At 45.2% G+C, this 71,630-nt stretch overlaps 3 protein-coding genes and 1 long non-coding RNA gene across 5 annotated transcripts; 2 read left to right on the forward strand and 2 right to left on the reverse strand.

Moving 5' to 3' along the window:
• Positions 1-3,575: 3,575 nt before the first annotated feature.
• Positions 3,576-27,119, forward strand: LOC311128892 (F-box/LRR-repeat protein 3-like). The gene is made up of 5 exons (XM_084161120.1): positions 3,576-3,653; positions 10,722-11,172; positions 12,222-12,344; positions 14,221-14,392; positions 26,172-27,119. Exons 2-5 carry the CDS (start codon positions 10,723-10,725, stop codon positions 26,810-26,812), a joined length of 1,386 nt encoding a protein of 461 aa, XP_084017246.1. The 5' UTR covers positions 3,576-3,653; position 10,722; the 3' UTR covers positions 26,813-27,119.
• Positions 27,120-37,015: 9,896 nt separating this feature from the next.
• On the reverse strand, positions 37,016-41,308 carry cln5 (CLN5 lysosomal BMP synthase). Its single transcript, XM_084161121.1, has 4 exons — positions 41,139-41,308; positions 40,751-40,925; positions 39,643-39,868; positions 37,016-39,019 (listed from the first exon to the last, which is right to left on the reverse strand). The coding sequence occupies exons 1-4, from the start codon at positions 41,234-41,236 to the stop codon at positions 38,532-38,534; spliced, it is 987 nt and encodes a 328-aa protein (XP_084017247.1). The 5' UTR covers positions 41,237-41,308; the 3' UTR covers positions 37,016-38,531.
• Positions 41,309-41,414: 106 nt separating this feature from the next.
• Positions 41,415-42,504, forward strand: LOC311129109. The gene is made up of 2 exons (XR_014613262.1): positions 41,415-41,504; positions 41,888-42,504. It is a non-coding gene; the product is annotated as an uncharacterized lncRNA (long non-coding RNA).
• Positions 42,505-42,553: 49 nt separating this feature from the next.
• Positions 42,554-44,358, reverse strand: LOC311129108 (uncharacterized protein). 2 transcript variants are annotated; one of them, XM_084161391.1, is made up of 3 exons: positions 44,167-44,358; positions 43,971-44,079; positions 42,554-43,731 (listed from the first exon to the last, which is right to left on the reverse strand). In XM_084161391.1, the coding sequence occupies exons 1-3, from the start codon at positions 44,320-44,322 to the stop codon at positions 42,788-42,790; spliced, it is 1,209 nt and encodes a 402-aa protein (XP_084017517.1). In that variant the 5' UTR covers positions 44,323-44,358; the 3' UTR covers positions 42,554-42,787. The 2 variants fall into 2 exon arrangements, with proteins under 2 accessions (XP_084017517.1, XP_084017518.1); XM_084161392.1 differs by having other exon boundaries at positions 43,971-44,296.
• Between the last annotated feature and the right edge of the window lie 27,272 nt (positions 44,359-71,630).

Consider the following 71,630-nt stretch of genomic DNA (forward strand, 5'->3'; position numbering starts at 1 on the left):
AGGGCATCTAGTTTGGATTGTAGGATGGCCGGGGTATTAAGCATATCCCAATTTAGGTCACCAAGCAGTACGAACTCTGAGGATAAATGGGGGGCAATCAATTCACATATGTTGTCCAGGGCACATCTGGGGGCTGAGGGGGGTCTGTAGCAAGCGGCAACAGTGAGAGACTTATTTCTGGAAAGGTGGATTTTTAGAAGTAGAAGCTCAAACTGTTTGGGCACAGACCTGGATAGTATGATAGAGCTCTGCAGGCTATCTCTACAGTAGATTGCAACTCCACCCCCTTTGGCAGTTCTATCTAGACGGAAAATGTTATAGTTGGGGATGGAAATTTCAGAATTTTTGGTGGCCTTCCTGAGCCAGGATTCAGACACTGCTAGAACATCAGGGTTGGCGGAGTGTGCTAACGCAGTGAATAACTGAAAAGGATGCATAACTTACAACATCTGATTCAGTATAAGCAGGCCCAGGCCCTGATGAGGAGAACTATCCGTCAGGCAAAGAGGTCATATTGGCGTCGGTTCTGTGACACCATAGGAAGGGCGACACCTGTGGGAGAAGTGTGGGGGATGATTAAGAGGATGAGTGGGGTCAGAAGGGAGTGGGATTATCCAGTGTTGACGAGTGGGAAGGATATGGCAGTAACAGATGAGGAGAAGGCAGAGATGATGGCCAAAGTGTTTGTCCAAGTGTATAACTCAGCAAATTTGTCAGAGGAGGGGCAGAGGGGGAGAGAGAGAATGAGAGAGAAGCATCCTGGAGTGCTGGATAGGAGGGAGGATGTAAATGATGCGTTGAATGCACCATTTACCATGGCAGAGGTGGGTTAACTTCACTTGTGAAGATGAGGTGTACTCTGTTATGTTGGCCCATCTTAGTGATGAGGCACTGGATAAGGCATTAGTGTTGTACAACAGAGTGTGGGAGGAGGGGAAACGACTGGGCAGCTGGCAGGAGGCAGTAGTGGTACCAATCCGGAAGCCAGGGAAGGACCCAATGAGGCCAACAAGCTATCGGCCAAAAGCTTTAACATCATATGTATGTAAGATTATGGAACGTATGATTACTGAGAGGCTAACTTACTTCCTGGAGAGCAGGGGGCTAGTATCGCCAGTGGGTTCAGGAAGGGAAGGGGAACTATGGACCCAGTACTCTGCTTAGAAGCAGAGGTCAGGAAGGCTCAAGTGAACAAGGAGACTGTTGTAGCTATTTTTTTTGATGTGGAGAAGGCGTATGATATGATGTGGAAGGAGGGGTTGTTAATCAAGCTTGATGTTATGGGGGTAGGAGGAAGAACTGTTTGGAAAGTCTCCCGAGTGGCGCAGTGGTCTAAGGCACTGCATCGCAGTGCTAGCTGTGCCACTAGAGATCCTGGTTCGAATCCAGGCTCTGTCGTAGCCGGCCGCGACCGGGAGACCCATGGGGTGGCGCACAATTGGCTCAGCGCCGTCCAGGGTAGGGGAGGGAATGACTGGCAGGGATGTAGCTCAGTTGGTAGAGCATGGCGTTTGCAACGCCAGGGTTGTGGGTTCGATTCCCATGGGGCCAGTATAAAAATAAAAATAAATGATGTATGCACTCACTAACTGTAAGTCGCTCTGGATAAGAGCGTCTGCTAAATGACTAAAATGTCTCTATCAGGCAGCTACCTGGTGGATAACGGTACACCGCAGGGGAGGATGATTAGTCCTCTGTTGTTCTCAATCATGATCAATTATGTTTACTCTCAGGTACGGCCGGATATTGGGAGGTCGTTATTTGCTGATGATGGAGCCTTATGGAAGAGGGGAATAAATGTGCCAGGAAGCAATTGATGAGGTAGACCAGTGGGCATTAATGTGGGGATTCAGGTACTCTGCAGAGAAAACTCAGACAGTGTTCTTTACCAGGAGGAAGGTGGGAGATGAGGTACGCTTGAGGTTATATGGGAGACACTTGGAGAGAGTGGGGGCCTTCAGGTTCCTTGGGGTATACTTTGACACTAGACTGACCTGGGCAGAACACATTGAGAGAGTGGTGGGAAAGTGTAAGAAGGTGCTAAATGTGATTCGCTGTCTGATAGGCAAGGAGTTGGGGTCGTTCCTCATTGAGGACCATGTATGTGGCATTGATCCGATCGGTAATAGACTATGGCAGTATAGTGTATGGTTCGGCAGCCCAGACCTCATTGGAAAGGCTAGATGTCATACAGTGGCAAGGACTCAGAATATGTAGTGGGGCGTTTCTGACCTCCCCAGTGGCTGCACTACAGGTGGAGATGGGGGGATATGCCATTTCAGATTAGGAGACGGCAGCTGGCAATTAATTATTGGGTCAACCTACAGGGATATGGGGTGTCTCATCCTGCGAAAGGGATTTTACAGGCATGCTGGGAACATGAGCGAAGACAGAACACAAGCTTTGGGTGGGTGGGTAATACCCAGGCAAAGGAGATGGGACTGTATGGAAGGGAGTTTAGTCCAATGGTAGTTATTCCTGTTAATCCACCATGGCTACTCCAGCCTCTAGTAGTTGATCTAGAAGTGTTGGAGAGACTACAGAAAGATAGGGAGGGTGTTGATCCAGCTGATTTCTTTAAGAGATGTCTGGAAACTGTGTATCAGGATTTTGTGGCCATTTACACAGATGGTTCAAAAGATCCAAGGACAGGACATACTGGGTCAGCATTTGTAGTGCAGGAATGTGGGGTGGAAGTCAGGAAACGCATTACAAATCATCTGGCCGTATATATGGCGGAGCTGATGGCCATACTGTTGGCCTTGCAGTGGGGGGAGGAAGTCAAACAAGACAGAGTAGTTATTTGCTCCGATTCATGTGCAGTGTTAATGAGTCTCCAGTCCTTTAGCTCACGTAGCAGACAATACCTGCTTTATGAGGTGCTACAAACCCATGGCAGGATTAAACAGATGGGTATTCAGATAAGATTTACTTGGGTCCCAGCCCATGTGGGGGTGGAGGGGAACGAGGCAGTAGATAAACAGACTAAACAAGCACTTAGTAGTGGGGATGTTGATGTTGAAGTTTCAATGAGCAGAGGCAAAAAGACTGATATATACAGTGATGGTGCAGAGATGGCAGGAGCAGTGGAATAGAGATAATAAGGGAAGGCATTTATTTCAAGTACAGAGGAAAGTCGGGGAGGGGAGGACGGCAGGAAGGGACAGAAGAGAGGAGGCTATTTTTTACAAGATTAAGGGTGGGACACAGCCAGTTGAATAAGACATTAAATGTGATAGGAAAGCATCCAACAGGAAAGTGTGATTATTGTCAGGAAACAGAGACCGTGGAGCATGTATTGCTACAGTGTGGGCAGTATCAGAGGGAAAGAGAGAGGATGAGATCTAGTATGAGGGAGAAGGGGATACAGGAAATTAGTTTAAAGAGTATATTGAGTAGAACGTCATTAGATATAGTCTCAAATATTTTGTTATCTTTTTTAAGAGAAACGGGGCTGGCGGGTAGGATTGAGTTTCTCCCTGTCTCTGGCCTACACTCCAATACAATAGGTGGCGGTAATGCTCCATAACGTTGGATACCAACCGCCGATAAACCCCACTGAAGAAGAAGAAGAATGCACCGCTTCTGTCACAACAACACGTCGGATTTTTTCCACTGCAAACAGCTATCCAGCTGCCAAGTGTAAACATAAGGTAAGGGGATGGGTCAACTAGAATATAATTTGATTGTCGGTTTAACGTTTGGGTTAGTTATTTACCATTAATTTGACTATCTCGTTACGTGTTGACAGTTAGCTAGCTAGTTAACTAGCTAGCTAACATTGCCACAGCAAACTTGGCCAGACAGCGTCCTTCCACTCATGAGGATGCTAACTAGCTAGCTATGAGATGCTAAGTAGTTGTCATATAACTTTATTTTAATGGATAGCTAACTAACTTAGCTAGCTAACGTTAGGTTCTTCATCATTGTATAGTCCACTTTGAGTTGAATATGAATTGCTCTTCGTGTAGTCTTAGTTAAGTCTATTTTTGGATAAAGTCATTATAGCTAAACAATGTAATGGCCTTGCTAGCTAGCTAGCTAGCTAGCTTACTTAGCTAATAAGTAACGTTATTGGTTCCTAGTTTGTTGCTAATGTTACAGTTGCCCTTCTGACTCCAATGGCTGTATGGCCCCTTAGTAGGCAGGGCAAACCCGTTTTGGTGATTCTGGTATATCATCAAAATCAATCAATCACAGAAGTTTTTACCCGATTTAAGAACAATACCATTGGAAATTCATGTTATTTATATTCCTAAAATATATTTTGAAAATGATGCTGTTCCTGCTAACCATAGACAATAAATATTGACAAATTGTATTTGTCACATGTGCCGAATACAACAGGTGTAGACCTTAATGTGAAATGCTTACTTACAAGGCCTTAACCAACAATGCACTGCCCTTTCCCACCTGGACAAAGAACACCTATGTGAGAATACTGTTCATTGACTACAGCTCAGCGTTCAACACCATAGTGCCCACAAAGCTCATCACTAAGCTAAGGACCCTGTGACTGAACACCTCCCTTTGCAACTGGATCCTGGACTTCCTGATGGGCCACCCCCAGGTGGTAAGGGTAGGCAACATCTGCCATGCTGATCCTCAACACAGGGGCCCCTCAGAGGTGCGTGCTTAGTCCTCTCCTGTACTCCCTGTTCACCCACAACTGCGTGGCCAAGCACGACTCCAACACCATCAAGTTTGCTGATGACACCAGTGGTAGGCCTGATCACCGACAACGATGAGACAGCCTATAGGGAGGAGGTCAGAGACCTGGCAGTGTGGTGCCAGGACAACAACCTCTCCCTCAACGTGAGCAAGACAAAGGAGATGATCGTGGACTACAGGAAAAGGAGGGCCGAACACGCCCCCATTCACATCGACGGGGCTGTAGTGGAGCGGGACGAGATTTTCAAGTTCATTGGTGTCCACGTCGCCAACAAACTATCATGGTCCAAACACACCACCAAGAAAGTCGTGAAGAGGGCACGACAACGCCTTTTCCCCCTCAGGAGACTGAAAAGATTTGGCATGGGTCCCCAGATCCTCAAGGTTCTACAGCTGCACCAGCAAGAGCATCCTGAAAGGTTGCATCACCGCCTGGTATGGCAACTGCTCAGCATCCGACCGTAAGGCGCTACAGAGGGTAGTGCGTTCGGCCCAGTACTTCACAGGCGCCAATACTTCCTGCCATCCAGGACCTACAGTGCTTTGCAAAAGTATTTATCCCCCTTGGCGTTTTTCCTATTTTGTTGCATTACAACCTGTAATTTAAATTGATTTTTATTTGGATTACATGTAATGGACATACACAAAATAGTCCAAATTGGTGAAGTAAAAAAATAAAAAATTATACTTGTTTCAAAAAATTATACTAAATTAATTACGGAAAAGTGGCGTGTGCATATGTATTCACCCCCTTTGCTATAAAGCCCCTAAATAAGATCTGGTGGAACCAATTACCTTCAGAAGTCACATAATTAGTTAGATTGCACACAGGTGGACTTTAAGTGTCACATGATTCTCAGTGGGGAGAACAAGTATTTGATACACTGCCGATTTTGCAGGTTTTCCTACTTACAAAGCATGTAGAGGTCTATAATTTTTATCATCAAAAATCCAGAAAATCACATTGTATGATTTTTAAGTAATTAATTTGCATTTTATTGCATGACATAAGTATTTGATACATCAGAAAAGCAGAACTTAATATTTGGTACAGAAACCTTTGTTTGCAATTACAGAGATCATACGTTTCCTGTAGGTCTTGACCAGGTTTGCACACACTGCAGCAGGGATTTTGGCCCACTCCTCCATACAGACCTTCTCCAGATCCTTTAGGTTTCGGGGCTGTCGCTGGGCAATATGGACTTTCAGCTCCCTCCAAAGATTTTCTATTGGGTTCAGGTCTGGAGACTGGCTAGGCCACTCCAGGACCTTGAGATGCTTCTTACGGAGCCACTCCTTAGGTGCCCTGGCTGTGTGTTTCTGGTCGTTGTCATGCTGGAAGACCCAGCCACGACCCATCTTCAATGCTCTTACTGAGGGAAGGAGGTTGTTGGCCAAGATCTCGCGATACATGGCCCCTTCCATCCTTCCCTCAATACGGTGCAGTCGTCCTGTCCCCTTTGCAGAAAAGCATCCCCAAAGAATGATTTTTCCACCTCCATGCTTCACGGTTGGGATGGTGTTCTTGGGGTTGTACTCATCCTTCTTCTTCCTTCAAAATGGCGAGTGGAGTTTAGACCAAAAAGCTATATTTTTGTCTCATCAGACCACATGACCTTCTCCCATTCCTCCTCTGGATCATCCAGATGGTCATTGGCAAACTTCAGACGGGCCTGGACATGCGCTGGCTTGAGCAGGGGGACCTTGCGTGCGCTGCAGGATTTTAATCCATGACGGCGTAGTGTGTTACTAATGGTTTTCTTTGAGACTGTGGTCCCAGCTCTCTTCAGGTCATTGACCAGGTCCTGCCGTGTAGTTCTGGGCTGATCCCTCACCTTCCTCATGATCATTGATGCCCCACGAGGTGAGATCTTGCATGGAGCCCCAGACCGAGGGTGATTGACCGTCATCTTGAACTTCTTCCATTTTCTAATAATTGCGCCAACAGTTGTGTTGCAGTGGCGCAGTGGTCTAAGGCACTGCATCGCAGTGCTAGCTGTGCCACTAGAGATCCTGGTTCGAATCCAGGCTCTGTCGTAGCCGGCCGCGACCGGGAGACCCATGGGGCGGCGCACAATTGGCCTAGCGTCGTCCAGGGTAGGGGAGGGAATGGCCGGCAGGGATGTAGCTCAGTTGGTAGAGCATGGCGTTTGCAACGCCAGGGTTGTGGGTTTGATTCCCACGGGGGGCCAGTATGAAAAATACAAAAAATTATGTATGCACTCACTAACTGTAAGTCGCTCTGGATAAGAGCGTCTGCTAAATTACTAAAATGTAAATGTTGTTGCCTTCTCACCAAGCTGCTTGCCTATTGTCCTGTAGCCCATCCCAGCCTTGTGCAGGTCTACAATTCTAACCCTGATGTCCTTACACAGCGCTCTGGTCTTGGCCATTGTTGAGAGGTTGGAGTCTGTTTGAGTGTGTGGACAGGTGTCTTTTATACAGGTAACGAGTTCAAACAGGTGCAGTTAATACAGGTAATGAGTGGAGAACAGGAGGGCTGCTTAAAGAAAAACTAACAGGTCTGTGAGAGCCGGAATTCTTACTGGTTGGTAGGTGATCAAATACTTATGGCATGCAATAAAATGCAAATTCCGTCTCTCACAGTTGAAGTGTACCTATGATAAAAAATTACAGACCTCTACATGCTTTGTAAGTAGAAAAACCTGCAAAATCGGCAGTGTATCAAATACTTGTTCTCCCCACTGTATATACACACCTGTTCTGAAAGGCCCCAGAGTCTGCAACACCACTAAGCAAGGGGCACCACCAAGCAAGCGGCACCATGAAGACCAAGGAGCTCTCCAAACTGGTCAGGGACAACGTTGTGGAGAAGTACAGATTTGGGTTCTAAAAAAAGATCAGAAACTTTGAACATCCCACGGAGCACAATTAAATCCATTATTTAAAAAAATTGAAAGAATATGGCACCATAACAAACCAGCCAAGAGAGGGCCGCCCACCAAAACTCACGGACCAGGCAAGGAGGGCATTAATCAGAGGCAACAAAGAGACCAAAGATAACCCTGAAGGAGCTCCACAGCGGAGATTGGAGTATCTGTCCATAGGACCACTTTAAGCCGTACTCTCCACAGAGCTGGGCTTGACGGAAGTGGCCAGAAAAAAGCCATTGCTTAAAGAAAAAAATAAGGAAACACGTCTGGTGTTCGCCAAAAGGCATGTGGGAGACTCCCCAAACATATTGAAGAAGGTACTCTGGTCAGATGAGACTAAAATTGAGCTTTTTGGCCATCAAGGAAAACGCCATGTCTGGCGCAAACCCAACATCTCTCATCAGGCCGAGAACACAATCCCCACAGTGAAGCGTGGTGGCAGCATCATACTGTGGGGATGTTTTTCATCGGCAGGGACTGGGAAACTGGTCAAAATTGAAGGAATGATGGATGGCGCTAAATACAGGGAAATTCTTGAAGGAAACCTGTTTCGGTCTTCCAGAGATTTGAGACTGGGACGGAGGTTCACCTTACAGCAGGACAATGACCCTATGCATACGGCTAAAGCAACACTCGAGTGGTTTAAGGGGAAACAATTTTAAATGTTTTGGAATGGCCTAGTCAAAGCCCAGACCTCAATCCAATTGAGAATACGTGGTATGACTTAGATTGCTGTACACCAGTGGAACCCAGCCAACTTGAAGGAGCTGGAGCAGTTTTGCCTTGAAGAATGGGCAAAAATCCCAGTGGCTAGATGTGCCAAGTTTATAGAGACATACCCCAAGAGACTTGCAGCTGTAATTGCTGCAAAAGGTGGCAATACAAAGTATTGACTTTGGGGGGGGTGAATAGTTATGCATGCTCAAGTTCTGTTTTTTTGTCTTATTTCTTGTTTGGTTCACAATAAAACATATTTTGCATCTTCAAAGTGGTAGGCATGTTGTCTAAATCAAATGATACAAACCCCCCAAAAATCAATTTTAATTCTAGGTTGTAAGGCAACAAAACAGGACAAATGCCAAGGGAGTGAATACTTTCGCAAGCCACTGTATATAATAGGCGGTGCAAGAGGAAGGCTCAAACAATTGTCAAAGACTCTAGTTACCCAAGTCATGGACTGTTCTCTCTGCTACCACACGGCAAGCGGTACCGGAGCGCCAAGTCTAGGTCCAAATGGCTTCTTAACAGCTTCTACCCCCAAGCCATAAGACTGCTGAACAATTAATCAAATGGCCACCCGGACTATTTGCATTGACACACCCCCTCTTTTGTTTTTACACTGCTGCTACTCGCTGTTTTATCTATGCATAGTCACTTTACCCCTACCTACATGTACAAATTACCTCGACTAACCTGTACACCCGCACATTGACTCGGTACCTGTACCCCCTGTATATAGCCTCATTATTGTTACTTACTTTAATTTATTTATATATATTTTTTTACTTTTAGTTTATTTAGTAAATATTTTCTTAACTGCACTGTTGGTTAAGGGCTTGTAAGTAAGCATTTCACGGTAAGGTCTACACCTGTTGTATTCGGCACGTGACTAATAAAATTTGATTGATTACCTAAAACACTAGGCCAAATCTACACTGGAGTTGCTTACCAAGAGGACAGTGAATGTTCCTGAGTGGACGAGTTACAGTTTAGACTTAAATCTACACTGAACAAAAATATAAACACAATATGTAAAGTGTTGGTCCCATGTTTCATGAGCTGAAATAAAATATACCATAAATGTTCCATACGCACAAGAAGCTTATTTTGCTCATATATAAGTGGTCCTCTGTAGCTCAATTGGTAGAGCATGGCGCTTGTAGTGGGTTCGATCCCCGGGACCACCCATACGTAAAAATGTATGCACACATGAATGTAAGTCGCTTTGGATAAAAGCGTCTGCTAAATGGCATTATTATTATTATTATTATTATTATTATTATTATTATTATTATTATTATTATATTCTGTGCACAAGTTTGTTTACATCCCTCTTATTGAGCATTTCTCCTTTGCCAAGATGATCCATCCACCTGACAGGTGTGGCATATCAAGAAGCTGATTAAACAGCATGATCATTACACAGGTTCACCTTGTGCTGGGGACAATAAAAAGCCACTCTAAAATGTGCAGTCTTGTCACACAACACAATGCCACAGATGTCTCAAGGTTTGAGGGAGCGTGCAATTGGCATACTGACTGCAGGAATGTCCACCAGAGCTGTTGCCAGATAATTCAATGTTCATTTCTCTACCATAAGCTGCCTCCAACGTCTTTTTAGAGAATTTGGCAGTAAGTCCAACAGGCCTCAACCGTAGACTGTGTAACCATGCCAGCCCAGGACCTCCACATCTGGCTTCTTCACCTGTGGGATCATCTGAGACCAGCCACCTGGACAGCTGATGAAATTGAGGAGTATTTCTGTCTGTAATAAAGCCCTTTTGTAGAGATTTTTTTTTCTCCTGATTTGCCTGGGCCTGGCTCCCAAGTGGGTGGGCCTATGCCCTCCCAGTCCCACCCATGACTGCGTCCCTGCCCAGTCATGTGAAATCCATAGATTAGGGCCTAATGAATTTATTTAAATTGACTAAATCATTGCAATTGTTGCATGTTGCGTTTTATATTTTTGGTCAGTATATTAATTAGATATGGCAAAATAATGAAATATCTTAATTTAGGATGATGGTAAATAAAGCAAACTCAGACGTTTTTCAATAGTCACACATTTCTCACTAGTTTAACCATTTAGAGGTAAAAAAAAATGTTCCTAAACACAATTTAACCAGGCACTCTAGACTAGAGCGTCCATACCGGAACTTTTGACGTCCCTACCCATGCCTAACTAATATAATGTTAATGGTGAAAATGTTGTATGCCAGAAATGCATGCTCAGTTATTAGTTCCAATTAGGCAATACAATAAGACACCTTTTTAATATTGTTACCTGGCTGTTTATTCTTCTATAATTATGGCATGTATGCTGTGATTTTTTTTATGTACGAAATCCCCTGAGTTTAATAAACTATAATTGCCAGCAGGCCCATGATTTGCGACGTATTATTCCCACCAAACATGGTTGTGTGTCTCCCCCTATAGGATGAAGAGGGTGAAAGGAGATGAGGACGCCTGCAGCTCTTCCAGCGAGGGCCCAACCGAGTCCTGCAAGAAGGTGCGGAAGCTACAGCCAAACAAAGAGAAGCACCAACAGGAGGAGGAGGAGGAGGAGGAGGAGGAGGAGGAGGAGGAGGAGGAGGAAGAAGAAGAAGAAGAGACGGATGTAGATCTCAGCGAGTTTGGCTTCGACTGGGCACTGCTCCCTCAGGAGATCCTGCTCAACATCTTCCAATTCCTGCCTCTTCTGGACCGGGCGTACGCCTCGCAGGTGTGCCGCGGCTGGAACCAAGCTTTCCACATGCCCGAGCTGTGGCGGTGCTTTGAGTTTGAGCTGAACCAGCCTGCCAGTTCTTACCTGAAGGCGACACACCCAGACCTAATCAAGCAGATCATCAAGAGGCATTCGAACCACCTGCAGTATGTCAGCTTCAAAGTGAGTGGGAAAGACAATTTACTGTTTCCCCTGTTTCGCCGCTGCTAAATTGTTGCAGCCACTTCCAAGTTTTATATTTTCGGGATGGTAAAACAATTTTCTGTGTAAACTTAAATGACTAAAACAAGAAAGTATATTTTAAAATAAGATCATCTTTTGAGAACTAACAATAACCAAAATAAAAGGGAGAATCTAAAATTAAAATTAATGTCATGGGGCCCCCATTCATTTTGTTATTTTTGAGTCACTGCGATAGCATAAGAACACGGCATAAACCATGGCAAATTTTGTAGAATTGTAGGATATTAGCTTTAAAACTGCACATTTTCTCTTGGGTTTGCTGAATTGCAGGAAATTAGTTTAAAAGCAGGAACATTTGTCTGCGACCAAGATGAGGGCCTCTAAAATGTTGGTTGGAGACAGCGCCATTGTCCACGCGGACTACCTACGCCAACTTTGCCACCGCTGCTGAAAAATCCTAGGGGAAACTGCAATGATGTATGTTTTTGATTAAGAATGGTACGTGAAATCAAGATTACATTTTATGATAGGCGTCAGGCGTTGGGTGAACAAAAATATAAATGCAACATGCAACAATTTCAACGATTTTACTGAGTTACAGTTCATATAAGGAAATCAGTCAATTGAAATAAATTCATTAGTCCTTATGAAAGAGAAATTAACATTTAAATTCTCTGGCAACAGCTCTGGTGGACATTCCTGCAGTCAGCATGCCAATTGCATGCTCCCTCAACTTGAGACATCTGTGGCATTGTGTTGTGTGACACAACTGCACATTTTAGAGTGGCCTTTTATTGTCCCCAGCACAAGGTGCACCTGTGTAATGATCATACTGTTTAATTAGCTTATTGATATGCCACACCTGTCAGGTGGATGGATTATCTTGGCAAAGGAGAAATGCTCACTAACAGGGATGTAAACAAATTTGTGCACAACATTTGAGACGCTTTTATATTAGCTCATGGGACCAACACTACATGTTGCGTTTATATTTTTGTTAAGTATACATTTTATTTTTTTATCTCTAGGTGGACAGCAGCACGGAGTCTGCTGAGGCAGCCTGTGACATTCTCTCCCAGCTGGTGAACTGTTCACTAAAGACTCTAGGGCTCATCTCCACGGCCAGACCAAGCTTCATGGAGTTGCCCAAGGTAGCGTACACTCAGCCTGTTGGAATCAGAGCCATTGATTGGCCTTACAGTGCATTTGGAAAGTATTCAGACCCCATGACTTTTTCCACATTTTGTTAAGTGACAGCCTTATTCTAAAATTGACTAAATAAAAATAATCACCAATCTACACACTACCCGATAATGACAAATAAAAAAACAGATACCTTATTTACATAAGTATTCAGACCCTTTATGAGACTCAAAATTGAGCTCAGGTGCATGCTGTTTCCATTGATCATCCTTGAGATGTTTCTACAACTTGGTTGGAGTCCACCTGTGGTAAATTCAATTGGATTGGACATGATTTGGAAAGGCACCCACCTGTCTATATAATGTCCCTCAGTTGACAGTGCATGTCAGAGCAAAAACCAAGCCATGAGGTCAAAGGAATTGTCCGTAGAGATCTGAGACAGGATTGTGTCGAGGCACAGGTCTTGGGAAGGATACTAAAACATTTATGCAGCATTGAAGGTCCCCAAGAACACAATGCCCTCCATCAATCTTAAATGAAAGAAGTTTGGAACAACCAAAACTCCTCCGAGAGCTGGCCGCCCGGCCAAACTGAGCAATCGGGGGAGAAGGGCATTGATCAGGGAGGTGACCAAAAACCTGATGGTCACTCTGACAGAGCTCCAGAGTTCCTCTGTGGAGATGGTTGTCCTTCTGGAAGGTTCTCCCATCTCTCTGCCAGATGGAAGCCGCCACTCAGTAAAAGGCACATGACAGCCCGCTTGGAGTTTGCCAAAAGGCACCTAAAGGACTCTCAGACCATGAGAAACAAGATTCTCTGGTCTGATGAAACCAACATTGAACTCTTTGGCCTGAATGCGAAGCATCATGTCTGGAGGAATACTGGCACCATCCCTACGGAGAAGCATGGTGTTGGCAGCATCATGCTGTGGGGATGTTTTTCAGCAGCAGGGACTGGGAGACTAGTCAGGATCGAGGCAAAGATGAACAGAGCAAAGTACAGAGAGATCCTTGATGAAAACCTGCTCCAGAGCACTCAGGACCTCAGACTGGGGTGAAGGTTCACCTTCCAACAGGACAATGACCCTAAGCACACAGCCAAGACAACGCAGGAGTGGCTTCGGGACAAGTCTCTGAATGTCCTTGAGTGGCCCAGCCAGAGTCCGGACTTGAACCCGATTTGAACATCTCTGGAGAGACCTGAAAATAGCTGTGTAGAGCTTGAGAGAAGAATGGGAGAAACTCCCCAAATACAGGTGTGCCAAGCTTGTAGCGTCATACCCAATAAGACTCAAGGCTGTAAATGCTGCCAAAGGTGCTTCAACAAAGTACTGAGTAAAGGGTCTGAATACTTGTGTAAATGTCATATTTCCGTTTAAAAAAAAAAGGTATAACCTGTTTTTGCTTTATATTCTGTGTAGATGGAGGGGGGAATTTAAAAAAAATCAATTTTAGAATAAGGCTGTAATGTAACAAAATGTCAGTGTTCAGGAAACTATCCTCCATGTTGGTACCAAATGTTCCATGACAATGGCATTCTAATGTGTAATCTCGAATGTGAATACAATTCTATAACTATGGTTTGATTGTCCGTCAGCTTTTGGCTGGTCAAAAATTCCACAGTTTACACTGAGCCTGTAATTACACAGTGGAGTGGTGTGCAGCCAGTTCAACCTGTACACGTTCTCCATTCATTCTATCAAGGCAATTCCATTAAACAGTCCACTGTGTTGATGCTCCGGAATTTAGTGCAGTGTTTTGACGATTTAGGGTCTTTGTCATAGCCTGTACTCTACACCTGCTAGATGTCCATACACTACCTGCAGTCATCCATTTTATTTACCTGTTGACTGACTGGTTCAAAATGTTTTCTTCATTTTTTTAGTCTCATTTCATCTCGGCCCTGACGGTGGTGTTTGTCAACTCCAAGTCCCTGTCATCTCTGAAGATCGACGACACACCGGTGGACGACCCGTCCCTGAAGGTCCTGGTGGCCAACAACAGCGACACTCTGAGGCTGTTGAAGATGAGCAGCTGCCCTCATGTCTCTCCTGCAGGTAGGGTGCTTGTCTGAGTTTATGGTCATTGAATGGTCCCTAGAATGGATTATTCCATTGAATGGTCCCTAGGGCAACTATACAGTCGACTCCTGATTAGTGGACATCAAATAAGTTCCAACTCTGTTTAAGAAATGAATGGGAGTATATATGGAGATAGTTTAGTGGCAAAAAAAAGGGGGTAAATACATGTAAAAATATATACACTGCTCAAAAAAATTAAGGGAACACTTAAACAACACATCCTAGATCTGAATGAATGAAATAATCTTATTAAATACTTTTTTCTTTACATAGTTGAATGTGCTGACAACAAAATCACACAAATTATCAATGGAAATCAAATTTATCAACCCATGGAGGTCTGGATTTGGAGTCACACTCAAAATTAAAGTGGAAAACCACACTACAGGCTGATCCAACTTTGATGTAATGTCCTTAAAACAAGTCAAAATGAGGCTCAGTAGTGTGTGTGGCCTCCACGTGCCTGTATGACCTCCCTACAACGCCTGGGCATGCTCTTGATGAGGTGGCAGATGGTCTCCTGAGGGATCTCCTCCCAGACCTGGACTAAAGCATCCGCCAACTCCTGGACAGTCTGTGGTGCAACGTGGCGTTGGTGGATGGAGCGAGACATGATGTCCCAGATGTGCTCAATTGGATTCAGGTCTGGGGAACGGGCGGGCCAGTCCATAGCATCAATGCCTTCCTCTTGCAGGAACTGCTGACACACTCCAGCCACATGAGGTCTAGCATTGTCTTGCATTAGGAGGAACCCAGGGCCAACCGCACCAGCATATGGTCTCACAAGGGGTCTGAGGATCTCATCTCGGTACCTAATGGCAGTCAGGCTACCTCTGGCGAGCACATGGAGGGCTGTGCGGCCCCCCAAAGAAATGCCACCCCACACCATGACTGACCCACCGCCAAACCGGTCATGCTGGAGGATGTTGCAGGCAGCAGAACGTTCTGCACGGCGTCTCCAGACTCTGTCACATGTGCTCAATGTGAACCTGCTTTCATCTGTGAAGAGCACAGGGCGCCAGTGGCGAATTTGCCAATCTTGGTGTTCTCTGGCAAATGCCAAACGTCCTGCACGGTGTTGGGCAGTAAGCACATCCCCCACCTGTGGACGTCGGGCCCTCATACCACCCTCATGGAGTCTGTTTCTGACCGTTTGAGCAGACACATGCACATTTGTGGCCTGCTGGAGGTCATTTTGCAGGGCTCTGGCAGTGCTCCTCCTGCTCCTCCTTGCACAAAGGCGGAGGTAGCGGTCCTGCTGCTGGGTTGTTGCCCTCCTACGGCCTCCTCCACGTCTCCTGATGTACTGGCCTGTCTCCTGGTAGCGCCTCCATGCTCTGGACACTACGCTGACAGACACAGCAAACCTTCTTGCCACAGCTCGCATTTATGTGCCATCCTGGATGAGCTGCACTACCTGAGCCACTTGTGTGGGTTGTAGACTCCGTCTCATGCTACCACTAGAGTGAAAGCACCGCCAGCATTCAAAAGTGACCAAAACATCAGCCAGGAAGCATAGGAATTGAGAAGTGGTCTGTGTTCACCACCTGCAGAACCACTCCTTTATTGGGGGTGTCTTGCTAATTGCCTATAATTTCCACCTGTTGTCTATTCCATTTGCACAACAGCATGTGAAATTTACTGTCAATCAGTGTTGCTTCCTAAGTGGACAGTTTGATTTCACAGAAGTGTGATTGACTTGGAGTTACATTGTGTTGTTTAAGTGTTACATTGTGTTGTTTAAGTTGTTTAATATGTCCGAAATAGGACAGACACTTCAGAACAAACTTCCTTTAGAAATGTTTTGGACTTATGTTTATCCATGTATGAAGCTGCTATTCAATGCGTTTCTATGGGCTAATGGCAGGAAGGCCAAATCAATTAAATGTTTAATCAACCAATTTTTTTGTATATTCTTTTGATACCTTAAGGGGTCCTAAAATTCAAAATCATATAGCTAAATGATCCTTGGTATAACCATTTTAAAACAATTCCATATGTTAGCTTAGCTTTCTATTTTTTGTATTAGTTTTGTGCTGTTGGCGGTAGGTGCACTTGATTCAGCAGCCATAGTGCCGGGAAGGCAGTGTTCCCATTTTGAACCATTTAATGTGTCTGAAGGTAGAACTCTGCCTACCCGGCAGGCCCAGAGAGCAAATCAAGTGCACCTACAGGACTACCGCTGGCCAAAAAGATAGCTCAGATCACCGTGTCTGCACAGTTTCCTCGAGCCATAGACTGTAAAAAGAAGCCTTGAGCGCACAGCACAGCTGGAGGACTGTGTCTCCTTTTTGTCAGTGGCGGGAGGGAGAGCGGAGGGGGCGGTGAGTCAAAGAGAGGCAGCCTCACCGCTGCTCACTCCCTCCCCTCAAACTGACCATCATATGCAGGCCATCATCAGTCCAGTAAAATCAAAAATAAAGCAAGTGATTATGCTCACTCAGCTGTGCCTCAAAAGTAATACAACAAATGATCGAATACAAGTGTGATCATATAGACTATATATACAAAAGTATGTGGACACCCCTTCAAATTAGTGGATTCGGCTATTTCAGCCAAACCCGTTGCTGACAGGTGTATAAAATCAAGCACACAGCCATGCAATCTCAATAGACAAACATTGGCAGTAGAATGTCCTTACTGAAGAGCTCAGTTAGTCAAATTTCTGCCCTGCTAGAGCTGCCCCGGTCAACTGTAAGTGCTGTTATTGTGACGTGGAAACGTCTAGGAGCAACAACGGCTCAGCCGCGAAGTGATAGGCCACACAAGCTCACAGAACGGGACCGCAGAGTGCTGAATCGTGGGGCGTGTAAAAATCATCTGTCCTTTGCAAGTTCCAAACGGCCTCTGGAAGTAACGTCAGCACAATAACTGTTTGTCGGGAGCTTCATGAAATGGGTTTCCATAGCAGTAGCACACAAGCCTAAGATCACCATGCGCAATGCCAAGCGTCGGCTGGAGTGGCGTAAAGCTTGCCGCCATTGGACGGCAGAGGAAACGTGTTCTCTGGAGTGATGAATCACGGTTCACCATCTGGCAGTCCAACGTACGAATCTGTGTTTGGCTGCCCCAATGCATAGAGACAAATGTAAAGTTTGGAGGAGGAATAATGGTCTGGGGCTGTCATAGTTCAGGCTAGGCCCCTTAGTTCTGGTGAAGGGAAATCTTAACGCTACAGCATACAATGACGTTCTAGACGATTCTGTGCTTCTCACTTTGTGACAACAGTTTGGGGAAGGCCCTTTCCTGTTTCAGCATGACAATGCCCCCATGCACAAAGTAAGATCCATTCAGAAATGGTTTATCGAGATCGGTGTGGAAGAACTTGACTGGCTGCACAGAGTCCTGACTTCAACCCATTCAAACACCTTTGGGATGAATTGGAACGCCGACTGCGAGCCAGGCCTAATCGCCCAACATCAGTGCCCGACCTCACTACTGCTCTTGTGGCTGAATGGAAGCAGGTCCCCGCAGCAATGTTCCAACATCTAGTGGAAAGCCTGCCCAGAAGAGTGGAGGCTCTTATAGCAAAAAATGGGGGACCAACTCCATATTAATGCCCATGATTTTGGAATGAGATGTTCGACGAGCAGGTGTCCACATGGATAAGAGCGTCTGCTAAATGATGTAAATGTAGTGTACCTAAAATGTTTAAATATATAGTTTCAAAATGGTCTGAAAAACAACATTGGCAAGGCAATTCAAGCATAGTGATAATGCATTTATTGGGCATATAGCCTACTACAAACCTCATTGCTACAGAACTATTTTTAATAGGTTAATGTTGCATATGTTTACGTTTTTTAAACCTGAGCAGTAGATCTCTGCTTGCATTTTGACTCAGTGATCTTGACTCAGAAAAGGTTGGTGACCACTGCTCTATAACCTATCCCACCTCGCTCTGCAACACTGCCTGGCTGGGGCTGTGCGCACGTGAAGAGCTGATTTAGGTTGTTTTTCCATGTCTTCTTTCTTAGCAGTTGAAATTTGAACAATGTGGCTACTAGTCATACTCTAAATCTCAGGCACAAACATTAGTCGTGTTATCACGATAACCTCCCGTACTTAAAGGGGCAGGTGAACATTTGTCTCATCTGTAATATTTTGGTTCAAAGACTCAGGTCAAACAACATTTTATGAAACAATATACCACATTACTTTTTACTAGTAATACATGTATTGTTTTAGAAACATTACAATGCATGCTCATCAATTTTTTTGTGTTGAAATTTTAGCATTTCTTATTTATTTTGGCTGGTAAAAGAATATTGAGTGGCTGGTAGATTTGTAAATCTACCTGCCACAGTGGCTGGTGGACCGAAATGGTAATTTTAGGCCCTGTTCATCAGTAATAAGGTCCTCAATCAGACTTCCAAGAGAGGCTTCTGAATTCATTTGTCAAGTCTCCTTTTAATGGGTTATTTCAGACCCATCGTAATCTACAAACTACAGTAAACTACAAAAGCCAAATTCATTGTAGGCGGCATGAGTGAACTCTATTCTTAACCATATCGTAGATTTTTCCTGGACCCACTTTAATAGCCAGCTCTGATAAGGGCTGTTTATTTAGTTGAATCCAGCTGTCTGTTTCTCTGGTAAGCCTACTATTTATAGCTTTTATTTACATTTACGTCATTTAGCAGACGCTCTTATCCAGAGCGACTTACAAATTGGTGCATTCACCTTATAGCCAGCTTTTTTTGGGGGGGGGTAGAAGGATTACTTTATCCTATCCCAAGTATTCCTTAAAGTGGTGGGGTTTCAAGTGTCTCCGGAAGGTGGTGAGTGACTCTGCCGTCCTGGCGTAGTGAGGGAGCTTGTTCCACCATTGGGGTGCCAGAGCAGCGAACAGTTTTGACTAGGCTGAGCGGGAACTGTGCTTCCGCAGAGGTAGGGGGGCCAGCAGGCCAGAGGTGGATGAACGCAATGCCCTCGTTTGGGTGTAGGGACTGATCAGAGCCTGAAGGTACGGAGGTGCCGTTCCCCTCATAGCTCCGTAGGCAAGCACCATGGTCTTGTAGCAGATGCGAGCTTCAACTAGAAGCCAGTGGAGTGTGCGGAGGAGCGGGGTGACGTGAGAGAACTTGGGAAGGTTGAACACCAGACGGGCTGCGGCATTCTGGATGAGTTGTAGGGGTTTAATGGCACAGGCAGGGAGCCCAGCCAACAGCGAGTTGCAGTAATCCAGACGGGAGATGACAAGTGCCTGGATTAGGACCTGTGCCGCTTCCTGTGTAAGGCAGGGTCGTACTCTCCGAATGTTGTAGAGCATGAACCTACAGGATCGGGTCACCGCCTTGATGTTAGCAGAGAACGACAGGGTGTTGTCCAGGGTCACGCCAAGGCTTTTTGCACTCTGGGAGGAGGACACAACGGAGTTGTCAACCGTGATGGCAGTTAGCAGTGCGGAGAGCCTCCGTGACACAGAGAAGAGCAGTCTCAGTTGAATGACCAGTCTTGAAACCTGACTGGTTTGGATCAAGAAGGTCATTCTTAGAGAGATGGTGGGGGGAATGATTCAGCAGGGAGGAGAAGGTGGCAAAGAGCTTCCTATGGTTAGAGGCAGATGCTTGGAATTTAGAGTGGTAGAAAGTGGCTTTAGCAGCAGAAACAGAGGAAGAAAATATAGAGGGGAGGGAGTGAAAAGATGCCAGGTCCGCAGGGAGTCTAGTTTTCCTCCATTTCCGCTCGGTTGCCCGGAGCCCTGTTCTGTGAGCTCGCAATGAGTCGTTAAGCCACGGAGCAGGAGGGGAGGACCAACCCGGCCGTGAGGATAGGGGACATAGAGAGTCAAAGGATGCAGAAAGGGAGGAGAGGAGGGTTGAGGAGGCAGAATCAGGAGATTGGAGGGAGAAGGATTGAGCAGAGGGAAGAGATTATAGGATGGAAGAGGAGAGAGTAGCGGGAGAGAGAGCGTGACGGTTGTGACGGCGCATTACCGTCTGAGTAGGGGCAGAGTGAGTAGTGTTGGAGGAGAGCGAGAGAGAAAAGGATACAAAGTAGTGGTCGGAGACAAGGGGAGTTGCAGTGAGATTAGTGGAAGAACAGCATCTAGTAAAGATGAGGTCAAGCGTATTGCCTGCCTTGTGAGTAGGGGGGGACGGTGAGAGGGTGAGGTCAAAAGAGGAGAGGAGTGGAAAGGAGGAGGCAGAGAGAAATGAGTCAAAGGTAGACGTAGGGAGGTTAAAGTCACCCAGAACTGTGAGGGGTGAGCCATCTGTCAGGAAAGGAACTTATCTAGGCGTCAAGCTCATTGATGAACTCTCCAAGGGAACCTGGAGGGCGATAAATGATAAGGATGTTAAGCTTGAATGGGCTAGTGACTGTGACAGCATGGAATTCAAATTAGGAGATAGACAGATGGGTCAGGGGAAAAAGAGAGAATGTCCACTTGGGAGAGATGAGGATTCCTGTACCACCACCCTGCTGACCAGATGCTCTCGGGGTATGCGAGAACACATGGTCAGACGAGGAGAGAGCAGTAGGAGTAGCAGTGTTTTCAGTGGTAATCCATGTTTCCGTCAGTGCCAAGAAGTCGAGGGACTGGAGGGTAGCATAGGCTGAGATGAACTCTGCCTTGTTGGCCGCAGAACGGCAGTTCCAGAGGCTGCCGTAGACCTGGAACTCCACGTGGGTTGTGCGCGCAGGGACCACCAGGTTAGAGTGGCAGCAGCCACACGGTGTGAGGCGTTTGTATAGCCTGTGCAGAGAGGAGAGAACAGGGATAGACAGATGCATAGTTGACAGGCTACAGAAAATGGCTACAATAATGCAAAGGAGATCGGAATGAAATGAAATGAACTAAACAGCTGGGAAAGCGAGCGAGCGGGGCCTCCCTCACTTACGTTTCACTGAAACACCCAAATATAACTCTCCCAACTTCCACCTCAGAAACTATAATTGTTGTAAACTACAGCGGTTCAATGTTTTCTAGGAATAGACTAACTTAGTTTATTCAGCTAGCTAACTTGGTACAGTATTCTTCCGTGAAAACCGTCCAGGGCACCGAATCCTATGATGCCACAGCCAACTAGCATGCCAGCCTCCAACAACACGGTTTAGCACCAATACTCGGTCACAACAAACCACCAGTGTGTCAACACGCCAAGCAGATCATTCGTGTCCGTGTCTAACGTTGTGGGTTAGTCCCGACAGCTTGAGCGAGTCCGTTGTCAACTTATTCAGCCAGTTAGTTAGCTAGAATAGTTAGCATACTAGCTAGCCATTGCTTTCTGCCAACGAAAAACAAAAACTCCTCCCAGAGCACGAACACACAGAGAGCCAAGCTAACGTTAACTAGTCACCCATGTCCCGAATTCCCTTGAACGATTCTGGTTACCAGTATGTAAAAACAAAACACAAATGTAGGTTATAACTTACCCCTAGCAGCTACTGTTAGCTAGCCAAGTGCAAAGCTAGCCACTGAATCAACTTTTATGTCTGAGCTCTAATTCCCCTCAATGGTCGAAATGGGTCTGATAACATTTCAAGCTTGCCAATACCAGGGCTCTTTAACGCCGGACCTGGAGGGCCGAAACACTTCTGGTTTTTGTTTCTATCTGGTAGTTAAAGGGCAACTCCACCACTTTTCAACCTCAAGTTCTACCCGATGACATCATCAAAAGTTAAAACATTTTAAAAAGTGATTTTCAAAGACTGAGATTCGTGGTGACGTGGGGAGCAAGAAAATACCCTCCCTGGCTAGAAACCAGTTGCAGGTCTTGTTAATCATTTTATTTTTATTTTACTTTTAATCCTAGCATTTTTTAGGACATTATCTTTTTAACCACAGATCATAGAAACGTGCCGTTTTAACATATGTAGACACTGGTATGGTGCTGGAGATATGAGGTTGAAAAGTGGTGGAATTGTCCTTTTAATTGCATTCACCTGATATCCTAGGTCTGAATTAAACCAGAAGTGTTTCGGCCTTCCAGGACCAGATTTGGAGAGCCCTGGCCTATACTATAATGCATCTGCCTGTAAAGAGCTTTGATTGTTTTGAAGTTTAAGTGCGCTACCTTCATATCTGTAGTTTCAAACCGAAAACCTTGGGCACAACACTGAAAGCCCTCATTAACACTTAAACTGCCGGGTCTCGCTATCCCCCTCACTACACCAATGAGCAGCCTTTTGACTGCAACGTTCTAACTTGGCTTGGGCGGTATAACGTATACCGGGGGTATTTGGGAAAAAGCCACTGGATGGTTTTTCAATACCGTTGAAACTATTTATTTCAAGTTTTATACATTTGAATATTTGTAGCTACTTTTTAAGTAAATACCTGCAGTCAACTTGTGCAATATGTTAGGAGATAAAGAACATTTCATCTGTCACATTATTATGTAGTTTACGGTAGTCCCCAGTCACGTGGTGTTTGTTTACAAGCACACAACGACAAGAGACCGGAGCCTTGTGTGTCACTCACTGTCATGCAGCACGCGCCAGGTGATCTAATTACAGCATGGAATTCACAACTAAATGTTTGCCAGCTAGATATCTTATAACTATTAAGTTAACTGTCTAAAATGTGCTAAATGCTCAGCAGTTGGGCATTTGGTTTGCTAATTTAGTGTTAAGTGATTAGCTTCTTCCATAATCAAGCATTCGCTTGTTAACAGCAGAGAATCCCCTCCTGGATCAAGAGCCTTGCTGGCTAATATTCATTTTGTGTGTGCAGCAAACTGTGAGTAGCGTTTTTGAATTACTTGTATAGTTTAGGTCAGGAACTGTACAAAATGTTTGCAATGCATTCGTTAGCATTGTCTATGAGGATTCCTTATTATTTGTTAGCATTTTGTTTAGCATTATGGTAAGTGACCATTTTTTGGGCTATGAATATTTACTTTTAAGTAAATACCTGCAGTCAACTTGTGCACTACGTAATAGATAAGCAGATCGCGTTCATCATTTCGCACGTTAGATCGTTTTTCATTATGAAGCTTTTTTTTAAGAGTGTTGAGCCATTAACCGAAAGGTTGCTGGTTCGAATCCCCGAACCGACTAGGTGAAAAATATCTGCCCTTGAGCAAGGCACTTAACCCTAAGTGCTCCTGTAAGTCGCTCTGGATAAGAGCGCCTGCTAAATGACTAAAATTTCAATTTAAAACTTATCCAAGATGTGCCAAATAAATACTCTCCAACTGAGTCTTGCTAATGTTAGCTAAATGGCTAACATTAGCTTGCAAGATCAAACTTCATGGTAACAGCAGCAAGACAACCCCTCCTAGATTAAGATCCCAGGTGCCTAATATTTGTTTTGTGTGTGCTGCAAACTGCTTTTGAGATACTTGCATAACTTTAGGAGCTGGGTTGTCTGTCCTAGTAGTAATGCCCTCGTTAGCATTTACCTAGCATCCGCTATGTGAATTCCTTAGTACTTGTTAGCATTTTGTTAAGTGATGTTTTTTTGTGGCTTTTTTTACATTTGAATTTTTTTTATAGCACCCCTTGTGTGCGCTACAGTAATACCGTATATCCCGGGATGGCACAGGCATGGTGTGAAAGTATGGAAATATGGATACCGCCCAACCCTGATTTCAAAATAATAATTTTGTTGTGTTTATTAAGGTCTTGGCTAAGATTAGAATACGTATATACACTGCTCAAAAAAATAAAGGGAACACTTAAACAACACAATGTAACTCCAAGTCAATCACACTTCTGTGAAATCAAACTGTCCACTTAGGAAGCAACACTGATTGACAATACATTTCACATGCTGTTGTGCAAATGGAATAGACAACAGGTGGAAATTATAGGCAAGACACCCCCAATAAAGGAGTGGTTCTGCAGGTGGTGACCACAGACCACTTCTCAATTCCTATGCTTCCTGGCTGATGTTTTGGTCACTTTTGAATGCTGGCAGTGCTTTCACTCTAGTGGTAGCATGAGACGGAGTCTACAACCCACACAAGTGGCTCAGGTAGTGCAGCTCATCCAGGATGGCACATCAATGCGAGCTGTGGCAAGAAGGTTTGCTGTGTCTGTCAGCGTAGTGTCCAGAGCATGGAGGCGCTACCAGGAGACAGGCCAGTACATCAGGAGATGTGGAGGAGGCCGTAGGAGGGCAACAACCCAGCAGCAGGACCGCTACCTCCGCCTTTGTGCAAGGAGGAGCAGGAGGAGCACTGCCAGAGCCCTGCAAAATGACCTCCAGCAGGCCACAAATGTGCATGTGTCTGCTCAAACGGTCAGAAACAGACTCCATGAGGGTGGTATGAGGGCCCGACGTCCACAGGTGGGGGTTGTGCTTACAGCCCAACACCGTGCAGGACGTTTGGCATTTGCCAGAGAACACCAAGATTGGCAAATTCGCCACTGGCGCCCTGTGCTCTTCACAGATGAAAGCAGGTTCACACTGAGCACATGTGACAGACGTGACAGAGTCTGGAGACGCCGTGCAGAACGTTCTGCTGCCTGCAAAATCCTCCAGCATGACCGGTTTGGTGGTGGGTCAGTCATGGTGTGGGGTGGCATTTCTTTGGGGGGCCGCACAGCCCTCCATGTGCTCGTCAGAGGTAGCCTGACTGCCATTAGGTACCGAGATGAGATCCTCAGACCCCTTGTGAGACCATATGCTGGTGCGGTTGGCCCTGGGTTCCTCCTAATGCAAGACAATGCTAGACCTCATGTGGCTGGAGTGTGTCAGCAGTTCCTGCAAGAGGAAGGCATTGATGCTATGGACTGGCCCGCCCGTTCCCCAGACCTGAATCCAATTGAGCACATCTGGGACATCATGTCTCGCTCCATCCACCAACGCCACGTTGCACCACAGACTGTTCAGGAGTTGGCGGATGCTTTAGTCCAGGTCTGGGAGGAGATCCCTCAGGAGACCATCCGCCATCCTCATCAGGAGCATGCCCAGGCGTTGTAGGGAGGCCATACAGGCACGTGGAGGCCACACACACTACTGAGCCTCATTTTGACTTGTTTTAAGGACATTACATCAAAGTTGGATCAGCCTGTAGTGTGGTTTTCCACTTTAATTTTGAGTGTGACTCCAAATCCAGACCTCCATGGGTTGATAAATTTGATTTCCATTGATAATTTGTGTGATTTTGTTGTCAGCACATTCAACTATGTAAAGAAAAAAGTATTTAATAAGATTATTTCATTCATTCAGATCTAGGATGTGTTATTTTAGTGTTCCCTTTATTTTTTTGAGCAGTATATATATATATAATAAATAAAAAAATCATTCATTCAATGAACACAATAGCATTTTCATTTGTTTGTTACTGTAGGCGATCTCCTGTGTGCTCATGTTTTGGAGCGCAAAGGAACAGTGGTTATTCTTGGTCTTGGATAAAGTGATGTTTTGAAATAGAGCTCATCTCTTAAATTTGGAGTTATTTGGCGACGGTAGGCTTAGTGTTTTGAAAACCTCAATCTGTTCTTTCTGATACTATATAGAATTCAAAACGTCTTACCTGTATGTGACTGTAGGAGGATTAGGAAAAAAGTACATTTACTTTTAAAACCCGCTTATAACGCTTTCTGTTTGTGATTTCAAAATTCTAACAATATAAGTGTGTTAAACAGACTTATTTAGGAAAATTCAAGGACTGAGGCGGGCATGATGTAAAAAAATTGCAGAGCCATTTCAATTTTACATTAATATGCAGTCAAAATGACTGTCTCGGCTCTTCTACTGTTACACCATTTAAAACTAAACTAATTAATTCGAATGAATAGGGATATATAATGTTATAACAGGACTATATTTCTAAACCAAACTTTGCTGTGTGTGCAGGTATCCTGTGTGTGGCGGACCAGTGCCATGGCCTGAGGGAGCTGGCGCTTAACTACCACCTGCTGAGCGACGAGCTCTTATTAGCCCTCTCCTCGGAGAAACACGTGCACCTGGAGCATCTCCGCATTGACGTGGTCAGTGAGAACCCCGGGCAGCACTTCCACACCATCAAGAAGTCCAGTTGGGACGCTATGGTGCGCCACTCGCCCAAGTTCAACCTGGTCATGTACTTCTTCCTCTACGAGGACGAGTTCGGCCCCTTCTTCAAGGAGGAGGCCCCCATCACCCACCTCTACTTTGGTCGCTCGGTCAGTAAGGACGTGCTGGGCCGCGTGGGGCTCCACTGCCCCCGATTGGTGGAGTTGGTGGTGTGTGCCAACGGGCTGCGGCCACTGGACGAGGAGCTAATCCGCATCGCCAAGCGCTGCACCCAGCTGTCGGCCATTGGCCTTGGGGAGTGTGAGGTGTCGTGCAGTGCGTTCGTGGAATTCGTGAAGATGTGCGGTCGGAGGTTGTCCCAGTTGTCCATCATGGAGGAGGTGCTGATTCCCGACCATAAGTACAACCTGGACGAAATCCACTGGGAGGTGTCAAAGCACCTGGGCCGTGTCTGGTTCCCCGACATGATGCCCACCTGGTAGAGCCGTTGAAAGGGGCTGTGGATTTACTGTACACAGTTTGATATACTTTTCTCTTTTTTTCCCACCTTGAAACTCTGTTCGAAGCATCCGTGGAGTCCATGTTGGCACCGAAGGAACAACCGAAGATAATCGTGTTCTACTGAGAATGCGAATTTCAGGGATGTGATTTTTCCTGATTCATAGGGAATTCCTACTTTTCTGACTGTATACTCCATTCATATACACTGAACAAAAATATAAACGCAACATGTTGGTCCCATGTTTCATGAGCTGAAATAAAAGATCCCAGAAATGTTCCATACCCACAAAAAGCTTATTTCTCTCATTGTGTGCACATATTTGTTTGCACCCTGTTAGTGAGCATTTCTCCTTTGTCAAGATAATCCATCCACCTGACAGGTGTGGCATATCAAGAAGCTGATTAAACAGCATGATCATTACACATGTGCACCTTGTGCTGGGGACAAAATGTGCAGTCTTGTCACACAACACAATGCCACAGATGTCAAGTTTTTAGAAAGCGTGCAATTGGCATGCTGACTGCAGGAATGTCCACCAGAGCTCTTGCCAGAGAATTTAATGTTTATTTATCTACCATAAACCGCCTCCAACGTGGTTTTAGAGAATTTGGCAGTACGTCCAACAGGCCTCACAACCGCAGACAGTGTATGGTGTCGTGTGGGCGGGCGGTTTACTGATGTCAACATTGTGAACAGAGTGCCCCATGGTAGGGTTATGGGATGGGCAGGCATAAGCTACAGACAACGAACACAATTGCATTTTATCAATGCACATTTTTAAGCACAGATACCGTGACGAGATCGTGAGGCATGATAATGCACGGCCCCATGTCGCAAGGATCTGTACACAATTCCTGGAAGCTGAAAATGTCCCAGTTCTTCCATGGCCTGCATACTCATCCATTGAGCATGTATGGAATGCTCTGGTTGGATGTGTACGACAACGTGTTCCAGTTCCTGCCAATATCTAGCAACTTCACACAGACATTGAAGAGGAGTGGAACAACATTCCCCAGGCCACAATGAACTGCCTGATCAACTCTATGCGAAGGAGATGTCGCGCTGCATGATGCACATGGTGGTCAAACCAGATACTGACTGGTTTTCTGATCCACGCCCTTACCTTTTTTTAACGTACCTGTGACCAACAGATGCATATCTGTATTCCCATTCATGTGAAATCCATAGATTAGGGCTTAATGAATTTATTTCAATTGACTGATTTCCTTATGATCTGTAAAGTCTTTGAAAGTGTTGCAGTTTTGTCCCCTAGAGCTCAGACAAAACTGATTTTCTATCTTCTGTTGATCACATCCATGAAATGTGTAAGTCGCTCTGGATAAGAAAGTTGTTGTTATGGAATGTTTTGTCTAGTTTTCCAAACTCTACTGTGTTGTGACAAAATCAGCTTCTTGATTATCCCACACCTGTCAGGTGGATAGATTATCTTGACAAAGGAGAAATGCTCACTAACAGGGATGTAAACAAATTTGTTGTCAAAATTTGATAGAAATAAGCTTATGCGTATGGAACATTTCTGGGATCTTTTATTTCAGCTCATGAAACATAAGACCAACACTTTACATGTTGCGTTTTATATTTTTGTTCAGTATAGATCTACTCAGGCTTTTATAAAGCTAGCTAGCTTCAGTTAGCTTCACATTCCAGGTCAGGCTTCATCCATACTACGACGGTGGATATTGCTTGTCTGCCTGCCGCTAACTCTAGCAGGCTTGTAACTGCCATTGCATGTCACACATGGTTAGTCAAACTTCATTGAGACAATGCTGACACGTCCATCCATGGGTGAGTCAGTGCCACATTTTCATTTGTGACAAAATGAAAAGAAAAGTTATCTGGGAAATTCAGCAGGCTATGGTATGAAATTGGCTTTTAGAAGTGCTGTCTTTATTTTATTATTTATCGTTAATTCCTTCTTTGGTGTGCTTATCAATGTACGAGCACCTTTCCCCCCACTCCTCTATCGCTCCTTCTATTTGTGGAACAGCTTGTTGCATTGTGGCCATAGACATATAATCCATAGAAGGGCTTTCTGGAACCTCTAACCCTGGCAATTTGACTGTTAATCTCATGGGTACACTAGCAATGGCTTCCAGACTTGACTAGAATGGGAACTGCCATCTATGGATTATATGTCTATGGTTTGTTGCGGCTGTCAGTTTGCCTTCCACAAATTTCTAAATACAATCTCGTGAAAAACGTACAGTTTGGAAAGCAAATGCTGTCATTACTAAATGTGTAAGGTGATAGGTATTTTACCATTACTATTTTATTACACACATTTTTTATCGGTCGTCTTCCTCAAATGAAGGGTGTGATGACACAATCTTTGTGAGAGGGAGGGTATCTGATTTCATTGGTCCTCAACTCCTGGCTCAGACACTCCTTACACGCCCATTGGACAATCAATACAAAGACCATTAAAAGGTGGAGAGAGGACTGGAAACCAGTGTTTTAAAACCTGTGTAAATTGAGTAATTACCTTTTAGCCTGGCTATGATATTCTGTCCTGATTTGTGTATATGTTTTGGATGTCTGTTTTCAATCCCTTTTAACCGTTTGTGGAGATGGGTAGGTGAAAAGGGAAGGGAAAGGGAGATACCTAGTCAGTTGTACAACTGAATGCATTCAACTGAAATGTGTCTTCTGCATTTAGAAGCTGCATGTTGTGAGGTATGCTACCTGACATTACAACAGAATAAGCTAAAAGAAGCAAGGCTAAGATTTGGACAGGAACTCTGTACGTTCTTCAACAGATTGTTGTTATTTTTGAGTAATCGCAGGTGGGACAATTTTGTGTATTTAACAGATTGAAGTGTGATAGGTCATCCAGTGTAGCACACCATGTAGCAAAAATGGTCTCAAAATAATATCAGACATTTCACACTAAGGGCAATCAGGCATGTGAAACTACTTGTACTCATTCATGATGCACCTATATGGACTGGTAACTTCAGATATATTCTCAGTTGTCGATCCTGACAGGTTTCCCAGAATGGAATTCCCTTGGGAGTATTCTAATCTAGAACATCAAGGGTGAAATCAGGTTCTGGAATGCAGCAAATTAGCTCATCACTAGCTAGTGCAAGACTAGGCATGTCTTCTGGTCCAGTGAAGTTACAGTGAGGGAAAAAAGTATTTGATCCCCTGCTGATTTTGTACGTTTGCCCACTGACAAAGACATGATCAGTCTATAATTTTAATGGTAGGTTTATTTGAACAGTGAGAGACAGAATAACAACAACAAAATCCAGAAAAATGCATGTCAAAAATGTTATAAATTGATTTGCATTTTAATGAGGGAAATAAGTATTTGACCCCATCTCAATCAGAAAGATTTCTGCCTCCCAGGTGTCTTTTTATACAGGTAACGAGCTGAGATTAGGAGCACACTCTTAAAGGGAGTGCTCCTAATCTCAGTTTGTTACCTGTATAAAAGACACCTGTCCACAGAAGCAATCAATCAGATTCCAAACTCTCCACCATGGCCAAGACCAAAGAGCTCTCCAAGGATGTCAGGGACAAGATTGTAGACCTACACAAGGCTGGAATGGGCTACAAGACCATCGCCAAGTAGCTTGGTGAGAAGGTAACAACAGTTGGTGCGATTATTCGCAAATGGAAGAAACACAATAACTGTCAATCTCCCTCGGCCTGGGGCTCCATGCAAGATCTCACCTCGTGGAGTTGCAATGATCATGAGAACGGTGAGGAATCAGTCCAGAACTACACGGGAGGATCTTGTCAATGATCTCAAGGCAGCTGGGACCATAGTCACCAAGAAAACAATTGGTAACACACTACGCCGTGAAGGACTGAAATCCTGCAGCTACCGCAAGGTCCCCCTGTTACCAATTGTTTTCTTGGTGACTATGGTCCCAGCTGCCTTGGAATCATTGACAAGATCCTCCTGTGTAGTTCTGGGCTGATTCCTCACCGTTCTCATGATCATTGCAACTCCACGAGGTGAGATCTTGCATGGAGCCCCAGGCCGAGGGAGATTGACAGTTATTTTGTGTTTCTTCCATTTGCGAATAATTGCACCAACTGTTGTCACCTTCTCACCAAGCTACTTGGCGATGGTCTTGTAGCCCATTCCAGCCTTGTGTAGGTCTACAATCTTGTCCCTGACATCCTTGGAGAGCTCTTTGGTCTTGGCCATGGTGGAGAGTTTGGAATCTGATTGATTGCTTCTGTGGACAGGTGTATTTTATACAGGTAACAAGCTGAGATTAGGAGCACTCCCTTTAAGAGTGTGCTCCTAATCTCAGCTCGTTACCTGTATAAAAAGACACCTGGGAGGCAGAAATCTTTCTGATTGAGATGGGGTCAAATACTTATTTCCCTCATTAAAATGCAAATCAATTTATAACATTTTTGACATGCGTTTTTCTGGATTTTGTTGTTGTTATTCTGTCTCTCACTGTTCAAATAAACCTACCATTAAAATTATAGACTGATCATGTCTTTGTCAGTGGGCAAACGTACAAAATCAGCAGGGGATCAAATACTTTTTTCCCTCACTGTAGTTACTAGCTGTTTCCTGTATAGCCAAAGTGTAGGTGAGGATGAGTAAAAGAGAAAGAAAAACACATGCTATTTTAAGTGTTTGTGGAAAACAGGGTGATTAGGGAAGATGTACAGTTTTGTTATTAATGGGATTGTGATTTACTCTATTCTCCATGTAATACAGTCAGATATCCCTGTCAGATTCACAAATCCTTAATTTCAGTTTAGAAATGGTTTCTGGAGGTTAGTTATGGTTGTAAGCACCTTTTTTTTTAAATGCATACCAAATTATAAAGCATAGGCCTACTAGTTGGGAGAAAGTGACTGGTTGGAAGATTGAAGTCTGTTGATTTTTAGTGGGTTGTAACATTTCCTAGATATCAGTTGTTAGACTATTTATAGGGTCTTGTCACCATGCCCCAACATAAGTAATTTATTTTCATACAGAAAACAAAATGAGTGTTGCCATTACACAAGTTAATCATGGAGTGTCTCCTTTTGCTAACATTTTCTCATGTAGACCGTACTGACCGCAAAGCATTTTTTCTACCCCACATTTTAGGTTTAGGGTTCTGGTGTGATATGTACCTACCATAACAATTGTATCAAGCAATACATGGGAAATAAATATAGTTTAAAAAGATAACATTACATATACACAAATAAATTATATAAGACATGTAAATATGAATATTTATATATTGTACAAATAAAATTAGAGATTGTAGTGAAATAATGAGTGTGAAGATTGGGCAGATTGAGAGCGTCATGGTCTGGTGATCCATCTGTTTTGACGTAGCGAGCGAGAATTAGTCTACCTAGTGATTTCAGGTGCACATTTCCTTTTTGAATGTGACCACACAAGCGTGGATTAATGATTTAATTAGTATTTTCTGCTATTTGTCCTTCTAAATTTGAATCCCTGGCTTTCTGTTATGGATGCCCGTCCCTCCATTCACGTAACTTGCTATGTCTAGCGTAAGTGGTTGCATCATACCGAGAGGAGAGAATTTTTTTTATGACATAACATTAAACAGTACAGTATACGCAATACAATACCATTATCGACTGTTTACCATTACTATTCAGTATAATGAGATTTGGCGAATCAGAAGAGTGAAAAGCTTAAGTTTTCCTTTAAACCCCCCCCCCCCAAAAAAAAAAAAATGTGTCACATGCTTAGTCTACACGTTGTTTACGAACAGTGAAATGCTTACTTACGGGCCCTTCCCAACAATGCAGAGAGAGAAGATAAATAATACATTAATTACGAGGAATAAATACGATAACTTGGCTGTATACACTGGGTACCAGTACAGTCAAATAGAAGGAAGTCCCAATGTGTCTGTATATAAAATGTGTGTTTGATATGAATATAGAAATGTACTTATTTCTCTATTGCACCCTCTGTCAGGGTTAAGTTTCCTTAATAACCAATGGACCATGTATTTTATATGCTAGAGTCATCATTTGCTAGATGTATTCCATGTAATTTATTAAATGGTTTGTTCTATGATATTATGGGTCGGTTTTACAGGCATAGATTAAGCCTAGTCCTGGTCTACATTATTTTAGCATGCTTTGTTGTCCAGGACTAGGTTTAATCTGTCTGGGAAAGCGGCTCTCAATGTGTGCAGTTAGCAGAGTTAGTTGAATGCGGAGCAGCAAAGAGTTTTGGTATAAATGTGTCTGCCTCTATCAGAAGGGTCTGGTAGCACGAGTCATGATTTTAAAGGGATACTTTGGGATCTTGGCAATTAAGCCCTTTATCTACTTCCCCAGAGTCAGAAACTCATGGATACCATTTTTATGTCTCTGCATCCAGTATGGAGGAAGTTAGAGGTCGTTTTGTGAGCCAATACTAACTAGCATTAGCACAATTACTGGAAGTCTATGGTATCTACTAGCATGCTAGCAGTTAGCATAGATGTACAGTCATTGTGCTAATGCTAGTTAGCAATTGTGCTAAGCTAGTTAGCAACTTTCTGCAGAGACATAAATGGTATCCGCAAGTTCATCTGACTGGGGAAGTATACTGAACAAAAATATAAACGCAACAATTTCAAAGATTTTACTGAGATACAGTTCATATAAGGAAATCAGTCAATTTAAAATAAATTCATTAGGCCCTAATCTATGGATTTCACATGACTGGGCAGGGATGAGCACTGGGTGAGCCTTGGCGGGCATAGGCCCACCCACTTGGCACCCCACTGGCCCAGCCAATCAGAATGAGTTTTTCCCCACAAAATGGCTTTATTACAGACAGAAATACTCCTCAGCACCCTCCCTCAGACAATCCCCCAGGTGAAGAAGCCGGATGTGGAGGTCCTGGGCTGGCGTGGTTACATGTGGTCTACGGTTGTGAGGCCGGTTGGACGTAGTGCCACATTCTCTAAAACAACGGTGTAGGCGGCTTATGATAGAGAAATGAACATTCAATTATCTAGCAACAGCTCTGGTGGACATTCCTAGTCAGCATGCCAATTGCATGCTCCCTCAACTTGAGACATCTGTGGCATTGTGTTGACAAAACTGCACATTTTAGAGTGGCCTTTTATTGTCCCCAGTGCACCTGTGTAATGATTATGCTGTTTAATCAGCTTATTGATATGCCACACCTGTCAGGTGGGTGGATTATCTTTGCTAAGGAGAAATGCTCACTAACAGGGATGTAAAGCTTTTTGTGAGTATGGAAAATGTCTGGGATTTTTTGTTTCAGTTCATTAAACATGGGACCAACACTTTACATGTTTATATTTTTGTTCAGTGTAGATCAAGGGCTTCATTGCCAAAATCCTGAAATATCCCTTTAACGTGCTTAAGTGTTTTCTTTACTCTGTGTATAGACTTATTTTCCTTCATACAAGTGATCTAGAACCTTTGTAACCATACAATAATACTACATCGTGCTATTTGTGTAGGAACTAACTGTAATATGTTCTAGTACAGGTTGAGGAGAAACTAATATGGCACAATGCACGTTTCTAGCATTGGCTTCTTCGATCACTGAAAGAGATGTTGATTATTTGTACACAATTAGCAGCATCGTTAAGGGGTCTTTATCTCCAGGTTAAAGTTTTTACAGAAGAGAATATCACCAACTGTTTCTTTTATAGTACATTGGATACAAGAAATGGTTGCAGTGACATTCTCTTCTGTAAATACTTTTTTTTGTCTGAATTTATTCAGTAGTCTGAATTGGCTTCCTTCCTCTCCTTGTCTTGAATGCTGAAATTCAATTCACAGTTGGCATGCATCTACCGTTTCAGTGCAGATGAAGGGGAAACGGGAGGAAGCCTATTGAGATGCACCCAGGGTCAGCAGAAGCTCTCATCTGTCACGATTTTTCCTGCAGTAAGAAAATAAGCAGTAGCATTAACTGGTGTTGACAACGCAGTCTTTTTAGTTATTGCTTCTGTACGGCAAATGCTTTGTATTTTGCTTAAAGCTGGAATCTGCATTGAGGGAAACGGTGCCACTGTTCGCCCCTAGCATATTTGCTATTGTTTTGGTTCTGTTTATGAAATGGAGTAGCATCCAACATGGTAAAAAAAATAAAAATCACAATACATACTCTGCTGTTCTATTGTGCGTGTAATGATGTGCAATGATTTCCGAGGAGATTTTTGTTGTTTGAAGTAATTTTGCAAACGGACGTGACTGTTTCACCATTAGTTTCCAGCTTTAATGGTCACTTGTCATGGAAATAAAATAAAATAATTTGGAAATGTGATCGTGAATGTACTTGCCTTTGTCTGTTAAAATGCACTCATGCCATTAATGTATTACTACGTAAAAATAGGGTGAAAAGTTAGCTAGGTAAAAAAAAAAAACATGGCAGCCTTTTTTTATAAATTAAGGCAGCATTTCATAGGTAGAATACAAAAGCATATTTAGGGAATGCGTTTCGTATAATACTGTACTTGCATAGGAATACGAATATATTTTTCAGACCACTAAGGGCTCGATTCAATCAGATCCGCCTTAAACCGCAATAACTTACAACTGCATAGCAGTTTCATTGTTTTTATTTTGGCAATGTTGGAGGTGTAACTGCGTTTGGAGCTGTCAAATCAGCAAGTGGCTCCCAGCGTAATTTATACCCATTGCGGACATTGCCATTGGACGCACAAGTCACATTTAGTATAATAAATTATACACCGTTTTTATTAGGTACACCCATCTAGTACCGGGTCGAACCCCCATGTGCCTCTAGAACACCCTGAATTATTCGGGGCATTCTACAAGGTGTCGGAAATGTTCCACAGGGATGTTGGTCCATGCTGACGCGATGGCATCACAGTTGCTGCAGATTGGAAAAGCCCAGAAGGGCGGCCGTTTATGAAATACTGGATCCGGCGTGCCTGACACTGACGATCATACCACGCTCAAAGTTGCTTAGGCCACTTGTTTTGCCCATTCTAACGTTCAATCGAACAGTAACTGAATGCCTCGGTGCCTGTCTGCCTACTTTATATAGCAAGCCACGGTCACGTGACTGACTGTAGGAGCGATCCATTTTCGTGAACAGGGTGGTGTACCTAAAACTGGTCGGTGTATATACACTGAACAAAAATAAATGCAACAATTTAAAAGATTTTACTGAGTTAGGAAATCAGTCAATTGAAATCAATTCATTAGGCCCTAATCTATGGATATCGAATGACTGGGAATACAGATATGCATCTGCTGGTCACAGATGCCTTAAAAAAAAAAAAGGAGTGTGGATCAGAAAACCAGTCAGTATCTAGTGTGACCACCATTTGCCTCATGCAGCGCGACACATCTCCTTCGCATAGAGTTGTGGCCTGTTGTCCCACTCCTCTTCAATGGCTGTGCGAAGTTGCTGGATATTGGCGGGAACTGGAACACGCTGTCGTACTCGCCGATCCAGATCATCCCAAACATGTTCAATGGGTGACATGTCTGAGTATGCAGGCCTTGGAAGAACTGGGACATTTTCAGCTTCCAGGAATTGTGTACAGATCCTTGCGACATGGGGCCTTGCATTATCATGCTGAAACATTAGGCGATGGCGGCGGACGAATGGCACGACAATGGGCCTCAGGATCTCGTCACGGTATCTCTGTGCATTCAAATTGCCATTGATGAAATGCAATTGTGTTCGTTGTCCGTAGCCCATGCCTGCCCACAATGTTGACATCTGCAAACCGCTCGCCCACACGACGCCATACAAGCTGTCCGGTACAGTTGAATACCGGGATTAATCCGTGAAGAGCACACTTCTCCAGCATGCCAGTGGCCATTGAAGGTGAGCATTTGCCCACTGAAGTCGGTTATGGTGCCCAACTGCAGGTCAAGAACCTGGTGAGGACGACGAGCACGGATGTGGAGGTCCTGGGCTGACGTGGTTACACGAGGTCTGCGGTTGTGAGGCCGATTGGACATACTGCCAAATTCTCTAAAACAACAATGGCAGCTTATGGTAGAGAAACTAACATTAAATTATCTGGCAACAGCTCTGGCCTTTTATTGTCCCAGGCACAAGGTGCACCTATGTAATGATCATGCTGTTTAATCCATTTCTTGATATGCCACACCTGTCAGGTGGATGGATTATCTTGACAAAGGAGAAATGCTCACTAACAGGGATGCAAACAATGAGATAAATAAGCTTTTTGTGCGTATGGAACATTTCTGGGATCTTTTATTTCAGCTCATGAAACATGGGACCAACACTTTAGATGTTTCATTTATATTTTTGGCGTGTTATATACAGTGCCTTCGGAAAGTATTCAGACCTCTTGACTTTTTCCAAATGTTGTTACATTACAGCCTTATTCTAAAATGGATTAAATAATTGTTTTTCCCCCTCAATCTACACACAATACCCATAATGACAAAGCGGAAAACAGGTTTTTAGAAATGTATCAAAAAAACAAAAATACCTTATTTACATAAGTATTCAGAACCTTTGCTATGAGACTCGAAATTGAGCTCAGGTGCATCCTGTTTCCATTGATCATCCTTGATGTTTCTACAACTTGATTGGAGTCGACCTGTGGTAAATGCAATTGATTGGACATGATTTTAAAGGGCACACACCTGTCTACATAAGGTCCCACAGTTGACAGTGCATGTCAGAGCAAAAACCAAGCCATGAGGTCGAAGGAATTGTCCGTAGAGCTCCGAGACAGGATTGTGTCGAGGCACAGATATGGGGAAGGGTACCAAAACATTTATGCAGCATTGAAGGTACCCAAGAACACAGTGGCCTCCATCATTAAATGGAAGAAGATTGGAACCACCAAGACTCTTCCTAGAGCTGGCCGCCCGGCCAAACTGAGCAATCGGGGGAGAAGGGCCTTGGTCAGAGAGGTGACCAAGAAACCGATGGTCACTCTGACAGAGCTCTAGAGTTCCTCTGTGGAGATGTTAAATGATTTTCTATTTGAGAGTCATTATTTCTATATAGCCTGTCAGTGTGGTTTCGTTACAATGACGAGAAGAGCAGCCGCTCAGGGGCTTGACAGCTCCAACGCAGTTACACAAACATCGCCTAAACAAAAACAATAACTGCTATGCAACTGCTATTTGTGGGTTAAGGCCTAAGAGTTGTGCGTAGCTGACAGGAAATAGTGTTGGTATGCACAGTCCTGATGAGAATCTCGCTTTAACATTCCTTTTAATGGCCTTTCTCAATGCATTTTCAATCCCAGAATTCATAAACTCTGCGTACATTTAAAAAAATAAAAACACTCATACTGATAAAAATCGCACTACATTCCAGTCAAATGGAAAGTTCAACAGAGGCTCAGCAATATGACATTGCCACGAGCAGCAGAATGAATTGCAGATGACGTAATGCAAGAACATGCAATCACAAAAGATATCTGCGCATGTGCATTTCACACTGCTCCAACGTGATAGCTGCAGGACCAATACATTTACATTCTTAGTTGTTGCGGAAGTCTGCCAGATATTGCTGTTTACTTCGTGCATCGCTAACTCTACCTAAAAAGATGCAATCTGCAATAGTTATTGCGGTTCAATTAATGGCAATTTCAATTAACGATAGTCCTTCGATCCATAGCTCCATCTGACTTTGAGCGGTAACATTTTTCCAGCCCCATCCCTCAGCTTTATAGCAAAGAAAAAGTGGCTTGGCTGCCGTTTGCCTGAAAAACCAATTACAAATTGTGGCTTTACGGCAAAGGCACTTCCTCATACGTGATCTGCACATAGGGAGATTTCATTGGCAAATACCAATATTCAAAGTTATAGTACAAGTAGAAGCTCTTCTCCTCTACCACCTTCTGATAAGCCTCCGCGAGACTGAGGACAAAGTCCATGTACGACTGGTGTGGTCGGAAAGGGTGATAGAACTTGCGGATGTCTTCAGCCAGGGACTTCGCAGAAGGATCCCTGAAGATAGAATCATCGTCCCCCAAGTAGGTCGGCTCCCCACTGTACAGGTAGAGCTTAGTGTAGTTGGTCTGGGATCGGCTGGACAGCTTGGCTCCCTGTTGAGTAAGATACCTGTAGGTGCGATGGACGAACTGGGAGCAGTCGTATGAGTCGAACCACACGGTGGCGTTGGGGCCGGGGTCCGAGCGGACCGTCCACGTCTCGTAATAAATCCCAGTCTGGTTGTCGTCCTGGACCCACAAGGCCATCTCGTTGAACTGGCCACCTAGGAGAGACAGTAATCGTTATTTATCATAGCAGAGGGGAGTTTGGGTTTGCAAAACTATAACATGCACAATGTCATTCATGCTGCATTCACCAATAATCCATGTGTTCACGATGGGCAACAGGTATCAAACCTGTGTTTATCATTACGACCTTTTCTAAAGAGATTGGCCCAGTCTGAATGCAACCACAAGCCCTACCCCTTGAGTGATTGCAGATCTAAAGGAATCAATATGGTGATGGTTACACCTAACATTCCAACCCCATTGATAAGTTATTTGTTGACTTTATTATCAGTCTGGTCTTCTTCAGCAGAGCATAGTAGTGATATGCCTAGTTATTACAAACAAAGTAAAGTGCATCATCTCCACATCCTAATTTTTACATTTAGCAGACACTCGTATACAGCAATTTACAGTAGCAATTAGGGTTAATCTCAGGGCACAGACAGATCTTTCACCTAGTCGACTCGGTGATTCGAGCCAGCAACCTTTCGGTTACAGGCCCAACGCTCTTAACCACTAGGCTACCTGTCGATCCTAATGGATCAACCAGGCTGCCAAAAGATCTCAAAGACAATACTACCTGATTTCACATTGCCCATGGCCTGCTCAGTCTTGTTACCTGAGATCTCTCCCACTTTCTCCAAGGTGCCATTCTCAGACCAGTGGATGTCATCAATCCCCTCAAAGAAGCATGCAGCTCCCTGGTTGCACCAGAAGGGGGCGGTAGTCTCACGTCTCAGGTGAGGGAAGGTGCAGTTGCCCAGCTGGAAGAGTTCATACCACTCCATGGTGTAGTTTCTCCCCCTCTCAGCACTGCTGAACCCAATGGCATCATGCATGATATGCTAGGAGTGAGAGAATCAAAATGAGTTACGCAGAGATTTGTAATGCACCTGGAATGTGTGTAACATTTGAGAAATTTACTGGACCCATATGCATTGGTTGTGTAACCTGATTAAGGCATCCACCCACAGTGCTCAGAATGACAGAAATCACATTTAGATTATGGTAATTAATCTTAACAGAACATGCAAGTCGAGGATGCAATGACGTGTGTCCTTACTATGCACTTTGAAGATAGAATAACTGTCCAGATTTACTTTTCCTGTGCCAACAATATGAGTAATGAAAAGCCTAATCACTAGCCTATGCATAGGCGGCCTGTGAGTTTCAAGTTTGGGGAAGAAAATGTTCAACATAAAAATGCACCTTTATAATAAAGCATTCCATGCATCATTGCATCTGCAGAGTTATGTAAGATAGCCTACTATTCGTAATGTGATGAGTAGATTGGATAGTCATAATTTGGCTAATAACTGTTAGCAAAAAATACCATTCAATGCATCGCTGAGCGCATATAGCGTAGAGGCCTGGGTGGCTTAGCATGGGAAAAACACATTATATGCAATTCTACTACACTTTATATGACTGGAGACATTTGCAGAATCTTTTTTAATAAGACAGGGTAGCCTACTCTGCGCTGACCATCGGCTGGTGCCAATTTTAATGTTATTTATTGGCTTTTCAAAAAAAGATTCAAAAGCTATTACCAGCTAACTGAAATCCTGGTGTGTGTTGGTGTGTCTATCTGGAGTGAGAGTGACACTGACACACACACACACACACACACACACACACACACACACACACACACACACACACACACAGAGAGAGAAAAGAGTATGACAGCTGTGCAACTTCCCCAAAAAATTAAACATCCTACTTACCATTTTCCCCAGCAGGGATCCATATTTAAACTCCCACACTGGAGCTTGCAGTCGAAATACCGAGATGACATCCCAGTTATTCATGTGGGGCGTCCGGCCATCCCTGTCGCCGGTGGGGCAGAAGGGGAACATCGCTTCACAGTACGAGTCCGCAGCGGGACGACGATCAAATCGCCTGTCAGTGTCAATCAATCAATTTGTCAATGTCAACTACAGTTTGTGATAGAAGGTTGGATTGGTAGCTAGTTAGTGGTTAGAAAATCTAGGTCTACACCAAAGATTATTGGTGTACTGCCTTAACTAGACACGTATCACATGACATGTTGTCGAAGATAGCTAAACATGGATAGCAGCAGCTGTCTTAGAAGTGAACATTTGCCCTAAATACCTGTAAGGAATCGGCCATTCTTGCTTTCCATGGACACCTCGGAAAATCTCCAAAAAGTAAAGGAGAATTGAACACGTTAAAACCACCGTTGGTCTCATCTCAAGACACTTCTTGTAACCGCAGAAGACAAGCAGACGTTTCCCACGTACTTCCGTGCAGTGTTGCAACTCCTCAGTAAGGAAAGTAGCTATTGGCTGGCCTAAAAGTCGCTAGAGGTCGCTAAATGACGTCATCACATAATTTGCATATTTGCCTCATGTGCATGTAATAGGCCCTTTTCACGATGACGTCATCTAACTTCCGCCTTTCCGCGTAGCAGGTTAACTTCACTTCCGTTCGCCCGTAACCTGAGACTTCTCTTCTGAGGTACGTTTAAGTTAAATTAGTAAAGTTAAGAGTAATAATGTTTACGTATATGCAATGGTTTGTAACTTGCTAACGTTATTGTTAATTCATAATTGTTCACTGCCTTAGTTACTTAAAAGTGGGCTAACGTTAGCTAACAACAACTTAGTACCAGATACCGATAACGTTAAAAGGTAGCGTTACATTGCTGCCTGGCTGTAATGTAACAAGTTTACTTAGCTAGCTATCTAACCCTTTGTTAGGCAGTTAGTTTATTCATGAATGTATAGTAACTCACCTATTCAAATACTGTTGTGCATGATAGCTAGATAAATATTGATTCCTGGTCAAAGCTGAATGTTAATTTAGCTGTTTCTTTTCTCCCGGTGTCTGTATCGCAACAGTATCCCATCCAACACCGAAGCATGGCACAATCTTCGAGAAGATGCTATTGCAGTGTACCATTTTGTTCAAACAACAAACAGAAATTCCCGTATCTTCCCGTAAAAATCTCCTCAGCTCAGCAGGGAGGACACTCTTAAGACCCAGGCCATCGCCCGGCTGAGGATTTTAGTCGAGAGGGCCATACGGAGGGTGAAGGAGTACCATATCTGGGATGGGCTTGTTCCTCTTTCCACAGTGGGTTCAGTGAATCAGCTGTGGGCCATCTGCTGCCTCATGTCGAACTATCAGGGACCTCTTGACATTAAAGGAGACAAACCAGTCTGATGTTTTTGTCAACTGGAAGTTGTATATTTCCTGAGTAAGCTAGATGGGCTGTAAATAGAAGTACTTTTATATTACTGTATTGTATGTACAAAAAAATGTAAATATGAATTAACTTTGTTGGTAATTTAATTGATCTAATGTTATACTGTATGTTTTTGTTAAGGGTAATAACTTTTTCATAGCTATTAATGAACCTAATGTGATATATTGTAAAAATATCCAACTATTAACCATGTTATGTGCTTATGTGTCATGGCACTGATGGAACTATTAAATATATGTTTGCAAGCAACTGCTTCCAATCCTTTTTGATTTTGGTAAGAGCATTTACAACATCGCAATCCTTTTCAAAATTTGTATTTCAATACATAGATATACAGTATATAACACAATTAAGTTCATTTGCAGTTAAAGAAAAACATGTCGACATTTACATCACAATCCTTTTCAAAATGTGTGTTTCAGTACATAGGAGATATACAGTATATGACAAGTTAATTTGCAGTTAAAGAAAAAAATGTCAAAGGTTCACCTTCCACATTTACCTTAACACTATTTACACATAAAATTCTGCCTTATGTTTTATAACTTAAGAAGACATCCATGTAGATGTTATAATAGAAATGATCAAGCTTCTGTCGCATTGAGTGGATAATCTCCTCATCCCTAAAGATTCTCTCAACTGTGAAGTCAGTGCGGGTATCTGTAATGAAGTCACACCACTGAAGTCCGCTTAAGGCGAGTTGGCCTTGAACCTGATAGTAGTATTTGTGGCTCTTCTTAAGGCAGGCCTGGCCTTTAACTGTGATCAGGTGTTTAACTTGGGTAACATTTTCAACATCGCAACTCTTAACCTCAGCAAGACCAAATGGTGGTGCTTCTGTTGGGCAGAAGACTTTAGCATCCGGGCTGGCTGCAAGGTGAGGTGAATCAGGGTGGATGATGACCCCGCATTGTTTCAGAGAGACATCACAAAAATCAGAATATTGCCTCAGTATCTCAGGTTCCAGATCCAACCCTCTTCTCATAGCAGCTGTCTGAGGAGTTCCTCTCAGAATGCGGGTTGCCAAAGCCTTGGCAGACAACTCCCCACGAACATGGCATATTTCACGGAATCTGCTGGCTGTCAGTCGGGGTTTGCGTACCTGGCTCCACAGCTGGCATTCTGACTGCATTCTTGTTTCTGCTTCAATAGCAGCAGACATCTCCTCTGACACAATCAGGCTGTCCAAATGACATTGTTGTATGTAGTTGGGCTCAAAATCAATGGGAAATTTAAAGTTGTAACCTTCAATAGGCAACTGAGGAAACTCACTGGCACCAGGGTGTTTAATAATATCTCTACTTAATTCTAGAGGGCACTGGTAAGAAAGCACAGACCCAAATGGCACAGGGCCAAATTTAGAGTCCACCAAATTAAGGCCCTCAAGCCCGTGCAGCAATTTGCAAATCCCTGGTTGTGGACGGATGTCTTTCAGTTTCTCAGCACTGGCCATGACGTGAGGATCCGGAATAGGCCCTGGCATGAAAGTGAGATATGTCAAGTTTAGATTTCATTAAATGCCACCTTATCTTTTTCACTAAAAAAGACAACCACACTCATCCAGTCTCGTACATGCTTCTAATACAAATAAAAAAATATCCACTGAAAGTCTATATAAAAAGTAACAAATAATAATCACTTTTATGTTTGTATTATTTTAGAAATGCACTAAAGTCTTTGTGCTCTAGTACAGGCGGGGGCTCATTCAGACTCACCATCATAGGCTCGGTACAGTGTGCACTTCACACCAGCTCTGACACTTGTTTTTTTCTTAGCCGCTGGTTTACACACCGCCATATCATTGGTGGCCTCTGGTACAATTCCCTGTGATATAATAATGATGAACAATACATTGTCAAAAGTCAATACAAACTGCAAAGTTCTGCATCAGTGTAACAAATAATGTCTGACCTGTGTCCTAGGCCGGTGCCAGGTCTGCAGTGCGCTGGTGCATGACAGAGGCAATGGCACTGTCTTAAAGCCCATGGTAACATAGTGAGCACTTTGAAAAAGAAGTGCTACTATGTGATTACATAGTGCTTTCCCAGCAGAGCAGGAACATGACATGTGATTGAGTACCACAGGAACCTCTGCAGAGTCTAGTGTAACCTGTTCATAGAGACATAACAATTAGTGCTGTACTTACAAAACATTTTTTCTGCGTTTCATTATAAACTACTGTACACCATTTTCAAAACCCAATTTCTTTTTTTAATTAAGAAAAATTGGCTGTTCTGAAACCTTTGACAAGTAGTGCCAACACTTATCGAAAATTTGAACATTTTGAGTTATCACAGAATCTTTCCCAGTCTTTATTGCCGTCAACAACCCACATCGGTTTGTAAGAATTTCGTTGTGTATTAAGTTTAATGATACAAAATCAGAGCTCAGACTGAGAAACAAACTGATCCACAGTGGAACTTTGTGGAATCATTCTTATTAAATCTGCAACCGCAGCAAAACACAACAAAAAGAAAACTTATCTATCTTAACCTATCTTATCATAATGTTAGAGAACTGTTTATCTGAGAAACCTGAAGCCGATGAGCCTCCTCATTTTTCTTCATGGACCTGTAACATCGCCCTCTCACTGTCACCTCACCGTTAACTACACTTGAGACTGTTTCAATACAGTGATTGGGAGAAAGGGCGCAGCATTAGCCATTAATACATTACTGACTCTTATCTTACGGTCGATACAAACAGCAGTAATATTAAAAAGAGGCTGCAAAACAGAAACTCGTCAGCTCATAACCTTCGCTAGCATAGGGCTAATTTAAGCTAAATAAAGATAAACACGTACCTTCATAATCAAACAGGTAACCTTCAACGAAGAACTTGTAGCCTTTATCAAGCTTCGATCTTGAAGTAAGGGACCACTTGTCAGCAAGTCGTTCTACGTCGTTAAGTCGTATTGGTGGCAGATGTGAAAGGGACTGGGTGAACTCCATAATGATGTGCTACTAGCTAAGCGTTCCTAAGTGACACCGGATGTAAACATAACCTGCATCGCGGCAGAACGGAAGTTGTCTGACGTCACGTGAAAAGGGCCTATTGTGACGGATGCTGTATGAGAGAGGAATAACGTCGTGGGAGAGACAAAAACTGAGTAAAAAACACCCTAAATATGTTTAGAACTACAAATGAACTTTCTTCTGTTGATTCTTGGGTTTTTTTTATGTCACAATTCCAACCCTCCTCCTTTATCCGGGCTTGGGACCGGCACAAGTGACCCAAAAGAGACACTCTGGCGGAGTTACTTCATTTTTTTTTTTTATGTATTATTATTATTATTATTATTATTTTTTTTTATTAAGTTTGTTTTGGTTTTTAACCTTATGGTCCACTTAGGAGCCTACAACAAGTCACAGTAAAACATGAACATTTTTAACCATAACATAAAAAAAAAAAAATTTGTATACAATCTACAGATTAACAATCTAAATGGACCAAAAAGAGACAATAGAAAAAACTGTCAATAGTAATGTGAGAAAATGATGGTAACTAGTCTGGCCCTAATTCAGGTAAATGTTTTATTTATTTTTTACCCCCCTCCAGACACACACACAGGCTGTGCTGGCTCACAGAAAGAGTGGGTCATCGTCATTTTGGTCAAGGCTCTCTATGGCAGGTTCAGCAACTGAGGGAGCTGACTTAAATGAGTAAGCAGCTGATGTGCCAAAAAGCTGCAAAACATTATCAGGCAGCTGGTGCTCATAGCAAGCCTCACCAGACAGCTGGCTGAATACTCTCTCGACTTCAGCATTCGAGTGTGGCAAGGACAACACAGACACAGCAGCCATGGCAAGTTCTTGAAATGGGTTGATATCAGCTGCATCCCTGAACTTCCAAATCTCACTCCAGAAGCCCAGTGTGTTTTTTGTCTCATTCCCTTTACTAAGATGGATGGCACGCCATTGCTGGACAATCTTGTCCAGGGAAACAGGATAACTTATATATCCTAACATCACTTTGTCGGGCAAAGACACAACATCAAAACTCAGAAGGACAGACAACGACTCTTCTGTTTCACCACTCACGCCACCCTGTCTGCGTCACACCAAACGACGGCATCACAAACACCGGGAATCTTCCCCTTCAGTTGGTCAACTTTCACATTTTTCCCTACCCCAGTAATGACTCCTCTCAATGGCTCTCTTTCCTTGAGAGCAAAACAATTCACCTCTCTTGTCCCCATTCGTTTAATGCGAAGCAATTTTTTTAGGGGGTAGATCAGCTTTAATATTGCAGATAGATTGTAATTGTCTGCATCATTTCCAATCCCCCATATATTTAAAAAAAGATATATATTAAAGGGTCACCCTGGTTAAGTGTGCCTTGAATTCTAAATAAATCACAGACAGTGTCACCAGCAAAGCACCCTCACACCACAACACCTCCTCCTCCATGCTTTACAGTGGGAACTACACATGCAGAGATAATCCGTTCACCCACACCGCGTCTCACAAAAACACTGCGGTTGGAACCAAAAACCTCAAATTTGGACTCCAGACCAAAGGACGAATTTCCACCGGTCTAATGTCCATTGCTCATGTTTCTTGGCCCAAGGAGGTCTCTTCTTATTATTGGTGTCCTTTAGTAGTGGTTTCTTTGCAGCAATTTGACCATGAAGGCCTGATTCACACAATCTCCTCTGAACAATTGATGTTGAGATGTGTCTGTGACATGAACTCTGTGAAGCATTTATTTGGGCTGCAATTTCTGAGGCTGGTAACTAATTACATTATTATTATTATTATTTTACATTTTAGTCATTTAGCAGACGCTCTTATCCAGAGCGACTTACAGTTAGTGAGTGCATACATTTTCATACTGGCCCCCCGTGGGAAACGAACCCACAACTCTGGCGTTGCAAGCGCCATGCTCTACCAACTGAGCTACAGGGGACCAACTAATGAACTTATCCGCTGTAGCGGAGGTAACTCTGGGTCTTCCATTCCTGTGGTGGTCCTCATAGCGCTTGATGGTTTTTGCGACTGCACTTGAAAAAACTTTAAAAGTTCTTGACATTTTCCGTATTGACTGACCATCATGTCTTAAAGTAAGACTGTCGTTTCTCTTTGCTTATTTGAGCTGTTCTTGCCATAATATGGACTTGGTCTTTTACCAAATTGGGTTATCTTCTGTATACCCCCCTACCTTGTCACAACACAACTGATTGTCTCAAACACATTAAGAAGGAAAGAAATTCCACAAATTAACTTTTAAGAAGGCACACTTGTTAATTGAAATGCATTCCAGGTGACTACCTCATGAAGCTGGTTGAGAGAATGACAAGAGTGTTCAAAGCTGTCATCAAGGCAAACGGTTGCTACTTAATATAAAATATATTTTGATTTGTTTAACACTTTTTGGGTTACTACATGATTCCATATGTTTTATTTCATAGTTTTGATGTCTTCACTATTATTCTACAATGTAGAAAATACAAAAAATAAAGGAAAACCCTTGAATGAGAAGGTGTGTCCAAACTTTTGACTGGTAGTGTACATGCGATTCACCCTCTCCAGGCAACGGCATTAATGACGCAGGATTGAAAGCCTCCTAGGGACCCAGCACCGTTCCTCCGGACCATACCCCTCCCACTCCACGAGATACTGCAGGCCTCCCACCCGACTCCTCGAATCCAAGATGGAACGGACCGAGTACGCCGTTGCCCCCTCGATGTCCAGTGGGGGCAGAGGAACCTCCCGTATCTCAGACTCCTGGAGTGGACCAGCTACCACCGGCCTGAGGAGAGACACATGGAACGAGGGGTTAATACGATAATCAGGAGGAACCTGTAACCTATTAAATACCTCGTTCAATCTCCTCAGGACTTTGAATGTCCCCACAAACCGCCGACCCAGCTTCCGGTAGGGCAGGCAAAGGGGCAGGTTTCGGGTCGAGAGCCAGACCCGGTCCCCCAGAGCATACACCGGAGCCTCAATGCGGTGGCGGTCGGCGCTCGCCTTTTGCCGCCCGATGGCCCGTTGCAGGCGCACATGGGCAGCGTTCCAGGTCTCCTGCGAGCGCCGAAACCATTCATCCACCGCAGGTGCCTCGATCTGGCTCTGATGCCAAGGTGCCAGAACCGGCTGATAACCTAATACACACTGGAATGGAGTAAGGTTAGTAGAAGAGTGGCGGAGTGAGTTTTGGGCCATCTCTGCCCAGGGGAGGAAAACCGACCACTCCCCCCGCCGGTCCTGGCAATACAACCTCAGAAACCTACCCACCTCCTGGTTGACTCTCTCCACCTGCCCGTTACTTTCGGGGTGAAACCCTGAGGTCAGGCTGACCGAGACTCCCAGACGTTCCATGAACGCCCTCCAGACTCTCGAGGTGAACTGGGAACCCCGATCAGACACAATATCCTCAGGTACCCCATAGTGCCGGAAGACGTGTGTAAATAGGGCCTCAGCAGTCTGTAGGGCCGTAGGGAGACCGGGCAGAGGAATGAGGCAGCAGGACTTAAAAAACCGATCCACAACGACCAGGATCGTGGTGTTCCCTTGTGAGGGGGGAAGATCCGTCAGGAAGTCCACCGATAGGTGGGACCACGGTCGTTGTGGAACGGGTAGGGGTTGCAATTTCCCTCTGGGCAGGTGTCTAGGAGCCTTACACTGGGCGCACACCGAGCAGGAGGAAACATAAACCCTCACGTCCTTAGCTAAGGTGGGCCACCAGTACTTCCCACTAAGACAATGCACTGTCCGACCGATGCCAGGATGACCAGAGGAGGGTGACGTGTGAGCCCAATAGATCAAACGATCGCGGACCTCCAGCGGGACGTACACACGACCCTCTGGACACTGGGAAGGAGTGGGTTCGTTACGCAACGCCAGCTCGATGTCCGCGTCCACCTCCCACACCACCGGTGCCACCAGACACAACGCCGGAAGTATGGGAGTGGGCTCCACGGAACTCTCCTCCGTGTCATACAGTCGGGACAGAGCATCTGCCTTAGCGTTCTGGGAACCTGGCCTGTAAGAAAGGGTGAAAACAAAACGGGCGAGAAACATGGACCACCTTGCCTGGCGAGGGTTTAATCTCCTCGCCGCCCGGATGTACTCCAGATTGCGGTGGTGAGTCAAAATGAGAAAAGGGTGTTTAGCCCCCTCAAGCCAATGTCTCCACGCTTTCAGGGCTTGGACCACAGCCAACAGCTCCCGGTCCCCCACATCATAGTTACGCTCCGCCGGACTGAGCTTCTTCGAAAATAACGCACGGGGCGGAGCTTGGGTGGTGTACCCGAGCGTTGAGACAGGACAGCTCCTATCCCAACCTCGGACGCATCCACCTCCACTACGAATGGTAGTGATGAATCGGGGTGGGCCAGTACTGGGGCTGAGGTGAACAGACCCCGCAGTTTGCTGAAGGCCAGTACAGCACCTATCCCAGCCTCCGACGCATCCACCTCAACCGTGAAAGCCAAGGAGGGATCCGGATGAGCTAGCACTGGAGCTGAGGTAAACAGGTTTTTCAGATGACTGAACGCCCTGTCCGCCTCATCTGACCACCGCAGATGCACCGGTCCCCCCTTCAGCAACGAGGTAATGGGAGCCGCTACCTGACCAAAGCCCCGGATAAACATTCGGTAGTAATTGGCAAACCCCAAAAATCGCTGCACCTCCTTCACGTGGTTGGAGTCGCCCAATTACACACGGCCGAAATGCGGTCACTCTCCATCCTCACCCCAGACGCGGACATGTGGTACCCTAGGAAGGAGATGGTCTCCTGGAAGAACAGGCATTTATCCACCTTGGCATACAGGTCATGCTTCAACAGTCGTCCAAGCACTTTACGCACCAGGGACACATGCTCGGCCCGTGTATCGGAGTATATGAGAATGTCATCTATATACACCACTACACCCTGTCAGTGCAAATCCCCGAAAATATCATCGACATAGGATTGGAAGACTGATGGAGTATTCATCAACCCGTATGGCATGACGAGTCACTCATAGTGTCCGGAGGTAGTACTGAATGCCGTCTTCCACTCATATCCCTCCCGGATACGCACCAGGTTGTAGGCGCTCCTGAGATCCAATTTTGTGAAGAAGCGCGCCCCGTGCAATGACTCCGTCATACAAGCTATCAGAGGTAATGGATAGCTGTACTTGACGGTGATCTGATTAAGACCACGGTAATCAATGCACGGGCGTAACCCACCATCCTTCTTCTTCACGAAAAAGAAACTTGAGGAAACAGGTGAAGTGGAAGGCCGAATGTATCCCTGTCTCAGAGATTCGGAGACATATGTTTCCATAGCCGCCTTCTCCGCCTGTGACAGAGGGTACACGTGACTCCGGGGAAGTGCAGCGCCCACCTGGAGATTTATCGCACAATCCCCCGGACGATGGGGTGGTAATTTAGTCGCCCTCTTTCTACTGAAGCGAGAGCCAAATCGGCATACTCGGAAGGAATGTGCATTGTGGAGACCTGGTTTGGACTCTCCACCGTAGTAGCCCCTAAGGAAACCCCTACACACCTCCCTGAGCACTGACTGGACCATCCCTTGAGAGCCCTCTATTGCCAGGAAATAGTGGGGTCATGGGTGGTTAACCAGGGAAGTCCCAACACCACAGGATACGCAGGAGAATCAATCGGATAGAGATAGTTGGTCCAGGTTGAGGTTGGTATCCCTGCAGGACAGTTCCCGCCGAACGTCCTCCCTTAGGCTGCATCGATAGTGGTCGATCAGGGCCCTCTCATTCCATCCTGCGGTGGCTGCCAGAGTCCTGAACTCCAGCGCAAAATCCTGGGCACTCCTCCTCTCCTGTCTTAGGTGGAACAGACGCTCGCCCGCCGCTCTCCCCTCCGGTGGATGATCGAATACTGCCAGGAAGCGGCGGGTGAAATCCTCGTAGCGGACAGATGTAGCGTCAATTCCTCCCCACTCGGCGTTGGCCCACTCGAGTGCCTTCCCCGACAGACAGGGGATGAGGGCGGACAGTGGTATGGGTGGTTAAGTGGTTGGAGGAGGTGTAGGAAAGCCACCTCTCTCGCATCGGTCCATAGCATTTACCACTCTCTCCATAGCGGTGCCGAGAGCCTGGATCATGCTCTCCTGTCGTTGAACGCGTTCCTCCATCGATCCAGACTGACTGGCTGTACCTGCTGACTCCATTTTATGGTGCGTGTTTCTGTCATGAGTGTCAGTGTAATGCGGTGGATCGAAGTCAGGCGCAGGACACAGAACTCTATGAAAACGTACTTTACTGAATAAGTAAAGAAACCAATACAAATTACCTCCACACAGGGAGGAATAAACCCGCTCACCAAACGACACACGAAACGAAAAAAACAAACACGCACAAAACACAATGGGAGCCACCGGGTTAAATAGGGAAGGAGTAATTACATGATGGGAAACAGGTGTGTGACAATCAGACAACAACATGTAGAACATAGAAACATAGAACATAGATCGGCAGTAGCTAGTATTCCGGTGACGACGAACGCCGAAGCCTGCCCGAGCAAGGAGGAGGGGCAGCCTCGGCAGAATCCGTGACACAGATTAGTTTCTTTGTGTTTTGATGTCAATAACAAATCTTCTACACGTAACCCTCAAATCTACACCCATTTAGCGATTATTTTAATGCTGCGCGATACAAAGTTGGACTGTTGGTAAATCCCATTGTTGCCCTCGCCCACGTATACTGCTCCCCCTGACAACAAAATCCGAACCAGTGTTGTGACTCTTCAGCCACCGGCACTGACCAAAATCCGTTTTTCATGTCAAGTACGCTGTACCATTCTGAGTCTAAGGGAATAGATGCCAAAAGGTCTGTCAAATCCGCTACCACAAGGTGTGATTTTCACTGAATGTTTGTTTATGCTGCAAACATCCACAGGAATATGCTATTTTAGTCCCTTTTTCACTGGAAATAAAGGGCTGTTGCATCGGGCAGGTCCTTGTAGCACTATGCCTCGTTCTAGTAATATATACCTGGTTCAGGTTATCAATCAACCTTCCAGGGTAGTTACAAACAGTACAGGAATGAAATCATCAACATGTATTGATCATATCTTTACTAATGCTGCAGAAATTAGTTTGAAAGCAGTATCCAAATCCATCGGATGTAGTGATCACAATATAGTAGCCATATCTAGGAAAACCAAAGTTCCAAAGGCTGGGTCTAATATTGTGTATAAGAGGTCATACAATAAGTTTTGTAGTGATTCCTATGTTGTTGATGTGGAGAATATTGTTGGTCCGTCGTGTGTAATGACGAGCAACCAGACGCTGCACTTGACACATTTATGAAATTGCTTATCACAGTTACTAATAAGCATGCACACATTAAGAGAATGACTGTAAAAACTGTTAAATCCTTGTGGATTGATGAGGAATTGAAAAATTGTATAGCTGAAGGGATGGCAAATAGGTCTGGCGGTACAACCGATTGGCAAAAGTACTGCAAATTTTGAAATCATGTGACTAAACTGAATAAAAAGAAGAAGAAACTATACTATGGAACATAGATAAATTACATAAAGAATGATAGTAAAAAGCTTTGGATTACGTTTAAGTCATTTAGCAGACACTCTTATCTAGAGCGACTTACAGTTAGTGAGTGCATACATTTTTCATACTGGCCCTCCATGGGAATCGAACCCACAACCCTGGTGTGGGTTCGCCATGCTCTACCAACTGAGCTACAGGAGGCCTATTGGATCACCTTAAATGAAATTCTGGGCAAAAAGGCAAACTCCGCAACATAATTCATTGAATCAGATGGCTCATTCATCACAAAACCCACTGACATTGCCAACTACTTTAATGATTTTTTCATTGGCAAGATTAGCAAACTTTGGCATGACATGCCAGCAACAAATGCTGACACTACACATCCAAGTATATCTGACCAAATTATGAAAGACAAACATTGTAATTTTGAATTCCGTAAAGTAAGTGTGGAAGAGGTGAAAAAAGTATAGTTATCTATCAACAATGACAAGCCACCGGGGTCTGACAACTTACTGAAGATAATAGTGGACGATATTGCCACTCCTATTTGCCATATCTTCAATTTAAGCCTACTAGAAAGACTATTGGGAAGGAAAAGTTATTCCCCTGCCTAAGAATAGTAAAGTACCCTTAACTGGCTCAAATAGCCGACCAATGAACCTGTTACCAACACTTAGTGTTTGACAAGATACAATGCTATTTTACAGTAAACCAATTGACAACAGACATTCAGCACGCTTATAGGGAAGGACATTCAACAAGCACAGCACTTACATTATGATTGGCTGAGATAAATTGATGATAAAAAGATTGTGGGGGCTGTTTTGTTAGACTCAGTGCGGCTTTTGACATTATCGATCATAGTCTGTTGCTCTAAAAACTTACAGTGAGGGAAAAAAGTATTTGATCCCCTGCTGATTTTGTATGTTTGCCCACTGATCAGTCTATAATTTTAATGGTAGGTTTATTTGAAAAGTGAGAGACCAGTAATGTGTTCGGCAGACCGCATCACCCTCTGGAGAGCCCTGCGGTTGTGGGCGGTGCAGTTGCCGTACAGCCTGATAGGATGCTCTCAATTGTGCATCTGTTAAAGTTTGAGGGTTTTAGGTGCCAAGACAAATTTCTTCAGCCACCTGAGGTTGAAGAGGCTCTGTTGCCCCTTCTTCACCACACTGTCTGTGTGGGTGGACCATTTCAGTTTGTCAGTGATGTGTACGCCAAGGAACTTTAAGCTTTCCACCTTCTCCACTGCGGTCCTGTCGATGTGGGTAGAGGGGTGCACCCTCTGCTGTTTCCTGAGTCCACGATCATCTCCTTTGTTTTGTTGACATTGATTGGGAGGTTATTTTCCTGGCACCACATTCCCAGAGCCCTCACCTCCTCCATGTAGGCTTTCTCGTCATTGTTGGTAATCAAGCCTACTGCTGTTGTGTAATCTGCAAACTTGATGATTGAGTTGGAGGCGTGCTTGCCCACGCAGTCATGGGTGAACAGGGAGTACAGGAGGGGGCTGAGCACGCACCATTGTCGGGCTCCAGTGTTGAGGATCAGCGAAGTGGAGGTGTTGTTTCCTGCCTTCACCACCTGGGGGCGGCCCGTCAGGAAGTCCATGACCCAGTTGCACAGGGCGGGTTTCAGACCCAGGGCCTCGAGCTTAATGATGAGCTTGGAGGGCACTATGGTGTTGAATGCTGAGCTATAGTCAATGAACAGCATTCTTACATAGGAATTCCTCTTGTCCAGATGGGATAGGGCAGTGTGCAGTGTGATGGCGATTTCATCGTCTGTGGATCTATTGGGGCAGTAAGCAAATTGAAGTGGGTCTAGGGTGACAGGTAAGGTAGAGGTGATACGATCCTTGACTAGTTTCTCAAAGCACTTCATGATGACAGAGGTGAGTGATAGTCATTTAGTGTAGTTATCTTTGCTTTCTTGGGTACAGGAACAATGGTGGCCATCTTGAAGCATGTGGGGACAGCAGACTGGGATAGGGAGAGATTGAATATGTCCGTAAACACATCAGCAAGCTAGTCTGCGCATGCTCTGAAGACACGGCTAGGGATGCCTTCTGGGCCAGCAGCCTTGCAAGGGTTAACACGCTTAAATGTCCTACTCACGTCGGCCACAGAGAAGGAGAGCCCACAGTCCTTGGTAGTGGGCCACGTCGGTGGCACTGTGTTATCCTCAAAGTGGGCGAAGAAGGTGTTTAGCTTTTCCGCAAGCAAGACGTCGGTGTCGGTGATGTGGCTGGTTTTCCTTTTGTCGTCCGTGATTGTCTGTAGACCCTGCCACATACGTCTCGTGTCTGAGCCATTGAATTGCGACTACTTTGTCTCTATACTGACGTTTTGCCTGTTTGATTGCCTTGCGGAGTGAATAGCTACACTGTTTGTATTCTGCCATATTCCCAGTCACCTTGCCACAGTTAAATACGGTGGTTCGCGCTTTCAGTTTTGTGCGAATGCTGCCATCTATCCACGGTTTCTGGTTTAGGTAGGTTTTAATAGTCACAGTGGGCACAACATCTCCTATACAATCCTGATAAACTCAGTCACCGTTTCAGTGTATTTGTCTAAATTATTTTCGCAAGCTACCCGGAACATATCGCAGTCCGCGTGATCAAAACAATCTTGAAGTGTGGATTCCGATTGGTCAGACCAGCGTTGAATAGTCCTTAGCACGGGTACTTCCTGTTTGAGTTTCTACCTATAGGAAGGGAGGAGGAACATGGAGTCATGGTCAGATTTGCCAAAAGGAGGGCCTCCCGAGTGGCGCAGTGGTCTAAGGCACTGCATCGCAGTGCTAGCTGTGCAACTAGAGAACTTGGTTCAAGTTCAGGCTCTGTCGCGTTCTGCCGTGACCGGGAGACCCATGAGGTGGTGCACAATTGGCTCAGCGTCGTCCAGGTTAGGGGAGGGTTTGGCCTTCAGGGATGTTCTTGTACCATCGCGCACTAGCGACTCCTGTGGTGGGCTGGGTGCATTGCGCACTGGCATAGTGTTTCCTCCAACACATTGGTGCAGCTGGCTTCCGGGTTAAACAGGCATTGTGTCAAAGAAGCAGTGCGGCTCGGTTGTGTTTCAGAGGACGCACGGCTTTCAACCTTCGCCTCTCCCGAGTCCGTACGGGAGTTGCAGCGATGGGACAAGACTTTAACTACCAATTGGATACCACGAAAAAGCGGTAAAAATATAGATGTTTTTTAATTGCCGAAAGGAGGGCGGGGGAGGGCCTTGTAAGCATCCCGGAAGTTCGAATAGCAATGGTCGAGTGTTTTAGCAGCGCGAGTACAACAGTCGACATGTTGATAGAACTTCGGCAGCCTAGTCCTCAAATTTGCTTTGTTAAAATCCCCAGCTACAATAAATGCAGCCTCAGGATATGCGGTTTCCAGTTTGCATAAAGTCCAGTGAAGTTCTTTGAGGGCCGTCGTGGTATCAGCTTGAGGGGGATATAAACGGCCATGGCTATAACCGAGGAAAAATTATCTTGATTTTTGAGGTATTCTAGGTCGGGTGAACAAAAGGACTTGAGTTCCTGTATGTTACTACAATTTCACCATGAGTCATTAATCATGAAACACACACCTCCGCCTTTCTGCTTCCCGGAGAGATATTTATTTCTGTCTGTGCGATGAGCTGAGAACCCATCTGGCTGGACCGATTTCGATAGACTATCCCGAGAGAGCCATGTTTCCGTGAAACAAAGTATGTTACAGGCCCTGCTGTCTCTCTGGAAAGAAGCCCTGAGCTTGTCAACTTTGTTATCCAAAGACTGAACATTAGCGAGTAATATACTCGGAAGCGGAGGGTGGTGTGCGCGCCTCCTAAGTCAAACCAGCAGGCCACTCCGAGTACCTTTCCTTCACCGGCGATGTTTTGGGTCGGCCTCTGGAATCAATTGAATTGCCCTGGGGAGAGCGAACAAAGGATCTGCTTCGGGAAAGTCATATTCCTGGTCGTAATGCTGGTAGTTCTGGTGAGTTACCGCCGCTTTGATATCCAATCGTTTTTCCCGGCTGTATATAATGATGCAAAACATTTTCGGCACCAGTGTATGTTGTGAAGTCTGTCATGAATGTATTGTATTTGTATTTAAAATGTATAACTGCTTTTTTTTGCTGGACCCCAGGAAAAGTAGCTGCTGCCTTGGCAGCTAATGGGGATCCATAATAAAATACAAATACCACCGATTTCTCAGCCTCCGGTTTAATAGGGTATTGCTTCATCGGTGGTGGTGGCTCTCCCTCCACCACAACAGGCTTTTAGCCTTTAATCAGATCGCAGTCTAATGCGTCTTTTGCCCATAGTGGGTGACCATGAAACACCATTCGTACTGTCAATTTTAATTTGTTATCTTTTAGAATCCACTCCCCTGGCATTTCACAGAGATTATCCAACCCCAAAATTGGTTCCACACCCATCGCCATGTAAAATGAGCCTGGGATTGTTACTGGTCCTATGGTCAAGGACATGGTTAATAGTTGTATTGCTTTTGATTCCGCCCCTGTCACTGATACTTTTTCCTGTTGCAAATTTAGCCAATTTCTCATCGTAAGGAATCAGTTATATTTGAGCGCCGGTATCTACTAAGTTATGTGAGACGTGGCCTGCTACATCTCCTTCCACATAGAAACCATCATCTCGCCAAACCACAATCGACCGCACAGAGGCCAGACACCCCTATGTTGAGCTCCCCTGCCCCGCTGCTCTCAAGAGGGTCTGCTGCTGCTCTTTTGTTAATGCGGCAAACGCCTGCATCGCAGCATTCCCTCCAGAGGGAGTGGGTGCAGTAGGCTCCAGTACTAACGTACACTCATTCTTTCAATGACCGACGGCCCCACATCTAAAACAGCGATCTATCGCCCTGCGTTTTGGTATATTTTCGCTACTTTTTCCTCCCTGTATCTTTGTCTTAACTTGGCCTGTGAATCCACTGTTAGTCACTTTCACCGCGGCTGTATTAACCACTCGCACTGCTGCAAAATGAGCAGAATTAGATTCCACTCTCAAGGCTGCCTGAACTATATGATTCCAGTGAGAATGTTGGTCCAATAACCCCTCAACAGGTTTCAAACCTATCCCCCATTGTCACGTTCGTTGTATAAAGGATTGGACCAAGGTGCAGCGTGGTAGGCGTACATGTTTAATTTATTAAATAAACACTTGACAAAATAACAAAAGCAACTGAACGTGAAGTTCTAAAGGTTAACAGCAACAAGCCTAAACTGAAACAGAAACAAGATCCCACAACTAAAGGTAGGCAAAATGGCTGCCTAAGTATGATCCCCCATCAGAGACAACGATCGACAGCTGCCTCTGATTGGGAACCACACCCGGCCAACATAGAAATATAATAAACTAGATTCTATCCAAATCACACCCTGACCTAACCAAACAGAGAATACAGGTGATCTCTAAGGTCAGGGCGTGACACCCATTGCCAGATTAGTACGTAAAGCATCATCCATCCGATCCACATAATCGCGCATTCCTTCTTTCGGACCCTGATTACATTTACAAATTTTACTCGCATCTGGTCGAAACAATATATTTGTATTTGTATTTATTAGGGATCCCAATTAGCGGCTGCCAAGGCAGCAGCAACTCTTCCTGGGGTCCAACCACAATTTACATATAATAAAACAAAACATAACACAACACCTTATTACACACTACTCTACCATAACATATTTACAATACAAAATCAATAATATAGCAAAATAACAATATTAAAATGTGTGTGTGTAGAGTGCGTGTGTTAGCATGTGTTTGCGAATGCTGTGTGTGTGCCTGTGTGTGTGTGTGTGTCAATTCACAGTCCGCACTGTTCCATAAAGTGTAGTTTTATCTGTTTTTAAATCTGATTTTACTGCTTGACTGAGTTACATGATGTGGAATAGAGTTCCATGTAGTCATGGCTCTATGTAGTACTGTTCGTTTCCCGTAGTCTGTTTTGGACATAGGGAGAGACCTCTGGTGGCATGTCTCGTGGGGTATGCATGGGTGTCCGAGCTGTGTGCCAGCATTCCAAACAGACAGCTCGGTACATTCAGCTTGCCAACACCTCTTAAAAAAACAAGCAGTGATTAAGTAAATCTCTCTTCCACTCTAAGCCAGGAGAGACTAACATGCATGTCATTAATGTTAGCTCTCCGTGTACTTTTAAGGGCCAGCCGTGCTGCTCTGTTCTGAGCCAACTGTAATTTTCCCGTCCCTCCTTGTGGCACCTGACCATACTGCTGAACAGTAGTCTAGGTGCGACAAAGCTAGGGTCTGTAGGACCTGCCTTGTTGATAGTGTTGTTAAGAAGGCAGAACAGTGCTTAATTATGGACATACTTCTCTCCATCTTAGCTACTGTTGTATCAATATGCTTTGACCATTACAGTTTACAATCCAGGGTTACTCCAAGCAGTTTAGTCACCTTAACTTGCTCAATTTCCACATTATTCATTATGAGATGTAGTTGAGGTTTAGTGAATGATTTGACCCAAATACAATGCTTTTAGTTTTGGAAATATTTAGGACTAACTTATTCCTTGCCACCCATTCTGAAACTAACTGCAACTGTTGCAGTTATTTCAGATTCTGTAGCAGCTGACGTGTATAGTGTTGAGTCATCCGCATACATAGACACACTGACTTTACTCAAAGCCACTGGCATCTCGTTAGTAAAGATGGGAAAAGAATTCCTGATTCTACCTGGATTAAGTTTGAGAGGCTTCCATTAAAGAACACCCTCTGTGTTCTGTTAGACAAGTAACTCTTTATCCACATTATAGCAGGGGGTGTAAAGCCACAACACATACGTTTTTCCAGCAGCAGACTATGATCGATAATGTCAAAAGCCGCACTGAAGTCTAACAAAACAGCCCCCACAATCTTTTTATCATCAATTTCTCTCAGCCAATCATCAGTCATTTGTGTAAGTGCTGTGCTTGTTGAATGTCCTTCTATATAAGCATGCTGAAAGTTTGTTGTCAATTAGTTTACTGTAAAATAGCATTGTAAATAGCATTGTATCTGGTCAAACACAATTTTTTCCAATAGTTTACTAAGGGTTGGTAACTGGCTAATTGGTTGGCTATTTGAGCCAGTAAAGGGAGCTTTACTATTCTTAGGTAGCGGAATGACTTTTGCTTCCCTCCAAGCCTTGAGGTACATACATTTTAGTAGGCTTAAATTGAAAATATGGCAAATAGGAGTGGCAATATCGTCCACTATTACCCTCTCCCGAGTGGCTCAGTGGTCTAAGGCACTGCATCGCATTTCTAGCTGTGCCACTAGAGATCCTGGTTTGAATCCAGGCTCTGTCGTAGCCGGCCACAACCGGGAGACCCATGGGGTGGCACACAATTGGCCCAGTGTCGTCCAGGGTATTATTTGCCTTTCCTTTTGCCTCATCCCTCTCAACCATCCAAATTTTCAATTCCTCATCAATCCACGGGGATTTAACCGTTTTTACAGTTATTTTCTTAATGGGTGCATGCTTATTAGTATCTGGAATAAGCAATTTCATAAATGCGCCAAGTGCAGTGTATGTCTGCTCCTCATTACACACCACGGACCAACATATATTCTTTACATCAACAAAATAGGAATCACTACAAAACTTGTTGTATGACCTATTATACACAATATTAGGCCCAGCCTTTGGAACTTTGGTTTTCCTAGGTATGGCTACAATATTGTGATCACTACATCCAATGGATTTGGATACTGCTTTCAAACAAATTTCTGCAGCATTTGTAAAGATATGATCAATACATGTTGATGATTTGATTCCTGTACTGTTTGTAACTACCCTGGTAGGTTGACTGATAACCTGAACCAGGTTGCAGGCACTGGTTACAGTTTGAAGCTTTCTCTTGAGTGGGCAGCCTGATGAAATCCAGTCAATATTTAAATCACCCAGCAAGTATACCTCTCTATTGATATCACATACATTATCAAGCATTTCACACATGTTATCCAGATACTGACTGTTAGCACTTGGTGGTCTATAGCAGCTTCCCACCAGAATTGGCTTTCGGTGAGGCAGATGAACCTGTAGCCATGTTACTTCAACAGTATTTAACATGAGACCCTCTCTAATCTTCACAGGAATGTGGTTCTGAATATAAACAGCAACACCTCCACCATTGGCATTTCTATCTTTTCTGTAAATGTTATAACCTTGTATTGCTACCACTGTATCCTCAAAGGTATTATCTAAGTGAATTTCAGAGATAGTCACACTATGAATGTCATCTGTTACTAGCAAATTATTGATTTCATTAACCTTGTTTCTTAAGCTACATATGTTAACGTGGGCTATTTTGAGCACTTTTCTTCTGGGATGCTTACTTGTTTTTATTGCTTTACTGGGAAGCTTTGCAGCAGTAGATGTGGTGATGTTCTTTATGTTAGTGCAGGGTGAGCTGCACACAATGGCCTTCTTCCTCGGGCACACCGGCTCAGTGCTAACAGTGTAAATCTGGTTCTTAGGCCCATGATTACCGCATACAATAGCTGTAGATTCAGGGCAGTTAGAGAGACATAAATTAGGTTACTTATATTGTGTCTACCGACACCCCTGTTGTAATGTACATTTGCTGAAGCATTTTGACAACTCTGCGTCACAATGGTAGGGATTAGCTGAGCTGGGCTTGGGTCATTGTTAAGTCATTGTCTCAACACAGCCTTATAATGCTGTGAAAGGATCCAGGTACCCAAATGATTTGGGTGGATCCCATCCTCCTTATGAAACGTGTTTTGTTTCCAAAAGGTATCGAAATTGTTAACAAAAGTTACACCCATTGAGCTGCAATAATCACGTAGCCAATTGTGAAGAGCAAGAATCCTGCTAATGCGTTCAATGCCACGATTCAGAGAGGGCACAGGGCCAGATATGATTGTTTTTTTGTTAGTGTCTAGCTGAGAGTCAATCAGTTCTTTAAAATCCAGTTTCAACTGTTCAGAGTTGCCCTTCATAATGTCATTAAAACCCACATGGACTATGATATAATCGATTTCCATGTCCTGACTTAGTACATTCGGGATAAGCTTAGTAATGTCATTTACTCGAGCTCCGGGATAGGACATTCTTTTTGCACCAGGAATGGTCACATTTCTTACCATGGAGCTGCCAAAAATTACGGCTGGCGAGAAGGACGAGGAAATTCGCCCACTCCCACGCTTCACAGGATGCAGGCCTCCGACAGATGGAGAAGCCCCGCTTGATCCAGAGCAGGGACGGAAGGTTGCCGACTTCGAAATCGTAGTAGTAAGCACTACGGCCGCAGACACAGGCATTCCCAGCGACGAAGGTGCAGGAAGATCAGGCTCCAGGACAGCAAAACTTTTCGTTGTTTGTATCCGCTCCAGGCCTCTCGTTGGGAGTGTAGACTTCTTTGCGGGATGTCGCTGTCTTCGACATTCCCGGCTCGTGACATGCAACCATCGTTGATTGCCTTTCTCCTCATGCTGTGCTCCTTCGATGGTGCTATCAGATGGGGGAGCTCCGGGCAAAACCGGCCAGTTGGATAACGACAAACGACAAGGCGGAGATGCATCCATCAAGCGCGAACGCCGTCCAGCGACTGGCGTAGAAAATGTAAACATTCCAATCTGTGTTTTCCCCAGTTTCTTACGTAGGCTGGTGACCTGCGTGATCAAGGAAGCCACCTCAAGCCTATAATCCTTGGTAAGTAAACAATTGCCACGTTGGAACTCTGAGTGTTCTAGTTTGTCCCGAAAAAAAAGCGTATTGGATACAGCTCCTACAGCGCTGGAACCGTTCATTTAGTACTCCAGACAAAGAGGGCTCCATTGCAAAACTGGTACTAAATTCGTTAGCTTGATGGCTAGCAGCTTAGCATCTCTGTCAAGCAGGCTTCAACCTGTCTCTTAAGCGGGATTCTGGGACAAGTGTCACGGTTTCGGCCGAGGCTGCCTCTCTTCCTTGCTCGGGCAGGCTTCGGCGTTCGTCGTCTCCGGAATACTAGCTGCCACCGTTGCATGTTTCTATGTTCGTTTGCTTTTGTCTGTTTGTTGTGACACCTGTTATCGTTTAGTGTAATTAGTGTCCTATAAGTTCTCGTTGTGTTTGTCTAGTGTTGTGTGTGATTGCTTTATTTCTGTCGTGCGTTGCTGGACGTGTATACTATATCGCTCGGTTGAGCTATTCTCCACTGTGTTGGAGCGTTTGACGCACCTGTGTAGTGCGCCCGTTTTGTTTTGTCGCCTACGTGCGGAGTTTCGCCTTCGGGCAAGTTTGTTCATTTTCCCTTGTGGATTTTCACTAAAGTCTTTTGGACTGTACTTCGGTGTCCTGCGCTTGATTCCACCACTACACCCACCTACAGCATCACTGACAAAATCACAAACCTTCAAGAATGGAATCAGCAGGAGCCGCAGCAGCACAAGCGACGCTGGAGGACAGGGTCCGCGAACAGAGTGACCAGATCCTGCGGATGGGGTCCGCACTGCAGGAGGTGATCACCACCATCCGAGGCTGGGAGACCCGAGGGACTTCTCCACCGCCATCCTCCCTGCCAGCACCACCGGCAAGTCAGCCCATTCCTGCTCCGGAACCCAGAGGAGTTCGACTCTCGCTCCCGAGGGCCTACGATGGGACCGCGGCCGGGTGTCAGGGATTCCTTCTCCAGGTGGAGCTTTACCTGGCCACCGTGCACCCGGCGCCCTCGGGACACGAGAGCGTGTCCGCCCTGATCTCCTGCCTTTCCGGGAAGGCGTTGGAATGGGCCAATGCAGAGTGGAGGAGAATCGACGCGAACAGCATCACCTACGACGAGTTCTCCCGCCGCTTCAGGGCGGTGTTTGACCATCCCCCGGAGGGGAAAGCGGCGGGGGAGCGTCTGATCTGCCTCCGGCAGGGGAAGAGGAGTGCCCAGGAGTTCGCCTTGGAATTCCGTACTCTAGTGGCGGATGCAGGGTGGAATGAGCGGGCTCTCATCGATCACTACCGATGTAGTCTACGCGAGGACGTCCGTAGGGAGCTGGCCTGTAGGGACACCAGCCTCTCGTTCGACCAGTTGGTCGACATGTCCATCAGGCTGGATAACCTGCTAGCTACCCGCGGACGTCCCGAGGGGGGTCCGTCCATTTCACCCTCCAGCGCCTCCGAGCCGTGCCCCATGGAGCTCGGGGGCGCTGGCGCTAGAGAGAGGAGGGGTCGGCTTACGAGGGGGTCCATCTCCTGCACCAACTGTGGTCGGGGAGGACACACCGCGGCTAGGTGCTGGGGATGGCCTCCTAGGGGAGAGGACGACAGGTCCCGCACTGGGGAGTCCTTCCAGGTGAGTAGGCGCCCCACTCACCCAGAGCTCTCTGTTGCACATTTCTGTATACCTGTGCGTTTTCCACAGGTAGCACCTCATTCCCAGCATAAGGCGCTGGTAGATTCAGGCGCGGCTGGGAATTTTGTTGATAAGAAGTTTTGTTTAGCCTTAGGGATTCCCCTTCTTCCTGTTGACGTCCCCTTCCCCGTTCATGCCCTAGATAGCCGTCCGTTGGGTGCGGGCTTGATCAGGGAGGTCACTGCGCCACTTAGGATGTGTGCGCAGGGGGGTCATCAGGAGATGATCCAGCTATTTCTGATCGACTCGCCTGCATATCCGGTGGTGCTGGGCATGCCCTGGTTGAGTACCCATAACCCATCTATTTCGTGGCAGGAGAGGGCTCTGATGGAGTGGTCTGCCCAGTGTGTGGGTCGATGTTTAGGCGTTTCCGTAGGGGCTACCTCGGTGGAGAGTCCAAACCAGGTGCCCGCATTGCACGTTCCCCCTGAGTTTGGGGATTTGGCTATTGTGTTCAGTAAGTCGAGGGCGACGCAGTTGCCTCCCCATAGGCAGGGAGATTGTGCGATAGACCTCCAGGCAGGAGCTGCGCTCCCACAGAGCCATGTGTATCCTCTGTCTCAGGAGGAGAAGAGAGCTATGGAGACGTACATAGACGAATCTCTGAGACAAGGATACATACGGCCCTCCACTTCCCCTGCGTCCTCGAGTTTCTTTTTTGTGAAGAAAAAGGATGGAGGATTACGCCCGTGCATTGATTACCGTGGTCTCAATCAGATCACGGTGAAGTACAGTTATCCACTCCCGCTGATTGCGACCATGACGGAGTCATTGCACGGGGCGCGTTTCTTCACTAAATTAGATCTCAGGAGCGCGTACAACTTGGTGCGCATTAGGGAGGGCGATGAATGGAAGACAGCCTTTAGTACCACCTCGGGCCATTACGAGTATCTCGTCATGCCATACGGGTTGATGAACGCTCCTTCAGTTTTCCAATCGTTCGTGGATGAGATCTTCAGGGACATGCAGGGGCAGGGGGTGGTCGTGTACATCGATAACATTCTCGTGTACTCGCCTACCCGAGTCGAGCATGTGGCCCTGGTGCGCCGAGTGTTGCGGAGGCTGTTGGAGCACGACCTGTATGTCAAGGCAGAGAAGTGTCTGTTCTTCCAGGAGTCGGTCTCCTTTTTGGGTTATCAGTTGTCTGCGTCAGGGGTGAAGATGGAGGTAGACCGGGTGTCGGCCGTGCGTAATTGGCAAACGCCAACCACTGTGAAGGAGGTGCAGCAGTTTTTGGGGTTTGCGAATTATTACCGGAGGTTTATCCTGGGTTTTGGACAGGTGGCAGCTCCCATAACGTCTCTTTTGAAGGGGGGTCCGGTGCGTCTGCAGTGGTCAGCCGAGGCGGACAGGGCGTTTGGGAGGCTGAAGGACCTGTTTACCTCGGCTCCGGTGCTGGCGCATCCGGATCCCTCTTTGCCATTTCAGGTAGAGGTGGACGCGTCAGAGGCCGGTATAGGAGCCGTGCTGTCGCAACGGTCCGGCGCGCCACCTAAACTCCGCCCCTGTGCCTTCTATTCCAAGAAGCTCAGTCCGGCGGAGCGAAACTATGACGTGGGGGACAGGGAGCTGTTAGCCGTAGTACCTAAAGGTGTGGAGGCACTGGCTTGAGGGGGCTCAACACCCTTTCCTCATTTTGACGGACCACCGTAACCTGGAGTACATCCGGGCAGCGAGGAGGCTGAACCCTCGCCAGGCGAGGTGGAATATGTTTTTGACCCGGTTCACATTTAAGATCACGTACATCCCTGGGTCACAGAACGGTAAGGCAGACGCACTGTCTCGGCGGTATGACACGGAGGAGAGGTCCGTGGAGCCCACTCCCATACTGCCGGAGTCGTGTCTGGTGGCACCGGTAGTGTGGGAGGTCGATGCTGAACTCGAGCGGGCGTTACGCACCGACCCTAGTCCACCGCAATGCCCGGAGGGTCGGAAGTACGTTCCGCTCGAGGTTCGGGATCGATTGATCTATTGGGCTCACACGTCACCCTCCTCTGGACACCCTGGTATCGGCCGGACAGTGCACTGTCTTAGTGCCAAGTACTGGTGGCCCACGTTGGCGAGGGATGTGAGGGTTTATGTTTCCTCCTGCTCGGTGTGCGCCCAGTGTAAGGCGCCTAGACATCTGCCTAGGGGTAAGTTACTACCCCTGCCCGTTCCACAACGACCATGGTCTCACCTCTCGTGGATTTCCTCACTGACCTTCCTCCTTCACAGGGGAATACCACTATACTGGTCGTTGTGGACCGGTTTTCTAAGGCCTGTCGTTTGCTCCCTATGCCGGGCCTTCCTACTGTCCTGCAAACCGCCGAAGCACTATTCACCCATGTGTTCCGGCACTACGGGGTACCCGAGGATATTGTGTCTGATCGAGGTCCCCAATTTACCTCCAGAGTCTGGAGAGCTTTTATGGAGCGGTTGGGGGTCTCGGTGAGCCTCACCTCGGGTTACCACCCGGAGAGTAATGGGCAGGTGGAACGCGTGAACCAGGATGTGGGGAGGTTTCTTAGAACATACTGCCAGGATCGGCCGGAGGAGTGGGCAAGGTACGTTCCCTGGGCCGAAATGGCCCAGAATTCCCTACGCCATTCCTCCACTAACCTAACCCCTTTTCAATGTGTGTTAGGTTACCAGCCGGTTCTGGCACCTTGGCAGCAGAGCCAGATCGAGGCTCCTGCGGTGGATGAGTGGGCGCGGCTCTCGGAGGAGACATGGAACGCTGCACACGTCCACCTGCAGCGGGCCCTCCGTCGTCATAAGGCGAGCGCCGATCTCCACCGCAGTGAGGGACCGGTGTACGCACCTGGTGATCGAGTCTGGCTCTCTACCAGAAACCTGCCCCTCCGCCTGCCCTGTCGGAAACTGGGTCGGCGGTTTGTAGGGCCATTTAAAGTCCTGAGAAGGTTGAACGAGGTGTGTTACAAATTACAACTACCTGTTGAATATAAAAGTATTAACCACTCGTTCCATGTGTCTCTTCTCAGGCCGGTGGTAGCTGGCCCACTCCAAGAAAGTGAGATCAGGGAGACTCCTCCGCCCCCATTGGACATCGAGGGGGCACCGGCGTACTCCGTGCGGTCCATCTTGGATTCGAGACGTCGGATGGGGGGTCTCCAATATCTAGTGGAGTGGGAGGGGTACAGTCCGGAGGAACGGTGCTGGGTGCCGAGGAGAGACATTTTGGACCCGTCTCTCCTGACGGAATTCCATCGTGGGCACCCGACGCACCCTGCTCTGCGTCCTCCTGGTCGTCCCCGAGGCCGGAGTCGGCGCACGTCTGGAGCCGCGCGTCAAGGGGGGGGTACTGTCACGGTTTCGGCCGAGGCTGCCTCTCTTCCTTACTCGGGCAGGCTTCGGCGTTCGTCGTCTCCGGAATACTAGCTGCCACCGTTGCATGTTTCTATGTTCGTTTGCTTTTGTCTGTTTGTTGTGACACCTGTTATCGTTTAGTGTAATTAGTGTCCTATAAGTTCTCGTTGTGTTTGTCTAGTGTTGTGTGTGATTGCTTTATTTCTGTCGTGCGTTGCTGGACGTGTATACTATATCGCTCGGTTGAGCTATTCTCCACTGTGTTGGAGCGTTTGACGCACCTGTGTAGTGCGCCCGTTTTGTTTTGTCGCCTACGTGCGGAGTTTCGCCTTCGGGCAAGTTTGTTCATTTTCCCTTGTGGATTTTCACTAAAGTCTTTTGGACTGTACTTCGGTGTCCTGCGCTTGATTCCACCACTACACCCACCTACAGCATCACTGACAACAAGACATAGCGGTCCTAGCTGTGAAAAGCATGGAATCCACGCAAAAACAAGTTCTGTATTCGTTTTTATGAATATATATATTTTTTAAATCCTAAATAACAAACCGATTCTTTTCCAGCGTACAATGTTCAGCTGCGCACTCTATACCCAGCTGCTGTTAAGAATCCCTCAATTTTGTGATTTGCTGTCGCTGGGTTACACGCATCACAACTGGAGGACCAAGCCGACGTTCTATATCCCTTTGCGAGAGTTGGCAACATGGCCCTTGGCAAGAGCGAGTGTACAACATGATCATAATCACCAGCATGGAACACAAAAATTCTACCCTGTTTCCTCAGGAAACTGATATATTCCTGTCCCTCCTTTACTGGGTCCAGTGCTTCTTTCATATTACTTTGCATTTCGCTCATGCTCAGTGGCTGATGGTGATGCCGAATTTGGATCCATACTTGGGGCTGCGCGCCAATGGGGATAGGATTATCCTCCTCTGGTACTATTTGTTCCGAATAATACGTAACCGGGGTCGCATGTGTTCGCACTGGATGCACATCTTTATGATTACCTGGATCATGCTGATCCACTATCCAGTCTGGGACTACTATGTCTGGGCTCGTAATGTGCCCGTCCTCCGCCTTTCGCAACCCATATCACTCTTTTTCCTCTTTATAATGGTGACACACTAGATGTGACCTGTTTCACTTTGTATCCTGGGGCGGATGGCGGAGAAGTGGCAATGGCATATCCTCCTCCACAAGTATTTTGATACTGTTGAAGCGCGACCATGAGTAATTTGATTTGTTTTTGTCTATCCTCAAGGGCTCCCTCTAATTCCTGGTTTAGTTTTTGACAATTTTCTTAGCGCTATAGCCAATTCCTGTTTCTGTTCATCTAATCTATGCGCACGCCCTTCGGATATGTCTAGTTTTTTATTCGTCGCCTCGTTCTTGTCTACTGCCTGCTCCATTTTACCTCATAGGTCTTTATTCATTGCTGATAAAATTATGTGGTTAGGATGCCTGCGTATTGTGGTCTGGACCATTCTTTGATTTCAGTGTTCCACAATAAAATGGCATCCATACACTCTTGGATGGATTTAAACTGTCCATCAATGGGATAATGTGTACCAATTTTGTCCAATTTGGCAAATTTTCCACACCACTTATTTGGTTCTTCGTACTGTTCATATGCCTTTATATATTTTTTAATTTTTTGGGACATTAAGCAGATTTGCTCCTAAGTGACTTACAGGAACAATTGGGGTTAAGTGCGTTGCTCAAGGGCACATCACCAGATGTTTCACCTAGTCGGCTGGGAGAGTCGAACCAGCGACCTTTCAGTTAATGGCACAAAGTTCTTAACCACTAGGCTTCCAGCCCTCCCGCTCCGGGAGTCTTGCTATCACAATCCACATTCCTACTCACTGACAATGTTTCATCTTTAAGCACAGATATCCTCGGGTACCTCCTATTCTCCACCAAATGCACTTCCTGCCTTTGTCCTTCTACATGGACTACTTCTCTACAACCTACCGTACTGGCACACAAGCATGCTTTCACCCCCCCTTACGGGTCTGGCCGAGAACCCCCCCCCCCCCCCCCCCACTAGGGACCTACCCCCTAGGGACTTACCCTTCCAGGGATTTACGCTCCGCAGGACCCCCATGTTCAGGACTTAAATGATGTAAATGTAAAATGTAAATATCCTGTTTTTATTGTTTTTGCTAACCCATCCATCACCCTCTTTGGAGGACACATATCTTGTTTGTTTTTTACAGCTTTTCTGCTCCATATGATATCCTCCTGAGAACCAAGGAAAATATTGTTTTTCCTAATCATATTTTTTGTGATTCAATAACTGTTTAGGGTTTAAAAAAGCATCCTACAATTTCCACATTTTAATTTTAATTTTAATTTTTAATTTTACAGCATGTCCACTGCAGTGGACAACAGGATCATTTGAGTACGAAAAGAGACACATTTGGTAGATACAAATTTTTACAGAGTTCTTACAGATTACAGAGTTTTTATGAACTAAGAATACATACATTTTGGGCTGTAGATTGATTATTATCCAAGAATACAGACATTTTGATTATACAATACACATTAATCATTCTTGAATCCTTTTCCTTACATTTCGCAAGGATAGCTTTACTATTAAAGCTTAACACTTTGTTATGTCCATATCCTTTGATTGGTCCCCTTGAATCCTTTCAGTGTTATTTGAACAATGAACATATAACTAATGTGTAACAGATTTATTTTGGATTTTTTCCTTCTGTCAAACTGAATCCAATCTAGCTTTTTCCTTCACTCTTCATTTTGTTCTTAGTATTTTCTTTGTTAGTGGTGAAAGTCCTGGAAGCAATTTCTCTTTTTGGTAATGCAGAGGAACATCTTGCATTTGGTACATCTCATGTACGTCTTGCTCTTGCAGCCCTTATTTCTGCATCTTTCTGCATGCTTGGTATCCATCATCTCAGGCATGTGCATGGCTCCTAGTCTGCGCACAGATGGCTCTGGTTGTGGGATCCTCATTTTAGATGGTGGCTCATACTCATCCTCACTCTCTTCACAGCTGTTTTCCAGTTCTGGACTCTCCAACAGCTCCTCAGCTAGGAGTAGTTTGAAGTCCAGGTACTGATGTGTGTTCTTGGATGGTCTGTGCAGAGCTTTGCTGTCAGACTGGTATTGTATCCAGGAGTTGGTGATGGCAACATCAAAGAAGTGACTGATCACGCGCGATGTCCACTTCTTGGTCCTGCTTGACATACGATAGAAGCTAAGCATGCGATCACAAAGATCTACGCCACCCATGTTATCATTATACTGCTTAATTACTGCTGGTCTTTTAACCTGGACCAGGTGCTTTTCTTTCTGGGACCATCTGGTACAGATGTCTTCTGGGTCTTTCCCATGTACAGTGGATGCCATGAGCACTGGTTTGTTGTCGAACCATTTTGTGATGGCCAGCTCAGGACTCTTTCTGGCCACTGACACTGATGTTCCTCTCCCCTCTTTTTTCAACTGTTTGTCTACTGGCAGCTGGCACAGCTTTGGGACACGGTTCTTCATTATAGTTCCAGTTGCAGGAAGGCCCTTTGCCAGCAATGCATCCAATAGATCTATGGTTGTGAAGTACCTGTCAAAGAATATGTGGCTTCCTGTTGGAACAGATTCAACCATGCGTAGAACTGCTGCAGCTCCAACTCCTAACCTTTGGACTGTAAAGGTATTCTTCCCTTGGTAGACTTCAAAATCAAGCATCAGACCATTTGGGGATGCAAGGACAAAGACCTTTAGGCCAGTAGGGTTTGGCTTGCCGGGAACATATTGCCTGACTGGACAACGGCCTGTGAATGGGATGATTTGCTCATCAATGCAGACCCTTTCTGGCTTTGCAAGGCTGAGACAGCCTTGGCGCACACGATCGAGTATTGGCCTGACTTTCCAAAGAATATCTGCCTTCTTTGTTTCCTCTGTTACAGCCAGGTCATTGACAATCTTGAGGGAATTTCTTATCCTGAAGAATCTATCCCTAGTCATTTTGCTACTTATGACTGGCACTTTAGTTTTGTTGGCCCAAAACATTTTAATTCTGGGATAGCCAAGGCAGGCCATGTGGACTGAAATGCCCAAGAATATTTTTATTTCTTGTGGCGTGGTGTTCATCCACACTCCTTTGATTTGCAGCTCTCTTTGATTTGTGTATGTTGCCAAATCTTCAAAGACCTTGTTGTCAATGTACTGTGAAAAGTATTCAATTGGACTCCAGTCTGCAC

This window comes from Coregonus lavaretus (genome assembly GCF_964263955.1).
Source record: "Coregonus lavaretus genome assembly, chromosome: 5".
Lineage (NCBI taxonomy): Eukaryota > Metazoa > Chordata > Actinopteri > Salmoniformes > Salmonidae > Coregonus > Coregonus lavaretus.

Bases quoted from the DNA above. Each gene is read 5' to 3' on its own strand.
- LOC311128892 (XM_084161120.1), top strand. From the start codon at position 10,723: ATGAAGAGGGTGAAAGGAGATGAGGACGCCTGCAGCTCTTCCAGCGAG. The intron at 11,173-12,221 runs GTGAGTGGGAAA...TTTTATCTCTAG, and splicing joins TGCAGTATGTCAGCTTCAAA to GTGGACAGCAGCACGGAGTC. The intron at 14,393-26,171 runs GTAGGGTGCTTG...CTGTGTGTGCAG, and splicing joins CCCTCATGTCTCTCCTGCAG to GTATCCTGTGTGTGGCGGAC.
- cln5 (XM_084161121.1), bottom strand. From the start codon at position 41,236: ATGAGACCAACGGTGGTTTTAACGTGTTCAATTCTCCTTTACTTTTTG. The intron at 39,869-40,750 runs GTAAGTAGGATG...TCTCACTCCTAG, and splicing joins GATCCCTGCTGGGGAAAATG to CATATCATGCATGATGCCAT. The intron at 39,020-39,642 runs GTAACAAGACTG...TGTCTCTCCTAG, and splicing joins GAAAGTGGGAGAGATCTCAG to GTGGCCAGTTCAACGAGATG.
- LOC311129108 (XM_084161391.1), bottom strand. From the start codon at position 44,322: ATGTCATGTTCCTGCTCTGCTGGGAAAGCACTATGTAATCACATAGTA. The intron at 44,080-44,166 runs GTCAGACATTAT...ATTATATCACAG, and splicing joins GGCACCGGCCTAGGACACAG to GGAATTGTACCAGAGGCCAC. The intron at 43,732-43,970 runs GTGAGTCTGAAT...CTTTCATGCCAG, and splicing joins ACTGTACCGAGCCTATGATG to GGCCTATTCCGGATCCTCAC.